At 36.2% G+C, this 72,089-nt stretch overlaps 1 long non-coding RNA gene across 1 annotated transcript; it reads right to left on the bottom strand.

Moving 5' to 3' along the window:
* Positions 1–38,858: 38,858 nt before the first annotated feature.
* Positions 38,859–68,930, bottom strand: LOC111772580 (uncharacterized). Its single transcript, XR_002806568.2, has 5 exons — positions 68,795–68,930; positions 65,938–66,056; positions 43,290–43,327; positions 41,826–41,877; positions 38,859–39,942 (listed from the first exon to the last, which is right to left on the bottom strand). It is a non-coding gene; the product is annotated as an uncharacterized lncRNA (long non-coding RNA).
* Between the last annotated feature and the right edge of the window lie 3,159 nt (positions 68,931–72,089).

Here is a 72,089-nt window from a genome sequence, read left to right as displayed (position 1 = left end):
GGAAAATAACCAAAAATAGTTTCATGGAAAAACCATAGTAATTTTAAAATAATTTTTGGCCAAAACTATTACCTAAACCCCAAGAACCATGCATACTCTACTGATTCTCATTAGTCCTCTAAATCAGCAAAAGCTAGTGTTAACTAAAGCTAGCATTTATTATCCTCCCCAAAACTTCTGCATATTTCCTTTTCCCAAGGGAAATTTTCTTAACAGTCATTTTCTTAAGAAGACACTGGTGCCTTCAGTGATGAACAAGAGGAAGATTTATGGTGTGTACTCAGGGTCCTCCTTCAAAAGTATCTGGCCTTCTCAATGGACTTGGGATTCACAACCTGATTGAAGTCGAGGATTAGGTGAGAGAAAGACACTCCATCACTGTGACTCTGATCAAGCCTAGATTCAAAAGATTTAGAGTTCATGGTGTTACATAGATCAAAAAGGACCCTAGAAGATGGACTGCTACTTAAGTCTCAGGGACTCCGTGATCAATCAGCCATTCTGGTTACTACTTCAGTCCTGCTGCATTGAATGGCAACAATTTTCACCTTTCCTCTGGCAATTAAACACCATTTCCTGACTTCTCCCTTATATCTTAACATCTACATTAAAATTAGGGGCTCCATTTCAACAGTGGTATATACAACGTTTATTGCTACCAATATACCATTTTTGTGGATGCAACTGCTTCCCTTCACCGTGTATTCTCAATGCCTTAGTGAAAGAAGTGTTCTCGGAGAGCTCTCTTGGAAGACAATTTAGGAAGTGGTTGTGCAAGTAGTTCTTGATGAATCCAATGTACTACCCCTAACTTCGTAATTTATTGAATCCTTAGTGTTCATTTCACCTAAGAATGGCTTGTCTTCTCAACTCGTTCCCTTTGTAAGTTATCGCTGAGTCCAGTATTCCATTTAACAACCACACAAATGATACTGCTCCCAGATGCTCAACTTTGAGAATTGAATGGAGAATCATCGATAAGTGTGTTTTATTAAAACTCAGTCCCACCTAAATTATGTTCTTCCCTTCCTTTTTTTCCCTGCCTTCCTTATCTAGCACCACAAGACTTAATTCCTACACAGATTTCCCAGGATTATCAATATAAATTAGTAAGTCTTGAAATTCTATTGGCATTGTAACCCTTTTTGTGCTGGGTTTCACTTTACGTTAATCTCCTGGGGTATGCAGGGATCTGCATCTAGTAACAGGTCAAGAGATAATGACTGCTCGACTGCTCGGAAAGGTAGAGGATGACAACATTCCCTTGCAAGGTAATGACCTCTTGCGTGATTGTAACAGGATCTCCATAGAAAACGGGACCATCTTCATATGATGGGGAGAAATTCTGTTTCTGCTAGAATTAGAGATACACTGGGCATTCTGGAACTCAGAGCCTTAGAATTCTCCAATCTTTTCCAATTTGAAACATTCTGCTGTTTCCTAATCAATATTTTAATCTTTATATAACAGACTTGACGTTGCTATGAATTCAATCTACCTGGTGCTTTAGCAATCAACGAAATCATGGATCTGCTGTCAGATACAGAAGCCATAGGGCTTCAAAAAAGCTACTTTAGAGAAGTCACAGGAATTACCTCATTCTCTGATGTGCCCTAGGCCAAATTAACTCTAAATCTGTTTGCTTGTTTTCTCAAATACTCCAGTGCATTGAGAAGCAGACACCTTGCCCAGAAATGTTTACTGCTCTATGACAGCTGCCACAGGGTCTACCAAAGCCATACATACTTACTTTGCTTCGAATGACTACAAGTGATTATTTCAGCAACTTTTGCCACAGCGTACAACAGACTAGGAGTGTTCCACCTTCTAACGGCAACTAGATCATTACTTCTTTGGGACGCAGCTCAGTCAGATAGTAAGTCTTAATTTTCCAGATCCCAAACCTTGAAGATCCGTGGCTTACAACCAATTCTGGTACCAAAACTTGTCAAGCAGATCTCAGTTGCAGACGACAAAATGTCTCCAACTATTTTAAGGAGAATGAGCTACTTGCAACATTGTTGGAAGAACTGGAAGAGTATGTCCTAATCTCTGCCTCTAGGAATGACTCCTAGAGTATCGGCGTCGCACTGTGCTTAACAGGAAACTGACGTTTTATTAAAATCAAGGATCTGGGTGTCATCAACATACTACCAAAAGATTGAGCTCCAGGAACAGGGCAGCTGTGTCACAAGATCAGAAAGTTACTGTCAGAACTGTCAGTTCCAGTTTACTGTAAGATGTGAACTAGAAAAATGGATCTCATGAACTACTGGCTGTTTTTCCACTGACCACCAATATCAGTAAGTGTTTAAATCTTATTGGAAGAACCTAAATTTTAACTGGAACCTTTGCTGCAAGGTGGAACACACAATTTTTACTTTTCTCATCTCTATATTAAAGGAAATATAAAGGGAATATAGTATAATTTCTATATTAAAGGAAACTTCACCAGAAGGATGTTGTACGTTATCTTGAGCAAGCAAGGTTACTGCAGTCACCAGCAACCTAGAGTTCAGCTGAAGACATGACCCTGTCGTTTAAACAGAAGCACTAAGAATTGCATGATGGTGAGCACTAATGATGAGTCACAAAACCTGTGTTCAAGTCATGGCACTCCTGCACACAAATCATTTGACCCTAAGCAGATCCTGTCCCCTCACTGATCCATTGCTTTGCTTTCATACGTAATATTAATGATTTAGACAAGTCGATTTTTAAAGTTTCTAACATGAATTTTAACATATTCTAGCATTTTTGAACATCTGCTAAAAAAGAAGAGTTCTGGGATTTAGAACTTTTCTGTTCTTTGCAGCAGATTTGTTTTAGCCTGTGGAGGAAGATTGGAGAACATGTGTGTGTATTAGTAAGAAAATGTTAAATTTATTAAAATTCAGTAAGAGTAGAATAAACAGTACACTATAAATTTATAAAAAGCTACAAGGAAGAAAAATAGGAAAGAGGAAGCATTATTATGCCTCGGAAAAAGAAGCATTTGCCTGGAGCTAAGGGGGGAAAAAAACGCATCTAGACACAAGGGACAAGCTTTATGAAACAACTAACTTCAAATACAAAGATTTTGAGCCAAAATACATACTTAGGAACATAGTAATGAAAATATTGTAGAAAATACTATGAAAGGCTTTGGGTGTTGGGACGACCTATGTCGCTATTTCTTTTTATTTTCCAATCTCCATCTCTTAGTGCTCTGCCTGTGAAACATTTTATAGCAATAATCATGCAACATTTTATTTCTAAAGGAGAAGCAAAAAGAAAAAGAGGGGACAAAGAACAAAGCAAGCTGTTAGAAACATATGTTCTTGGTTCACAGAAAATATCAGAGCCAACACGTCATTAATAAATGGTCCTAATCTTAGAGTATTTTTATTCTTCTCAGAAATAAAGAAAGAGACTGGAGGAGGTTGGGAAAAGGAGGAATTATGGGATGGAGGGAGGATCACAGGAGAGGGAAGAGGATGGGAAGGAAGACCAGGAGCAGAGGGAGAAGGGGAAACAACAGGATAAGGCGGAAGAAGGAAATGAAGAAGAAAATTAGCAGGAAGAGGAGGAAGGAAAGGATAGGAAAGAGAAAGATGGAGAGGAAGAAAAAAGTTGTGGAGGAGGTACGGAGGGGAAGATGGAAGGAGAGGGGAGGAGGAGCAGGAGACTGGAAAACGAGGAGACAAAACAACAATGGCAACAATAATGTCGTCATCCATTGGTTATCCACATTGGAGTGAATTTCACAATCAGCTGTATTCTTCCTCTTTTCAGTGGCTAAATTTCCCCCAGATACAATGAAAAAGCTGTTTCTGCTTCCTAAACTCAATTGATGCTGATGGAGTTTTAGTGTACAATTAAAGTATGTATACTTGGGAAGACTCTGAAATATGGGGGTGAGGGGCCGGGGAGAGACAGACAGACAGCCAGACAGACAGACAGACTGAACAGAATTATTAATATCAACATACAACAATTAAATCGAATTTCGAAATTATCTTTTGCTATTTTAGAACTGGGGGCTAGGATTTTAAAGCTGAAAAGAATGAACTGCTCTATAACTCATAGAATCATTTATCAATATTTATCAAGACACTAGTCATACATTTAAAAGGGTCGAGATTTACCATTAGATTCTGAGAAAAGAGATAATAACTTGGTTAAAATCAGAACAAACTGAGGCCAGCCTGGTGGCATAGCGGTTAAGTTCGCGCACTCCTCTTCAGTGGCTGGGGGGTTCGTGGGTTCAAATCCCAGGCGCAGACGTTTGCACTGCTTATCAAGCCTTGCTGTGGCAGGTGTCCCACATATAAAGTGGGGAAAGATGGGCATGAATGTTAGCTCAGGGCCAATCTTCCTCAGCAAAAAGAGGAGGACTGATAGTGAATGTTAACTCAGGGCTAATCCTCCTCAAAAAAAAAGAAATGGAATGAACTAACCTCTATGCACCACAACTAGTATAACCAGGCTTTCTGGAAATTTCCACGTATGTAGCTATAAGGGGGGGTAAGAAAACTGAAAACATTGATCTAGCTACACCAAACTTCATAGAAGTATTAAGGAAATCAGGATAAAAAAGGAACTAAATCTAATCACTCTATACAGATATTTCCGTTTCTTTTTAGTTCTCCCTTCGCTTTAACAAAATGTCACATATTCTTGTCAGATGATTGCCCTGCCTCACACAAACCCCATTATTTCATTCTATTTCTGCAAATAAAACTATACCAACTTGCAACTGAAATGAGAATGCTAACTTTTAATATATTTCTATATAGAACCATCCAGACAGGTTACTATTCTGACATTCGCTAGTTGATTTTGTTTTGTTTTCGTGTTTTCCAACCCTGATGAATTGAAAAAGATTGATTAAAAGTAAGGCTGTTGATTTACAACGCTGAGCCATTGAACTGGCTGTCAATCATGCGGCGAATTTAGGCTCTATCTAATCTTTGTCATTCAAGTTTCAAATGTATAATCTACATAAAGAAAGCCAATGATTACTGTGACTATTTTAAATGACAATTAAAGTATTTCGTTTGAATTCTATGTCAAGATGAAAATATCTTAAACTGAGTGCTCATCCCCTCAGCTAAAACTAAAAGGAACCACAACCTCATAATCGGTCCCATCTACCCATCAGAGAGAGAAATAGTTGAAGATTAAGACCACTTGATATATGATTGCTTTTTTCTGTAAAACAGTAATCTATATTTCTGAAAACAGGTTGTTTCTTTGCTCTCTTAGATATGCTCTAAAACACAAGATAGTGGTTCATTTTGCTGTCACATAAGTATGGGTTCAGAGGGAAGTCATCTCGGCTTATGTGTACAAGGACCCAGGATATTTGCAGCTTGCTGCTCCACCATTCTTGCCTGTATCTCATCTTCACAGTTTAGGGAAGCACCTATATGGAAGGTAGCAAGATTAACAAATAAAAAAAAAAGAATAAAGGGGGTAGACACTTTCTTTTGTTTTGTTTCAAGACAGGCTTCTGGAAGCTGCCATCGACACTTCTAGTTACGTTTCATTGGGGCAAATTCTGCCATATATCCACATCCAGTTGGAAAGGAGTGTGGGAGATGTGGTCCCACTCTGGGCAGCCAAATGTCTGCTCCAGATCAGTAGCTATGTCACACTGGAAAGGAGTAATAGATATTGAAGATGTCTATACTTTTCTGTCATATTTTCTCTCTAATTTTCTTTTCCTTCTAGATTCACATAGTTTTTAATGCCCCTTTTCCCACATCTGATCTTTAGTTATCTAAACCCAGATTCTCTGTTGTTAGGAGAAAATAAAAAAGCCTTTGGCATTTCATATTCTTCAATATTAGTACTTTCATGTGGCAGATTTTTTAAATGATGTCTATAATGTTCCTAAGTATATACTTATATTTTTACATACATATTTTATTAATTATAGGAATCAGACCAAATCCAGCTCTGGTAAAGTGAGTAACAATATGTTGCCTTTGAATATGTAACCTTCACATGTAATAGACAGTACAGTTACTGAAGCACTTTAGCGACACGAGGCATTATTTGATAGACTGTATTGCTCAAAAACACTTTCTTTCCTTCCTTTCTCTGTTGCACAAACTTATTTTCATGAAAAAAAATGCAAGTGGAAGTGACACGTCCCACTTCTGCAGAAATCTTAGGAGTCAGCAGATAATTGACCATGTTCTATTTTTATTCTGCATGACCACCAGCATTGTCCAGAGACAGGTGGTCCCATCTGCCTGAGTCCTGAGCAAAGAGTAGGAGGAGCAGAATTTCATTTGACCTGGGAGATTAGGGATGGTTTTATTTACTCTATCATAATCTTGCCTATCCTAACTTAAAAAATCATTATGCCTAAATTTCAGGATTTTGTACACTCACTAGTCTTGTTAATCAAAGCCTTGCTTTTTATTGAAAATTTTTAAATGCTTTCTCTAGCACAAAAAAATCCAAATACCTTAACTTAGGCGACAAACCCAAAATGATTTTGTTCCTGGCCTGTCTCTGCCATGCCATTTGGTAAAACCATCCCTTACAGCTTACTGCACTAGGCCTCACTAGGCTTCTTTCTGTACCTGAAAAAAAGATCAAGCTTGGTTGAAGCTCAGAACATTTGCAACAGTGATCTCTGCTGCCGAAATGCCAGTTTCCCTGACCTGAATATGTCAGTTCCTTCCTGTTGCTCAGGCCTTATCGCAGAGGCAGTTGGCACATACATCTAAAGAATCCCCCTTCCCTCAGGAACTCAATCACATAACTCTATTTTCTTCATGCGACCAACAATATTTTGTTTAATTTGTGGTTTGCTAAATTATTTTATGTCTCTTCTCTCTAGTCTCTAAGCAATGTGGGAAAATGACATTTATTGCCTGGAATGAAGAGGGTAAGCCATAAATGCTTGTTGAGTAAATGGCTGAGATGAGATATGACATCATTTGCATGAGATGAACCCGATGAGGAACTCCTACCGTTAATTTAGAAGAAACAAACGTATCAAGGCAATTTCTATCATTGGCTGAATTTCCAAAGCTTCTGAAAGCTTTCCAAAGATTTTTCAGAGTGAGACTTTAAAAAGATCATCACTTGGATAAATTTAGTATCATTTTCTCTAACTATACCATCATCTCTAAATGTTCAGGCACAGATTAGAGTAGACAATAATTCCGCCATTCTGTAGCAATTGGAAATTCATGTTTATGGTGCATTTGGAATTTTCAAACACTGAAAAACATTATTGGTTAGATAGAATTGTGATCAAATTCCGCAGTAAAAATTCACATGAGCAAACTATTTATTGGTTTGGTTAACGGAGGCAGTTTACGGAGAGGTGCCCACAGAGAGCGTAATGTCTTCTCAATATCCTGAGATTCTACATCCAGTCTCTCAGTATGCAATTAGAAATGTCCTCTTCTCAATGTATAATGACATCTGAGAGGATTTAAATTCAGCTGATGACAGGCAGGCTGGCGTTCAAAGAGCAAACCCTTCGTTGATCCAAACAGTGACAATTGAGACTATGGTTGTTCAATGATGGAGTCTTTGTGATTTCTGAAAATGATTTGAAGAGAAAATATCCTTTCAGTTATCTCAAAATCAATATAAAGGCACTGTTTTATCACACCAAATTTTATCTATTGGGAAATTTTTTTGATAAAATTAGATACATCAAGCTAGTCATAACTTCTGGAGACAGCACATATTTGTAACCTTGTTTCTTTGCTGAGATTCACAGGATTTTCACATAATCAACAGTAATAAATGTTAATTAGACTATTTATTAATGGTGACTTTTTTTAGTTCTTTCCCTAACTTCCTACTTGCGCTATTCTTCCAACAACACTAAGTGCCTTTAATAGGCTTAAGAAAATAGCCAAATTCAATAAAATACACGCAAGTTAAAACTACAAAACACGTCACGAAATCTAACCAAATTGACCTATACAGTCAACACAATTTCAGTCAACATCTTAACAGGCTTTTTCTTGGTAAAAATTGGCTATCTGATTCTAACATGTGTGGAAAAGGCAAAGGTCCTGGAATAGGCAAAATAATCCTAAAAGAAGAAGAAGCAGCTTACAGGATTGGTATTATCAGATTTCAATACTGATTAAAGAGTTATACGCATCATGGCACTGTGATGTTGGCATAAAATTAGACAAAAATATCAATAGAAGAGAAAATCCAGAAATAACACTCATGCTTACACGGTTCATTGTTTTTTGACCAAAGTGCCAAATGAATTCAATGAAGGGAAATAAAGCATATTTTCAACAGATGACATGAAACAACAGAATAAATCTGTGGGAAAAAAATAAACTTCAACCCATACCTTCCACACAGTAATTATCTCACAATAGATTATAAACATAAAAAGTAAAACTAAAACTACAGGTCTTCCAGGAAAAACACAGAATATCTTTGAATAAAAAAAAGTAAAACTAAAAAATAAAACTAAAACTACAGATCTTCCAGGAAAAACACAGAATATCTTTGAGGCCTTGGGGTAGGAGATCCCTTAGTGAGGACACAAAATGTACCAACTGTTAAAAGTAGCAGATGAAGCAGACTTCATCAAAATTAGACACTTCAGCTCATCAAAAGATAAGATATAAGAAATGAAAAAGAAAGCCAAGACAGGAAGAAAATATTTGGGTACATATATCTAAGGACTAGTATTCAGAATATATAATATATTTTAACAAATCAACAATAAAAAGACAATTGCCCCATAAAAATTGGAGGAGAGAAGATGAATAGTTTATAAAAGAAGATATATGAAAGGCTTATAAACATATTTTAAAAACCTCCTTCATATCATTAGCATTTAGAGATATCCAAATTAAAATTATCAGGTCAGAAGCACTGGAGTGAGTAAAATAAAAAGGACTAAACACACCGAGAATTGATTAAGGTATGGAAATACTGGAATCTTCATACTTTGCTAGGAATATAAGATGGTTCAATCATTTAGGAAGACAGTTTGTATTTTCTCATAAAGTTAAACATGAAGCTATCCTATGACCTAGCAATTCCAGTCCCAGGTATTTATTCTAGAGAAATTAAGACATACGTCCACAAAAAGATATGTTCACAATGTTCATGGCAGCATGAACTAAACACTGGAAATTAATTAAAAGTAACTAAATTGTATAGCAATGGAAGCAACCAATTGTCCTCAACACAAGAAAGAATAAACGCAATGTGGTCTTTTCTTGCAATGCATTCTGGTTCTGCATATAAGGAGTTTGGAAGTTGCCACGCTCGCCTAACAAATAAAAAGTTGAACAGACTGAAAAAACAAATTTTCTTAAATCCATAAGGGACGTGAGGCCACAGGACAACCCACTGCCCCCAAAACTGGCGAGAGAGACGGGCGGATAGAGAGAACCACGTTCACCAGCGCACGTGCCCGTCAGCGGATACCTCTGCGGGAACCAGGACTGGGGGAGGAAAACCTGAACCATAGTTGACAAATTGCTCAAGGCTCAATGCAGACAACTCTGAGTTAAAAACTCCAGGGGACCCAGAGCTAGGGGGAGCCCACACTTTTGTGAGTTTTACCCCCCAGCAGCCTGACCACGTTCTCGCAGTGAATATCAGAGAAAAATCGCCTGCTGCTTCTGGCATGGGAAGGGGGAAAGGAACCATTTTGAAATACGCCAGAGTGCTCTGTTTTGAACAAGCCTGGCCCTCCGGAGAAACTAACCTGAGCCTAACCTGCTAGGGTTTTATCACAGCCTAGCTCACCGGGGAGAAGGGAAACACCCAATCCTAACCCACTCTTGCCATCCTGTCCTACCTAAGTGGGAAAAAAAAAAAAAGAGAAACACTTGTGAAATTCACAGTCCAGAAGCACAAGCTCACTAAAAGGCTGAGATCTAATCATTAGGACTATGGAACATTCCCTTCCTCTCACACCTAGGATCACATCACTAAAGGCCTTTTTGGCAGGAACAGCAGTTCCTTTTACTAGTATATCATGTCTGGCTATCAAGAAAAAAATTACAAGTTATACCAAAGGCAAAAAACAGAATTTGATTTCTTTTAGACTTGAATGTCAGGTGAAGGGGAATTTACTGATTTCTCCCTCTAGATACTACTTCTTTATTCCAAAACATAGAGAAAAAAATTCAACAAAAGTAGCTAAGAGAAATGACAGAGACCCTCACTCTTTTATCTTGGTGATTTTAGCAAGTTGCTCGAGGCATAGCATCCTTATACAGGATTTCACCCAGCTAATTACTGTTACATTTGCTTTTACTTGGAAGACTTTATGTATTTCTTTTAAGAAATCACTGCTTTCAAAATAGAAACGGACAAGTTCTTTAAAATAACTTGCAAAGTCTTATTAGCAAATCTCAAAGGTGGGTAGATACATTTATTAATTAGGAAAATAGATCTGGAAGATTTTTATGCAACCTTCTAATTATAATGGATGCAAATGTCTCTCATTGCTTCTCACTCTGATTCTTCAGTTCTAATTTTTTTATTTCCATATTGTATGTTTTCTGTGGCTTCTGTAACAAATTAACACAGCACCTGAAAACAACGATATTTTGTTCTCTCACAGTTCTGGAGGCCAGAAGTCCTAAATCAAGGTGTCAGCTGATCAGAGGCTCTCTGGGGGCTCTGGGAAGAATCTATTTCTTGTCTCTTCCAGCTTCTGGATGCTGTCAGCATTCCTTAATTTGTATCCACATCACTCCAATCTCTGCCTCCACGTTCACCTTGCCTCTGTCTGTCTTCTCCTCTGTGTGTTTCTTAGAAGGATACTTATCATTGGATTTAGGGCCAACCCAGATAACCCAGGATGATCTCCTCATCTCAAGATCCTTATCTGTGAAGACTCTTTTTTCAAATGAGGTAACATTCACAGGTTTGAAGATTAACACAGGGACACATCTTTTGGATGACCACCATTCAATCCACTACATATATCAACTAATATCAGATGAGCATTACCCTGTGCTCAGCACTGTATTGAAGCTACACAACAGGGCATATAGAGTAATGGTTCTCTTCACAAGTTCTTGGCTTATCCCAGCTCAGTCTCTTAAGCTGAGTGAGTGAGTAAATTACTAAAACTTATGTTTCAATTATCTGTAAAATGAGGATGAATAGTAATATCGATACCAAACATTACTTTGAGAGTTAAACAAGTTAAGATCAATGAAGCAAGTGGAATATTTCCTGGCACATATTAAGTGTTGAATATATTTTAGCTAATAGTTGTTCAATAAAAAAAGACACATTCACCTATTTTAAGGAACTTTTTACATCATCAAATCTACACTAGAGGAAAAAGCTGCAATTCCAACTTATCTCACACATATTTGGAGTTTGTGGTCTCATCATGGAAGCAATTGACTCTCTTAGCTATTTTCCTTTCTATTATACTGATAAAACGATGCTTGTGTTCCTTGCTTATATGTAAATATAACCTAGCAGCTGAGGGAAGTGAATCAGAAGTAAGTTCAATGGCTTGAGAAATTAAACTTTGAGAAATGGCCTGGAATTAAAGTTTGACAGCAATAAGTGGAATACGAGACCACCCATAGGCATATTTTTTCCTTCCTCTCACCTACTTCCTGCCTGTCTCCCTCTTTTCCTTCTACCCTACATTGATCCATAGGCAACTTACCAAAAGAGCATATGTTGAAAAAAAAGAACAATAGAGTAAAATAATGAAGTTCGAGAAAACCAAAGGGATTAGTTTTTTCCAATAAACAGACTTTCTGGATTCACAATTATTCTCCATTCTGCTGTGAGGCCCACTGACTGATGCTTACGGTGGGGAGCCCATTTGTACTTGGCTTCAAACCTTAGTTGTTTAAGTAAATATTATGTAGATAAAAATTATTAACGTGAAAAAAAGATGGTTGTTTTTATAAAAATTAAGTTGAACTATTTAGCAACATGAGATAAATGTATGCCATTGAAAATTGTTTTCAAAATACTCACAGGCCAGACCACAATAAAGGATTGGAGGAGCGGGGATGGGAGGGATAATCATAAAAATCTCAATAGATTCCGTGCTCCAACTGCTTCGCAAATGCTTTTATTCCACTCCAAAAAATTGAAACAGGAAACTAAAGTTTAAGCAAAAACATGCTCTTTGGAATTCTAGTCAGTGAAGCAAATCAAAGAAAAAGATTTCATCCCATATTAAGTAATGAGCTAATACATTAGTTTTTGACAGCTACCGTAACAAAGTACCACAAACTGAGTGGCTTAAAACAACAAAAATGTATTCTTGCACGGTTCCAGAGGTTCTAAGTCCGAAATCAAGGTGTTGGCAGGGTTGGTTCCTTTTCGGAGGCTCTCACGGAGAACCTGTTCTCTGCTTCTCTCCTAGCTTCTGGTGTGCTACCAATCCCTGGTGTCCATTGCTCGTAGATGCATCCTTCCAATCTACGCCTCCATCTTCACATGACTCTTTCCTTTTCCTCTTTGTCTCTGTGTGTCTGAACTTGCCTCTTCTTCAAAGGACCCCACTCAATGGGTTAGGGCTCTGTAGTAATCTTAAGGAGATTGCATCTTCAAAGACCCTGTTTCCAAATAAGGTCACATTCACGTGTTATGGATGGACATGAATTTTTGAGAGACACTATTCAACCCAGTACAGCTAATAAATTCCATTTATATGTTGTGAGATAAAATTAATACTTAAAATACGCTTTCATACTTTTTTTTTTTTTGAGGAAGATCAGCCCTGAGCTAACTACTACCAGTCCTCCTCTTTTTGCTGAGGGAGATTGGCTCTGAGCTAACATCCATGCCCATCTTCCTCTACTTTATATGTGGGACGCCTACCACAGTATGGCTTTTGCCAAGCGATGCCATGTCTGCACCTGGGATCCGAACCAGTGAACCCCAGGCCACCCAGAAGCGGAAAGTGTGAACCTAACCACTGAGCCACCAGGCTGGCCCCTATGCTTGCATAATTTTTATCACCACCTTGAATTATTTTTCAATTAATGAAATAACCATATATCTCAATTGTATTACATAAAAAGAGTAAATAATTCAGATCAGAAACACATAAGATATACAGGGCTATATCTGGACCTTGCATGGGGGAGATAAAGTAAGTTACATAATTTTTATTATATATTTAAGCTTCCATCTCAAGAAGCAAGAAAATAACAGCAAATAAAATCTAAGAAATACAGAAGAGGGAAGAAAAAAGATAAAAGCAAAGAAATATAAAATAAAAAAGTAAAAAGCAAATAAAAAATCAAAAGACAAAATTGGTTCTTTGAAAAGATTAATAAAATCTAGAAATGTTTAGCAAGACTGATCAACAAGAAAAGAAATAACTAGTCTCAGGAACAGAAAGGGACAGCACTACAGATTTGACAACATCAAAAACATAACATAAAAAACGTCAAGACAATAAATTTGTCTTAAATAAATTTATTTAAAATGGACAAGTTGCTCAAAAAAATAAAACCCATACCTTAGAGGAGCTGACAAAAGAAGAAATTAAAACATCAGAATAATTTAATATCTATTTAAAAAATTGAATCTGTTACTAAAATCTCTTGACACAAAGAAGCCCGCTGGCAGAGAGGGATTCACCAATAAATTCTTCCAAATATTATTGAAGGAAGAAAAATAAAGTAATTTTACACAAAATAGAATAGAAAAAGAGATAGTACTTCCCAATGTGTTTTATGAGAAACATTTAACACCAAAACTACATAAGAACATCATTGGAATGCATTATCACAGAACAATCTTTCTCATGACCGTGGATGCAAATGTCCTAAGTGAAATGTTTGGAGAGGGAAACAACTGATATGGAGAAAGGATAATACATCCTGTCTAGGTGACCTTTTCTAATGATTAAAGCATTGATTTCAGATTCAAAAACTGATAGAATTCACCATTAACAGATAAAACCGTAGAAAATTCTGATGATTGGATAGGGAAAGAAAAGCAAATTTTCTAAAAGTTAAAACATTAAAGAGTAAAACAGAACAAAATAGAAAAAAAAAAACTCAGCAACCTAGGACCCGAGAAAACTTCCTTAACCTGATAAAGACCATCTACAACAAAAGAAGGAGAAAGAAAGAACTAGAGCAAAAATTATTCCTAATGATGAAATATTGGAAGTTTTTCCTCCAGTTTGAGGAAAAGTGAAAATTATCCACTGTTGCCTCTTTATTCACTATAATATTGGGGTTTGTAGCCAGTGTAATAAGGTTAGCAAAATTTATTTAGTATATAAGGATTCAGAGGAAGAAAATAAAAAGCCATTAATTTCACATAACATAATTGGGTACATAGAAAAAACAAAAAAAATAGAGACATGCTTTTATAATTAACATGTAAATTTTCCAAGGTCTGTGGATAGAAATGTGTGTGTATAAATATCCATATAATAAAAAATGGAAAATAGAATTTAAAAAATACTATTCACAATACTATCAAAAAATCATAAAATAGAAATAGCTTGGACTGAATTTATGGAAAGATTTGTAGGACCGTTGCACTGAAAAACTGAAATACATTTTCAAGAGAAATTAAAGAATAAGCGTAGTTATCTACGGGGGGGGGGGGGGGGGCGGTGGTGTGTTAAATTGTGCTGGTTTCTTCTTATGCTGCTCCATGACCGGTTTACTCTCTTTCCACCATGTACGTGAAGGTGAAAGCAGCTCCGGGTCCTCTTCTCTCCTGGGATGGGCCCCTCTCTCCTTGGAGTATAATTCATTTACCTTCTGTTCATCCTAAATTCTCTGATGGGTTTAAAAATAAAGCCAGGACTTTGTAGCTTATTCAGTTTTTTCTTGTTAGGTCAGAATCTTTTTTCTTGAAGAGGATGAAAAAAGCCCTAACTATAAAGAAAATATCGATAAGTGCAACTTCATTAAAATTAACATTTCTGTTTATCAAAAGACTCCATTAAGAAAGTAAAAATACAGTCCATCGGTAGGAGAAGACATTTTCCAAGTGCAACTGAAAGACAATTTATATCCAAAACATGTAAAGACCTCCTATAAATCAATAAGGAAAATGCAGACATTTAACTAAAAAACACAAAATAAATGAAATTTTTAAAAACTGGTCAAAAGATTTAAAAATGGCATATTCTTTTCCCTATAAAAGAGGATATTCAAAGGGTCAATAAAAATTTGAAAATATCTTTTACCACAAGATACCATTCAGGAAAAATCAAGCTAAAACAGTGATGTAATGTCACTGCATACCCACGATGGTGGCAAAATTAAAGAGCCTAACATTATGAAACATTGGCCAGGATGTAGAGCAACTGAAACTATATACATTGCTGATGAGAAAGATCTTGGAACACTGTTTGCCAGTATCTGCTAAAGTTCAAGATATGTGTACCCTATGACATGGCCATTCGAGTCTTAAGTATATAACCAACAGAAATAGGTATACATATGTTCACAGAACTACATGTACAAAAATGTTTATAGTAGCCCTGTTAGTAATAGTCAAAAAATGGAAGCTCCCCAAATATCCTTGAAGAGTAGACACTATAAATGAATGGTGCTATAATCATTTAATAGAGTATTTTATAGCAATGAGGATGAAGTAGTCCCACACATAACCATGCCTGCATCTCACAATCATTATGTTAAGTATATGAAGATAGACACAAAAGATTAATTTTTACAAAGTGCAATAACAGGCAAAATAAATATAGGATGAAAGAAGTCATATTTTTTCTGGTTGGTTATTGAATGTGGAGTATACACATGAGAGGTTTCTTGGTCTGTTCTAATACTCTTTTTCACAATGTGGTGTCAGGAATCCATTTGTAAGCATTCTTTAAGCCATACACTTAAATTTGGGCACTTCGTGTATATTTTTATTTTTAAAAAGTGATAGAGCTGAACCTCAAACCCCTAAATCTTACTCAACATGACTGAAACCTCACCACTGCCGCTACTTCACCCAGCTAATGATTATTAAGGGCTTTTTTTCTTTTGTCATGTAATATATATTCACCGTGGCATCAAAAAGTCAACCTTCTTGCATTTGAATAAGATGATTTAGCTATTTAAAAAACAAAAAACTCACATCACCACAGTTGGGTAGACGCCTCAGGGCAAATGACAGCTTTTGTCCTTTCTTAACTCTTCAGATTGACATTTATCATAATTTCTGACCTCTGACAGCTTTTCTTACCTCCTACCAGTTCAGTTATGCATTCAATGAATAAATAAAAGCAATAAGAACTACTGAGGTCCATGAGGACGCTATTTGGTTTAAAACTTACTCGGTCTGAACTAGTTTTCCAGAAAGGCCTGACGTGGCCTCTCCAGCATGTATTGTACTTCTGCTTTAAACACTTACAATGTCCCAAAGAGAAGAATGATGCCCTTAAAGATAGGGATGTATGCCTCCCCCCATATCAGCATTTCTTTAAAGATGAACGTTTCTTCCCAGAAACTAAGCATTAGTTACTGACCTACTGTGCTCATCTCATGACCACTGACCTTCTCACCTCTGACCTGCTGTGTTAGCAAGACAACTTGTGACTGTAGTAAGAGAGATTCCTGTCTTATTCGATATATGGTCTTTGTTCCAAGATGATGTATAACCACACTCTACACTCCGCTTCTTCAGTGTGCCTCCTTCCTTGGTGAGGGCTCTCTCCCAGGGTACAGTCCTCAGGACCGGCTTATATAATAAACTCACCCCAATTTTGATTTATCGACTACTTATGGATTATTTGTGTTGATACATTTAAAAAGGTATTTTACGTATATTCTCCAGGACTGTTAGATGTTCTGTTCAGGAATGGTTTAGTCAGACAACAAGTATGCCAGATTGCCAGAATTATCTTAAATCTTGACTATTTTAAAGACATTACTTCATGTTTTTTCTTCTCTCCCATTCACAGTATATAAATTCTCTAGTATTCATCCCACCTGGTTTAGAACTCCTGTTTCATTTGCAATAAAGATTGTTTTCTGTAAGCACCCCTAAAAGCTAGGTTGTCCATGCTAGATTGCAAGTTGCTTTTACCAGGGCCCTGTTAGTTTCAACTGTTCTGAACCAGTTTTATGCCAATTTCTTGGTTCAATGTTCCAGAAGCAGGGAGGTAGCATTATGTCAGGCCCACAATAATGAGTCACCTGAGTTTCAAATACCCCCTCAATGAGTTTTCGTCCTTTCATACCCCCGCTTAGACTGCTACATATATGCAGTTTCCCAATGCCAGTAGGCACAGTTCCTCAGGTTCCTAGCCCTGGATGGGACAGTCAGTGCATCCCTGGCTAACTCGGGCACATACCTCTTCTCTATATTGTACAAGCTTGAGACACTCTGCCTCATTTCTGTTTGAGCATTAAAACCCCAACTTCAAAGCCTTTATTTGACTCTTATGTCCTTCTGTGTTTCTTGCTTCAGCTCACATTGACCAATTTATCTTCTAGTTACCTTTCTGTTCTAAAATCATTCATTCTTTTTCTTGTAGGAAAAACTACCCATACTGTTTAGAAGCATTATATTTTACCTAATATGTATGTATGTGACATTGTGTGCACGTATTTGCAGTGAGTGGGGTCGTCTTTCTACATTACCTTGGTTTACCATATTGACAAGAATTTTATTATACTTACAATTTGAAATATATATATGCATTTATTTTTTAGAAACAACTTAATTGGATTTCTGGAGTCACCTTTATTTATGCAAATATAAATCTGTTTCTATTCAAGCATTTTACTAGTGTCAAATTTAAGCAAATTTTGGGAAGAATCCCAAGATTGTTAGACTATTCATCTCTATCATTCACTTCATATTAATTGTGGAATACATTTTTAAAATTCTGTGTACTTGGGAATATTCATCGATTAACAGTTGTTTGTAATTAGCATGAATTTCTATTTAAAAAATTCCTAAGGGCACACATTTAAGTGCAATGAACAAGTTTGTTTAAAAATCTTTTATTTCCCAAATCACTTCCTATGAAACAGAAGCCACTTGCTCTGTAGCCAGCAGACAAACTCAGCTAATGATCTGGTAATTTCTACTTTAAAAGTCCCTCCACTGCTGCCTCCAGCTTTCTTCTTTGATGTGTGCAGACACCCCCATCCTGTGCTCACTCGACATGTCTCTTTAAAATACAGTACATTGGGGCCAGCCCGGTGGCACAGCAGTTAAGCACGCACATTCTGCTTCTGCGGCCCGGGTTCGCCGGTTCAGATCCCGGGTGCAGATGTGGCACCGCTTGGCACACCATGCTGTGCTAGGCATCCTACAAAGTAGGTAGAGGAAGATGGGCATGGATGTTAGCTCAGGGCCAGTCTTCTTCAGCAAAAAGAAGAGGATTGGCAGCAGCTGTTAGCTCAGAGCTAATCTTCCTCAAAAAAATAAAATAATATAAAATAAAATACAGTACATCACAGCACATCCCAGCTTACCTTTCAAGCACATGCAATATATATACACGTGCATTTGCCTATCCTAAGCCATATTCTTCTCTCTCTTATATTAAAATATAACACAGTAACTTTCCATGTGATGTTCTGTCAGCCTCTGCTCACCTAACCCTATAAAGATCAAAATTTTAAGAGCATGGAGTTAGAGATTTTACCTGTCATGTGTTTAAGTTATCAATTCAATACTCTATACTATTGACTATATTGTCTAATATTTTAAGGCATTTCTGCTTGATCCAAAATTTGAAATGCTAAAAAGAATGTCTTTGGGTAGTACATAAACATCTGGCTGAAATTCTAGTAAATTGATGGTTTAAACAGGCACATTTGTCCTTTCATATGCGTGATGGACTAATAGCTTTCGACAAGGATTGCCAGACTGAATTGGAAAGTACCGCTCAGAGGAGAGTTGAGATAGTTTAGGACTAGTTCAGGCTCCTGAAATTTCTCAGGACTCAATATACCGAACAAATCTGTAAAGAAAATAAGATTTTGACCTATCTAGCTTCTCAGTGGAATAACTCAAGTTAACATATCTGTTATGGAATCCTGAGAAGTTGCTAACATAAGCAAATGCTATTATTACCCCAACTCTTTTGTTTTGTGATTTTTCAATAAACAAAAGGGATTTCAGTCACTATGGAGTTAGAATCTAGAGTATTATATCTATTTATCTATGTCTATGTGCATGTGCACGCACACAAACGCACTCATTCTAAATGAAGAGTTATTAAACTTGAACCTAATTGATTTTCTCACCTTTCTGAATTGAAAGACTCCATTTTTCTCAAGCTGATATTATTTCCCAGGGATAACTTTCCACCCAGTGACCTTCCACAGAGGCCTGAGATTTACCTAGTGATGCTGTCATTTTTCACATTCTTCTAGTTTGTCCATTTTCTTATACAGAGAGAGACTTCTCGGCATTAGACCTTTCCCGTTTGATTCCTCAAGAAAGTTAAAGTGATGAATTATCTTCCTTAAAATATTTTCTACAATAGAGTGAGGATTTACAAGCACTTGAGAATTGAGTATAATAACAGTAAGATGAAAATGGGAGCAAGTCACATTCTTAGGCGGTATAGAAGCGCGCTTTATTAATGTGGTGGGGACACTATTCCAGATCCACTGGCAAATTGCATTCCATTTTCCCTTGGAGTTTTCTTAGGTGAGTGTTTGCTTATTACAGAATGAAATGTTTTCTTTGCCATCTCAGCTTATTACACTAAAGCAACAGGACCCCATAAAGAGAGTTCTGCCTTCCTACGTTTTATTTGCATCGTGTGGACAAGTTTAATATGTTGGATACCTACAAGTACACAATTCTTACAAGAATAAGTGTAGTTTTTATGTTGTATCTGGTTTGTTTGAAGTAAAACTTTCTTTTAGAAAGGAAATATTTCTCAGTGATGACCTCTTAGAAATTGAATCTCATTTAAGCAAAGATTTCTCAAAATGATTTTATTTCTCAAGGAAAGAATGTTTCCCTTAATGCTGTCTTTAATTTTAAGAAATCACATTTTCCTTAAAGTTAAACAAGTTTCTTTTGTTTCTAAAGGGAGCATTCTTTGGAAATTGTCGTGTGTCTTTTACTGACAATGTGGCCCAGAATAGTTCCATTGTTAGGCTTGTGCCTGCTCTGTGATGTTCTGGCAGTTCCAGATGCTAGAAGGAAGCAAGAGCCCAAAGACAGATAATGGGAGCTTCTGCTATTACCGACAAAATACAAAGGAAAAATGTGGGTTACATCTGTCCATTTCAGTATCTGGAAACATTGTAGCTCCAAGGAACTTAATTTTAACTCATTCTATTGGATATGTAACTTTGTTTATGAAGATAAAATTCAACTCATAAGGCACAAATAAAATATATTTTATATCAAATGTTAGCAAAGTTTCTCCTGGGGAGATTTGAATTTATATTCCCCTTTTATTTCATGGATATTGTTACCTCCAGAGAAACAGCAAATATATTTATGGTTTCTTGTGGACAGTTAGGCATCATGTATGCTAAGTGCTAAGTGATTGATAGAAAAATTAACTTTGAAGTAGTTGCTGAGGTCATAAGTTATGAATTAGTCATGATAAGGTCATGAATTAGTTGAAATGACAAATGTATTTCCAGACATTATTTATTTTCACGTATTATTAACTGTGTGCTCATAGAGGTGTTTACAACTTATTTCATCTTTACAGTTCTGTTCCTTCTATTTTTATAAATTCTCTTTTAACCATAATGGTCATTTGTTTTGTGTTTATGAATTTTTTATATTATTTCCAGCTCCAGGTGATTTGTCTAAAGGCAAATTTTGAGTCTTGAAACATCATTTTGGATAACACTTTCTATTTTCTAAAGTTTTTATATTTAAAATTAACTTGTATTCTGTCAATGATGTCTACATCATTTATTGTAATCATATTTTCCTCTTTTCCCATTGCATGTGTATATTACTCTAATGCAGCCTTTTCCAGCAACATTTTAAGCATAATTTTTACTCTTCCATGTCATTATATTGCTACAATTTCTGCTTTCAAGATTGAAGCTACAGAAGGAAGTATGTGCAACCTCAATGTGCATTTAGTGACATGTTTAGAGAAGAAAATTGGACCAAAATGCTAAGAAATATGTATAAATTTTCCAAACCCTCCCAGAGTTCACACACAAAAAATTACTCCTCCCCCCGCCTTTTCATAAAAGGATGAAAATACTTAAAGGTATATAAGAATTGCAAAAGCATCTCCATGGTGCACAAAATTACAAATAATTCAAAGTCAATGACTAGAAATACTCATTTTCGACCAATTTGTCATGTTGAGCAATTTGTCATAATGATCAATTTGTCAAATCAGTCAGTTTATTTTCAACCAATTCACCTGTAGTTAATAAAGTCATTCTGTATTTTCCAGTGTTACCACTGAAATTTAAAAGCCCCTAGGAGAGAAAACTCTGTTCAGAGTGAATGTTCACAAAATCTTCCAAGGGAAGTACATTTTTTTCTTCGACCCTTGGTTCCATTTCTTTCAGGGGATTCAATAACCATGTGTGCAGCATATTCTAATTTGATGAGTGTTTTTAATTTTGACCAGTATTTAATATGGGAGTGTGGCATACAAGGACCTCCAAGGTATGAATTTTACAAGACTTTAGAAATTAAATATATCTAAGATATATCAGTGAGTAAAAATAAAAAGTTATGGAAAAATGATTAGCATGATTCCACATTTGCACAAAATAAAACAAGTCAATACAAAAGTCTGCATCTTTATGACAAACCCCTGAATAAATGGGATTGGAGGTGTGGGGACTTGAAATTGGCCACCCCAAGATATGTCTCTTTGGCATCAGGATTATTTGAGGCTGATTGCTTTTGATAAACTGGGACAGGGAAGGAGGCTCTGAGGAATGGAACTGGCCCTTTGTTAGGACACATTTACATTTGTAAGGTAAATCTCTATCTGTAAAAGGTGTCTCCCTCTCTGTACCAGGAAGAAGAAAGGAGATGACCTTCTTTCTAGAAACTCTTAATCAATACCAAAGGCAAGGACTTAAATCTGCATTTTATTGTGCCTGTCTGGTAACCTCCTGTAACTGACTTCCCTCCTGACATTTCTTTAAGGAGTAAACATCTTTCCTTAGGGAAGGAACTGATTGCTGCACTCACCTGTGACTGCCCAGCTCCAGACAATAGCCTTGCCTCCTGCTACGCCCACCAAGATAGCAGACCATTACCTGCTGTGTCCATCAAGCGCTGTGCTGACAGGGCAATCTTGTGACTATTGTGGGAGGGACATTTCAATCACATGTGAAACACCCTGTTTGGGGGTATATAACCACTCTGTGCTCCCCACTTCTTCAGTGCCCTTTCTTCCTTCAGGAAGAAAGTCCCCGGGCCATGGTTCCTCATTGTTTTATTTTCTCTTGCTATTCTGTCTCATGTGAATTTAATTCGTTCTCCGGCCAGACGAACCCCCCTTTGGGAAGAGGAAATATCCTCCTCCCCTACAACTACATTTCAAAGAAATAGCTCCTAGGTCTCCAAGCAAGACATTCTTTGGGTTGTAAAAATGGCAAGAAGTTTTTTAAAAAGGGCACGGAAAACATTTACAGTTACAAGTTTTCTAAGGTAAATGCTCTTAAGAAAAGGGGAAGCAGGCTCTGTGGTTAGGAAGAAGCCTGTCTAAATTGCAGTCAAGCTGAGGGTAAGATTAAGGCCATTTTGGTCGTTTCTTTAAATTTTTATTCCTTAAGGCCAAGCTTTCTTTGCCTTTCACCATTGAAAGGGTCCTAATAAGAATATTAAATAAACAGGTATGAGCCAAATTTAGAGATAAAAAATAAAGTATTATGTAAGGGAGTCTAGTAGTCAGAGAGACAAGGTGAAGCATATTTCAGGACACAATAATCAAAGATACAGAATTGCTTGAAGAGTCAGTTGTACAAATATCTAAATAACTAAACAACAAAGGACTTAAGAAGATTCAGTGCATCACAGAAAAATAAGACACTCTGGAGCCAAATTTATCTTAGCAAACTAAAGAAATCAATAAGCAATTTAAGGAAAGCATGTTATTTTTCAACATATTTTGTATGTCTGACAGTTTACATTCAAAATATATCTTATACTACAAACACATAGAGATAGAAATCTTATCAGAGAAGATAAGAAACAGGAGATCTAACATAATAGTCCATATAGGGAGAAAATGAAGGTACACAAGAGTGGCAATAATTAAACAAATAATAACAGGAAAAATTCCTAAGTGGAAGAAAACTGTGAGTTAGCAGACTCTTACAGTCTATGGATGAAAAATTACATATGCCTAAGTCTTAGCATGGTAAAATTCTGAACCTAAAGGATGAAAAAAAATCTTTTAAACTCTCTGATAGAAAGAATAAGTTAGCTACAAGGAAAGAAAAGAAAGTAGAAGTTGTACATCAAATCTATTGCCATATTGGAATTTAGGATATTATATACACCTGTCAGGGAATAAGAAGGATAGCCAAAGCATCTGAGAAAAAGTACTACCTATCAAATACCTGACATATGAAATGATGTTCAATTTCACAAATAATCGGCAAATAGAGTGGAGGTTTAAGATCACGGAGGAAAAGAAGTCATGGAACCAAAAGCCCATTGTATTAAAAGGATGATCAATACACTGATTTCTTCAGAAATCTTCAGAAAATGAGAGAAAGTAAACTAAGGTTTGTAGATGATTGCAACAAGAAAGGGTTATCAGATAGTATCGTCTTCATAGAGTGCTATTTAGGGAGGAGAGAGAGAAAATTGCACAGAAGGAGGATTGGGAGACAATTTCCAAGAGTCTCTGATGTTTCCACGTGTCTCATGAGCAAAATGTCTTCGCTCTGGACTATCTTTTCAAGGATGTTTGTGTAGTGAACAGCTTTGGAAGACAGAGATAACAAAGGGCAGATTTGTGTACTGGCCATTATGATAAAAATAATGCCTCCCTATACGGCAAAGATGAGGCAGGCTTACTACCCATTGTTAGAGATGTCTGTTCCCTAGGCTCAGGGTTCCTCTCCTGTAATGCATCCCCATGTGTGCGTGTGTCGCCTGACCCTCTTTGTGTCACTCTGCAGGAAAGGGGCTTCAGGGAACTGGTAAAAGAAAAATGATACTCTAGCCCTGGCTGTTGCTGTGAGTAATAAACCGTTCTTTGTCTCAGAAAAGAAAAGGAAAGAAAATACTATTCAAATACGAAAGAAACTAAACTGAGACTTGACAGGGACAATGAGGAACAATAGTGACAAATGAACATACATACATACAAACACAGAATTTGTGTGTTTCTATATATTAAGTCATATTTTAATGGGTTTACAGTCTGTCTAGGAACACAAAATATAAAACCTGGAACAAAAGAGGACACACTGTAAAGGAAACCCTCCTGAGTACTCTATGGCTCCTAAAACCTAAGAGTTGGGGCAGGAGGTGATGGAAATACGTTTCCAAATTTCCCCTTAGATAGTGGAGAAGGAAGAAGGAGAGAAAGGGAGTAAATGTAATTCAAAGATCTCAACTATGAGATGGGTTACGGCACGGTGGAGGGCAAACGGTGCTTCTCTGCAGGGGAAAAAATGTTGGCATCTTGTTTCTAAATACTAGTCACAAATGTCTGAAAAGAACTAGGAAAAGGAAAGTAACTATGAATATAATAAAGCAGCACAGAAAACCTCTACATGCTGGGGTGGGGGTGGAGAGGAAGAATTAATGGCATCTTGATTAAATAAGAAAAAAGAAGAGGAAAAAAGGGAGGAAACAGCCTTATTTTGTGCCTGAAGGCCTCCTGGAGGGCACTGAAATCCGAGAGGCGGCCTTAGCAGGAGTGGACTGCAGAGAATCAGGGGACAATCACAGGTGAGCCATTCCAGGCCAGCTAAGGAGGCAATATCCTTATCTGCAGAATTGCAGGTGAGAGATGCACAGACACTGAGGTAAGGGGAGCATTGAAGATTACAAAAGCATGACGGGAAAGGGTCAAGTAATTACTTCTGAATATGTTGGAAAGACTTCGTGTTCAAAGTTAAAGCTTCTCCACTTTTCCAGCTTGGAACAAGAAGGTTAGAAGCCGGCCGTGCCACTCTTCCATCTTGGTTTCATCCACTTATACCTTGTGACCTCTGAAGCTTCCAGTGTTGGGGAGGTAAGTGAGAAGTGGTAACAAGGCAAGAAAAAGTCTTTTTTGATTAGTCACTAGGTGGCATTGGTTTCTACTAGATATGAAATTGTTTGATGCCAAAATCATTTCAAGTTTAAACATTTATGACTATTACCTCTTATCTTCCTAAGTCACTCCATCTATTACCCTGACTGAAAATTCCCCGAAGTGATTGAGACCTACATCCATTGATCTCACTATCTTTTCAACACATTACTAGTATCTCCAGCTTTTCATCCTGTGGTATTTACTAGCATACACTGAAAAATATCTTTAAGTTAAACGTTTCCTCAGTAGAAAACATCTTGTTTTCAATATACAAACTTAATAGGAATATCTCCTAGTAAACCATTTTTCACATCAAATTTTTAATGGAAAAATATACGCTTATATTCCCCAAACTCAATATAACATTTCATTTTATTTAATTAATTAATTTATTTATTTTAGGAAGATTAGCCCTGAGCTAACATCCACTGCCAATCCTCCTCTTTTTGCTGAGGAAGACTGGCCCTGAGCTAACATCTGTGCTCATGTTCCTCTACTTTATATGTGAGACACCTGCCACAGCACAGGTTGACAAACGGTGCCATGTCCTCACCCAGGATCCGAACCACTGAACCCCGGGCCGGCCAAGCGGAGCCTGCAAACTTCACCACTGCGCCACTGGGCCAGGCCCTCAACATAAGATTTTAAACAACAACAACAAAAAATGCAAATAAATCTCAAGATGCATTCTAATTAAAATTGATAGAATGTCAGAATTATATGGCAGCATATTGAAGATCAGTTTGTATATGAATGGTATGCAAACTCAATACATTTTTATATGCAAAGCTATTATTGTTATTGGTAAGGAATAATTTTAAACATTTCATCTAAACAAGAAAATTTTTAATTTATATACAGGCATTTTACTAAGTTTAGTTACACTTAGGGAAATCAGTTGGAATTTTAGGGTTAATATAGTTGTTTATAACTTTTCCCTTTAAACAAAATAAGATATATGCTCTTTGTTAGCTTTTTTCACAAAAATCACATCTGATTTTCAGAAATGGATTACTAACTAAATGAGACTTCTCACATTTCCTCACCATCTGGCACCCAATGTCTAATTTAATACCACATGTATTAGCATTCTATTACAGCAGCCACTTTAAGGCTTAGATTTCTGCGTTAGAGGAATCCTTGTTGCTATAAGAAACATGCATCAAGATTTCAGTGACTTAAAAAATAAATGTTGCTGATCTTGCTGTTACAACAATGGCAGCCCCTGGTTTCTGGTGGTTAAGTGTCACCCCTGGCCTCAAGTGCTTCAGGTCCTCATCATCCCCTTTGCCAAGCTCTGTGACCATCTCTGTACTAGAGGTCCTAGCCTGCAGATGAGAGCTACCACCAAACTTCTTAGTGATGCTGATGTCCTTCTGAGGCAACATCTTCCTGATGAATATCATGAATGATATGTCCTCTGGACCCTCTCATAAATACTCCTTTGGTGGGCCTTGTGGCTTCACTGAATATACACATTCCAACATGCCTATGTCCCTGTGCCCTTTAATCCCTTCCCCACCATCTTCCTTGATAACTCAGGCATTTCAACTCTGCTCAGTGAAGGCCACTGCTTTCTCTCCACTTCTAAGAGATACCACATCAGTGAGTTTGCCTAATTCCTTTGGGTCCTTGCCAGAGAGTTAATGTTCCAAAAGATCTCGTGCAAGTAAATTAGCTCTTGCTCATCCAACCCCATACCAATCCATGAGTCCTCCACTGAAAGCTCCAAGGGACTTTAAAAGTCCCTAAGTGCTCCTTTGTGGCTACCAAATGATTCCAGATACCATGGAAGTCCCAACAGCAAGGAGCTATGGGGTGCTATATTTGAAGATATGGGAGGAATCACCAAAGCCAGGGGACCAAATAGGAGTTACAGCCTGATGTCAGGGGATCTGCAAAGCATCAAGAGCCTGAGTGGTTGGGGCGGCCCCATGGCTGAGTGATGGAGTTCGTGCACTCCGCTTCGGCAGCCCAGGGTTTTACCCATTTGGATCCTGGGTGCGGACACAGCACCGCTCATCAAGCCATGCCAAGGTAGCATCCCACATGGCACAACCAGAAGGACCTACAACTAGAATATACAACTGTACTGGGGGGCTTTGGGGAGAAGAAGAAGAAGGAAAAAAAAGGAATTGGCAACAGATGTTAGCACAGTTGCCAATGTTTAAAAATTAAAAAAGAGCCTGAGAGGTGCCTGGTCAACAAAGAGCTATGGCCCAGCTTTCTGAGAGCTATTGTCTTGCTCAGAGAACAGACTATGTGGTGCACCAGCTGCAAAGTCTCCAGCTCTAAGGCAGTGTGAACAGTGTAACCTGGAACCTAGCGGTAATGAGCCATGACCATGCTGCAGAAATGGCTTCATGTGCACAGGGGTTCCCTGCCAACAACTGGAGGAAATGTCAATTCTCCCTGTACTCAGACGCTATCCAGGAGAGGAGGAAGAGGAGCTGAGACCCCAGGAGGCTGGAGAGGCCATTGAAATAAGGAGTTAAACTTTGAAATCGTTGAATAAATTACCCAAAAGGCACTCATTTAAGCTAAGAAAAAAATTCTAAACTGGAATTTAATGATATATTTAATCCTCATTATTGTTTATCTCCCATGAAGTAAATGGGGGTTTATGTGCAAGATGATGTCCTTGTTGAAAATTAAGGAAGTTTAGATCCCTGTTGCTTTCATATTTATTCCTATTCTTATTTCCCTAAATAGCTTTTTCTTAAGTTCTTCTGTTTATGTTCATCTATAAGAGAAGGCTGCTAAAGAGGAGAAATGAACCTACCGTACTTGAATCTCTAACATCCCTTCCAGCATTCTTTCATTGATAAAAGTATACTAAGTTTGGGGAATTGATTCCAGATCCAGGAATTGTCCCTAATCAGTAAAGCCAGTCATATTACCCATTTCCCTTGATAGTAAACGGTTGAGGAACCCAGATCAATCATTGCAGGATTTTCCTGGGGCAATAGGCAGGCGACTTGTGCTAAGTTGGATTATAGGGTGAAAATTTATTCTATGGATGCAAAAAAGGAGATACGTACACGAGAAAACATGCAATCTTTTGACTTATGACAGCCATATTATAACCACAGGGAGAAGGACCTTAGAAAGAAATTAACATTGTGCAGCGTAGACTGGTGAGTTGGAGGAATCTGAATCCTTAATGAGAAAATTGAGCTGCTGAATCTGTCAAATTGGAAGCCCACACAACTTCTGAACTTTTGATATTTCCTTACTGTTTAAGCCAGTTTGTGTCAAGCATTTTGTAACTTGTACCCAAAAGCACCCCAGTTGATACCCACCAACATGAAAATTCAAATTATTACTTTTGTGTGGCCTGTAGTCCCTTTTGAGGTCAGTGTTATCTCAAACAGAAGACATTTATTGTCGTTCAGTACCAAAGCATTAACAGGAGTTATCAGCTACAGCAATAGGCACAGTAGTAGTCATCTCTTTGGGCATAGACACCACATTTTGTAGTCCTGTTATAAAGATCAGTAAATTGATCTGCTTATTGAATTCATTTTTATAAAAGAAAAATTTATTTCTTAAATTGCAGGATGGGGTGTTTTCTAGGAAAGGAGAGTATTCTCTACTGAGAAACTGACAGTGATCTCCAAACCCTCCATGCTGGTGGAACAAATCTTTAAAAAGAAAATGGTTATCATCTAATGACATAACTCTTGTAATTTTCATTCACACTGCTTGCTAAAGGCCACAACAAAAGTGCTTCCTCTGCAAGCACTCCTGTGTGGAGCTCATTTGTAATACATAAAGCTGGGTAGAAATTACTCTACAAGGCATTGTACGGAACAAAGAATTTTTTAAAAAAAGATATATAAACCCAATATACCTAATTATTTTGGAAAGAGAGAGGAAGAAAAGAAGGACCCAGAAGGTTTTTTTTCTTTTGCACTAGTAGAGGAAATCGTTATACACATTTGCTGAACTGCTGCTTTATCTTAAAGCAGTTTCTCTTTCGATCACTAAAATTGGGTATTTACATAAATACCTGGAAGAAATGTAGGGTATTCCTGCTAATGTTTTGTTCACTACATGTTGTAGCTAATTGATTGTGACACCTGTAAAATGACATGTCAGGGGGGAAATTCAAAAAGACAGATTACAAAGGAAAATGCTACTGAGTCCTCCTGTTAACTTAACTCCAGATGCAGAACCACTACTAAAGGCAAGGGAGCTTTGCCTTTAGATAATCCAGCTGATGCTTAGCTTAAAAAAAAGAAAAAGCTTTTATTTATAATATTCCCCTGGAGTATATCTGCATAGACAAAAGAAGTCCTAATTCTAAATTCTACAATTTTGACCCGAACTTCTAAGAGCTCCCTTTGCCACTTCAATTGTTCATTCGGGGTTTACTCCAGAAGAATTTTAGAGTTAGTCCATATTTTCTTAAAGTTTTTTACTATTGAAAATAGTATTAAAATGATTAGTGTCTAATAAGGTGAAAACTATAAAAAGGAAACGATATGTTCCACGTTCAGTTGGAAAAAGCACAACATGTACATGTGAGAAAAACAAGATATTTCACATTTCTTAATATGACATCACTCAATCTGGGTTTTAACTCATTTATAGGAGTTTTTCATTTATTTTAGTTTATAAAATAAATAAGCTGTCCTAAATGGATTGCTGAATAGTTCCTTAGAGTTATAAGATTATATTATTCTGAGAACAAACCAATAGCATAAAGAAAGCATATTAACAGGAAGTAAAGAAGTAATCAAATCTAAGTGGGATCTGTGAGAGAATTTGGAGCCCAGTAGGGTGAAGTATTGCTTATTTGTCATGTTCCATCAATAAGATAGAATCTACACCCTAAGTCTTAATAAGTATTATTAGATATCTCCCATTATCTTCTTTTTGAAAAAGAAACTACAATACACATCTCATTCTCCTATATAGTATCTTAAATTGTGTTTTGTGTAGCCATGAAATACTCTGAAAATTTTCCCTTGACTTATTATTTCTAACAATTCCAAAATAAATTCTCATTTAAAGTAATTTTATTTTAATTAGTTAAGCATCTCAGAACTTTCTTCAGTTTGGCCAAGTCACTTCCCGAAGCTGAATCTCAATTTTTCGTCAGTCAAATGAGGAAGCAAGGATGTTGGATAAGGTTGCTTCTGTAGTCTCTGTCAAGACTGAAACTTGAGGATCCCATGTATCAACTAAGAAATACCTATGATAATATTATGTTTTCTCATGGAGAGTGGGGCTGGAGACAAAGAATGGAAAAGTTGCCTGCAAATCATTACATATAGCTGTCAGAGAAAACCTCAGAAATGGATTTTTTATAAGTGGAAATCTTAAAAATTTGAAAAAGTAGCTATTTTCCAAAGTAACAGTTTTGCCTGTATTGCTTGAATAATTTCAAATTATGTAACTTACTAACACAACTATTTTAAGCATATCATCATTCACTTGAAAATAAAATTCCTCAAAATTACTCAATAAAAGTGATATTTCTCAAATATTTAAATATTTGGGATCTGAATGGAATATATACATGCCCTTCCTGAGAATCCATACTTTAGTAGAAACTAATTATAAACTCTTGTTCATGATAAACATGGCTTTTTGCCACATAACAACATAAAAGTGTGAAATTCACATATACCAGACATGCTTCACAGAGGTACTTGATGTATGTTCTCTTACTGAAATACTGCATAAAAGTAGAGAGATCCACAAACCACATAAGCATGTTTTAAATGTTTTCTTAAAGTTCTGTTTATAATTAGCCTATTTGGGTGGAAGTGGAAGGAGAGCAGATGGCAGATATTAAATGGGGAATATCTTCCAGAATATGATTTATGATGTCCTCAAGTGAAAAATAAGTCAAGGCCATACTTTACATTGTTAGCTATAGAATGTGACGTTTTAAAGTAAATGAATCAGAGATAATTTGTACTGATGAATAAGACTTGGCCATAGAGCATTTTAACCCCTTTTTATTGCTAAGTTTCTTGTCCATAGATAAGATAAAATAGCTGAGTCTATGGTAATTAAACCCATATTTCTCTGGATGGATCTTAAGAGTAGGTTGGATCTTAGAGGTAAGGGACTAGTATAAGTTAAGCACCCTTTGAATAAACCTTGGGAGAAAGGAAACAATCAGCAACAGATTCTGCTCCAGCAGCTGGGGAGAGACTGCTGTGATGCATATCCCACTTGTTTAGATGATACAAACCTTCAGAACCAACACAACAGTTATGACTGCCCCATAAAACAAGCAAATAATGAGCAGGTCACATTCTAAGAAGAGTCATTAGCATCCTATCCATTTAGAAAAATATCTGTACCAGGAGAAAATAGAAAAGTTCTACCCTATCTTGAGAAAAATGATAAAACAGGGGAACAGGGTTTTGGTATAACAGTGTCCTTTGTTTTCTATTTATTGTGCTTGGTATTTTCCCAGCTTCTTGGATCTGTGGTTTGGTATCTTCCATTAACCTTAGAAAGTTCTCAGCCATTATTACTTCAAATATTTCTTCTGTCTTGTTTTCTTTTTTCCCCTGCTGATATTCCAATTATGTGTACATTGCCCTTTTTGATGCTGTCTCACAGTTTTTGGATGTGCTGCTCAGCTTGTTTTTATTATTTTTTCTCTTTGTATTTCAATTTGGAAAGTTCCTACTGAGCTTTCTTCAGTTTCACTGATTGTTTCCTCAGCTGTGTGGAGTCTACTGATAAACCTGTCAAAGGCATTCATGTTATTGTGTTTTGTATTTCTAATTTCTTTTTAGTTCTTTTGTATAGTTTCCATCTCTCTACTGACATTACCCATCTGGTCTTACATGTTATCTAATTTTTCCATTAGAGTCCTTTACATCTTAATCATAGCTATTTTAAGTTCCTTTTCTGATAATCCTAACACGTGTGTCACATCTGAGTGTAGCTCTGAAGCTTGCTTTGTGTCCTCAAAATGTATTTTTTTCTTTCCTTTTAGTATATCTTGGAATGTTTTGTTGAAAGTTGGACATGTTGTATCAGGAAATAGGTACTCAGGTAAATAGGCCTTTAGTGTAAGGTTTTATGTTAATATTGTTAGGAGCTGGGCTATGTTTAAGGTTTGTTCTAACTATGGGTACCAGAGACTTCAAATTCTTCTCGAGTTCTTGTTTTTGTCTCCTGACTTGGATTTGAGGCTTCTCCTTACACTGCTCCTGAGAGATAGTCTGTGTCTTGCACCTTTCAGCTGTAATCCACGCTCAGTATCCTGGAGGCTTTTGGATGTGATGACGGGGCATGGGGAAGGGGGAGCTTTCTACAGTATTCTGATTAAGACTCAGTCTGTTGTGAACCAGTGTCTTGAGGAGGTGGTCTTCACAGGTATTTCGGTCCCACTTCCAGTGGTATAACTCCTTTTCCTCTTGCCCTTTATGCTCTTCCCTGGCTGCAGTATTCGCAATCCATCTCCTTGAACTCCTCTTCCCTGTTGACTTGATTTTTTGTTTTGTTTTGATTGTTTTCAGTTGTTTTTGTTTCTTTGCTTGTTTGTTTTTTTCCTTAGGTGACACAGGAAAGTTGAAGCTGGGGTGAAATTTCCTTCTTCCAGTTGTGATAAGGTTTCAGAATTGCCCTCTGGCAAATTTATTCCCCCTGGAAACTAGGTTTTGTAGGGAGAAAAGTCTGAGTCAGTTTCAAGATGGTTATTATTCCCTTTGTCAGAATCAGGAGGAGATTTTTCTCAGATCCTCACTGGGAGAACCTGGAGGGATTTGCAGGGTGAAAGCTCAACTAAGTGTGGGGACCCACCTATGACTGCAGCTCCCAGGAATGTCTTACTCTTTCGCTAGCCCACACTCAGCCTCAGCAATTCATCAAAACAACCTTTTGACTTTTCCTACCATCTTTTAGATTCTAGAGGCTTCTGCTCCAGGGAAACAAGTCTCAGGAGCTGTATCTCACTTTGTGTGCCTGTCTCTTTCCAGTTTGGGGTGGCCATTTGCCCAAAGACTGGTCCCCTGAAGGGTCCAAAAAACCTCTTGATTTTCAGAGTGCCCTGCTTTTTCTTGTTGTAGGGATGAAAGTCACAATTTCCAAGCTCTTCATATATCAGAGCTGAACTAAGTCTCACATCGTTCACTTTTGTTTGTGTCCCTACATTTGTCTTTTGCTTTTTTAAGAGTCTTTTTTAAGTGTTCCATTTGATCAACCTATGGGGATGAGTTAGGGACTGTTTGGAAATTTTTTCTTCAATCCCCTTAGTTAGTCAATGAGGCATTGAGAAGAGATGGCTAAGTGAAAAGTACTGATTCACAAAGTCCTGGAGTCCTACAGAGGAAGATACAAAGTTTTATGTGATTGTCCCAAATTGGAACTAATGAGCACTCTGTCGATCATGTCCTTTGTGTCATCAGGACTTTGAAAGCAGTTCTGTAGTCTTTAGATTTAAGTTTCTCAGTCAGGGCTAGTGATATCAAGCCAGGAAAGAACAGGCAAGTGCTCTGATCTGTAGCAGGAGAGAGGGATGAGCTTCTGGGTCAGGTTCTTTGTGATAGCTGCTCTCACCAGAATTAGACTCAGAGGAGAGTTGATGTTCAGACACAGACTGCTCTTGCCAATTCTATCTCACTGAAAAAGAAAGACTCTCTTTCTGGATAATTTGATTGTTTTTTCACTTCCTCAAAAGATCATAGTCATAGATTTCTGATATTCTATTTTCTTGTTACAGAGTGTGTCACATACGTTGTGCTGTTATAGCATTTTAAAAATAATTATTTCTAATAGTATAGCTTACCTGAGCCTTTATACATATTTAGTACATATAGTACATGTCTGAAATGCATTTAAATTATTTATTACTCTGGAAAATGTAAATCCTTTAACTACTTAATTGGAATTTGCAGGATCCATAAAACTGAGTTTTATTGCTCAAAATTGCTACAAGATCTAAGAACAACTGCTAGATATTTTTGCTTAAAAAATGCTTGATTACATCAGTATTGTGATTTTTGTTTTATAAATTTTTCATTCAAAATTTTGAAATGGGATCGTCATTCATATTATATAAGCTAAATCTGTTAAGTATTTACAATTAAATAGAAAACCCCATTCTTTACCCAAATCGCTAAACAGAGGATTGCTTATAAATAATTCTTGGCTTAGTAATGTTGACACAAATCATCCATAATCGATCTATAAATATAAACTGGGGTGAGCTTACTATGACCCAAGTCTGAGGACCATAGTCTGGGGCCTTCTTTCTGCAAGGAAGGAAGAGCACCAAAGAAGTGGGGTAGACAGGGCAGTTATATACCATCTTGGAACAAAGAGCATACATCACGTATGACAGGAATGTCCCTTTTACAATAGTCATGAGATTGCTTTGCTGGCACAGCAGGTGAGTGGTCACAAGGTGAGCACAGCATGTCAGTAATTAATCCTTAGTTTCTAGGGAGAAATGCTTATCATTAAGGAAATGCCAATATGGGGGAAGATATATGTCCTTATCTTTGAGGGCATCATTCTTATCTTTGGGACATCATAAATGTTTAGAGCAGATGTACCGTGTATGCTCAACAGGCCACGTCAGGCCCTTTTGGAAAAACAAGGTCAGGCTGAATTAGTTTTAAACCAAATGGCTTCCTCATATATTCCAATATATCTTATTGCTTTTCATTTATATATCAGTAACAGTTAATGATTTCTGCAGTATCCAATGCTTGACTCCACAGACAATGCTTTATATCTTTTAAATCATTTACAAAATTTTAATCTAATGAATAACCTGCTTGGGTAAAAACTTTTACATTTATAAGAAGATTGAGGGGCCGGCCCCGTGGCTGAGTGGTTAAGTTTGCGTGCTCCGCTGCGTCAGCCCAGGGTTTCACCAGTTCAGATCCTGGGCACGGACATGGCACTGCTCATCAGGCCACATTGAGGCAGCGTCCCACATGCCACAACTAGAAGGACCTGCAGCTAAGATATACAACTGTGTACCTGGGAGGATTTGGGGGAGATAAAGCAGAAAAAAAGAAAAAGAAAAAAAGATTGGCAACAGTTGTTAGCTCAGGTGCCAATCTTTAAAAAATAAAAATAAAAATAAATAAATAAATAAAATTTTTAAAAAAGCAGATTGAAAAGAATTCAGATCCTACTTACCAGCATGTTTTAACATTGCTCTGAAAAAAATTAACATGGATCTTATCTTTGTTCAACTCTTGGCTGGTTCAAGTCTGGCAGATACCATCAATTGAGGTCTTTTCACAAATAGTCTCTTAACTCTCTACCACCTGTCCATTAGGAAGTGAATTTATATCATCAACAAATTAATCATCAGCTACTAAACAGATAGGAGCAATTTTTAGTTACCATTAATTTGATCAGATTTGGAATACCAGTTTTGCTGAGAAACCTCTGTTTTATATTATTTGTTCTTGTGGGCATTAATTTATTCTCCTTTTTTCATAAAAGATACATAGTTCTGGCAACTTTCAGCTGGTTTTAACAAGCTTCTCATGTCCCATTGAGTCTTTCATTGACTTAAATGTATATTCACTCTTATAAAACTAAAATATTTTAGTAGCAATCCAAAGGTATAGTTGAATTGAAAGAATCTTTTCAAGAAAGTAGTTTATCTCTAACTGCTTAGTAGACAGTTTGCCTAGAGTTTAATCATTTAGAATCACTAAATACAATATGGTAAAGATTTTTGTTATCTCTGCTTTCTATTTCCATGACAAAATGCTACATTGGAAACTTTTGTTTGTAAGATTCAGATTAAAACCATAAAGATAGCATTCTGTGCAGAACCTAAATATATAGTGCAGAAAAGAACTGTTAGAATTTATCCAGTTACGGTCGATCCCCATTATTTGTGAATTCACCTACTCGCTAAGCTTTATTTGTAACTCCAAAATCAATACTCGGGTGCTTTCAGGTCATTTGTGGACATAGGCAGAGGAACAGAAAATTTGAGTCACCCAGTGCCTACACTCCTAGCTGAGCTCAAACAAAGCAACACTCTGCCTAGTTGTTCTAGCTCTCCTACTGTACAGTGTCCTTTTGTGGTCTTTAGAGCCACATCTTTCACATTTTTGAGGGTTTTCTTGGTGATTTTGCTATTTAAAATGGCCCCCAAGTGTAGCGCTAAAGTGCCATCTGGTTTTCCTAAGCCCAAGAAGGCTGGGATTTGTCTTATGGAGAAAACATGTGTTGGATAAGCTTCATTCAAGACATGAGTTATATATAGTGATGTTGCCTGTGAGTTCAGTGTTAATGAATCAATAATATATTAAATAAGTTGTCTTTAAACAGAAATACATACAAAACAAGGTGATATATTGATCGGTTGATGAAAATTTTGTAAGCAGAGGCTCACAAAGCACTCAAGAGTACTTTTGCATGACTTTTCTAGAAACCATGATATAAACACTGAAAACCACACCAGGACAGTGTAGCCGCCTCTGACGCAGGAAGGGTTAATAATCACTGGAAAAGGCTTGCCAACAAACTGTGACCCAGAGGTGAGAAGGCCAGTTAGCTAATGACAGGAAAGACCTCCCTGGTGGGGCAACCTAAGCCGGGCAAGGTTGCCCCGGGGGCACAGATGGAGACATGATATCGGGAGCAGGAGGGGCCATTGCCTAGGAGGCCTTGCATGCTCCAAGATAAAAATATACGAGCACAGCAATAACATGATCATATCAAAACAGACGCCAAGGGAGGGCTCCTTGAGAAATCACTAGGAATTCTCAGCATTCGCTAATTACATTGTCCAGAACACCTGTGTATGTTTAACAGATGTAAGCTATATATATATTGAAACCCTGGTTATAATAAACTCAGAGTGGCCATCAGCCCTCTCTGCATCTATCCTGTTGTGTACATTGGATTGAGACACCGACAGACAGACAATGCCTTAAAGAACAGAGAAACAGAAAAGATGCTAAGGGAATTATTGTCTCCAGCTTTCACAAAAGTCACGTTCCTAACATCCACTTAGGTCAGAGAAGAAAATAAAATCTGTTATGACCTTACCATATGAAGAAGTGAGCACCACTTTCTCCCACTTCCAAAGAAACTTCAATTTTTCTTTGATTTAGTCCAACACAGTCCTTTCAGAATTATGTGAAAATGTTTTGTCTTGTTTTTTTAACTGCTGAAGCACAAGCTACATTTCAGATTCTCAGGCTTTTGCCTTAGCAAACATGAAATTATTTTAGCACAATAAAATTTTTGAAACTCTTTTTGGTATGTTAGTTCATTTTCAGTTTTTGTCTTCAGTCCAAGAAAAAAATACCTGGAATTTTAGATATATTTGAAACAATATCAAAATCTATAAAATTTTAGACAATTTCTTATAGCTATACAAATGCCCCCTGCTGCCCAAAGCTGAGGTCAGACACGCTTTCCTAACAACCTTGAAATATTCTACCATAAATATTTATTGATACTTTAAGAGTAGTCATATTGTACTCATGGTAGATTTTAAACCAGTCTACAAATGTGCTTTTACTTACACTCAGCTGGGATTCTTAAGAGATATAATCAATAGAACTGTACTGTAATTGAAATGCAAAGAATGAAAGAAATAAGCTGAATAACAAAATTTGCTCAGAAAAAGTTATTTTTAAGGGAAAACTTTTTAGAGTAGGTTGGAAAAAGAAGCTTCTGGAAGGTCTTGATTATTTTTTAATCACACTAGCAGTCTGAAAGTCCTATGTCTAAATGCAGAGAATGCCTTGGGCTTCCCCAGAAAAAGATTACATTGATTTCTGCATCAGGATCTGAACAGATGGATGAGGGTCATAGTACATTATGCTAGAAATCAATGCCATTTGACTCCGTCACTTTTCAAGCAATAAATATTCTGTTTTAACTGATGTTATTTTAGTGTCTTTTATTTTTAAATTCTAAACACAGTGCCAACCTATTAAATACCTTATATATTACTACCAAAATAGAGTAAATGAAAGAGGCAATTTTTTTTTTAGAAAAAGCAAAGCTGCCAGCACCAATATAGAAATTATAAAAACCCTTCCTCTACTCCTAGCAGGAATTCTATCTCTAGATTGCTATAGTAAAAACCCATAAGAAAATCTCTGGACAATGACATCAGGAAATGTTCCAGGAAGAATCTTATGTAATTTGTAATCCATCTGGTGTCTTCCTGAAAGCAGACTTCAGAAACGACTAGAATACAGTCCACTTGCTTCCTCAGGTGGCACCCAAAGGATCTTCTGCACTGAGGCAGGAGTGAATCTTTTATTCAGGTGTGATTTCTGTTAATGGAAATCAGAGATCTTTTATTTACAGTATGTTAGCTTATAACCCCATGTGAGACTGGTAGATTTTAGCTTCTGTTTTTGCAGGACTTAAAGAAAGCCCCCCTTGTGAATAACCGTGCTTAGGAAAGAAGTGTTCACTCAGCTCTTTTAGAAAGAGAGTCCCTCCAGGCATTTTTGTTTTCCTTTTTGAAAACTTTAATTTTGTGCTGTGCCTCATTTCAGATGATGAAATTCACGATTGAGAGATGGTTGTGGCATTCTATTTCCATTCTCTTGCTCCCTAGTCTTTGAGATAATGAAAGAAAGGGATGCCTGAGTCCTACCATACAGTTTTTTCTCCTTTTAACACCTCTCAAATTCCTGAAAATCCATCACAAGCTGAAAACCAAACTAGGACAGAAAATATTTTGAGTGGCATATAGAAAGGAAAGGGACTGGAGGAATTATTGCTAGCCCACATTTCATATATTTTATTTCATATAATTATGAGTCTCTAACATCTATGTACTTAGGAAGCTTAAGTCTAAAAATTTGTCCAAATAACCATAAAGCTCAAAATCAAAACAAATAAACACACTATATGAGCTTTTGTCAATCATTGATATGCAAATATAGAGTGTATATAAATTATTTAAACTATGCTTACTATGCAAAATATGCTTTGCTTTATAATGAAACTGATAGCTAACGTCTATAGGGCATCTTCTAAGCTCTTTACAGAAATAATGTTGGAGTAATTATTGAGTCTAGTACCATAATTACCCCCAGTCTACAGATGTTACATTTAGGATCCAAAGGAGTCAAGTAATTTGCTCAATTTTCCATAACTGATATGTGATAGAAATAGGAGTCATTTTTGGACACAGGTGCTTTGAAAAGTGAATAATTAAATAGACATAAATTCCACCTTCTGGGTTTAAATTTTCAATCTCAAAAATGATCCAAATTTATGTAAATTAATTCATCAAATTACAGAAAATCTTTTGTAATTCCCACCAGACACTGAATCCCTTGAATAATTTCTTTAAATCCTTTGAATTTTCATAAATTTGTACGCTGTTTATTTCTACACGGTTCATCTTTAGACACTCCTATTTGGCATATCTTCGCTTATTCTTCAAAATCTTTACAGAAGAATCTCATTTCTGTTTGACACAACTTGATCTTCAGTTTTCTCACCTGGGATGTGCTCCATAGCCAGAGCACTTCAGCCTCTACTCTGCAGCTCTTGAAATCACTTGATACCTGGGATGATAGACGGCACTTATGTACCCAAGAAGAAATGCCAAGCTACCTCTTCATTGTCAAAACTGTCGGAAGTTGCTGAAGCTGGATCTGGAAGCTTGGCTTACAGTGAATGAGCTCATTAGAACATCCCTTTCACACTCCTGGTCTCCAGACTGTATCCTGGGCTTGCTGCACTGTCCTCTCCTGCAGGTGTCCTCAGCAATAACTTGAAGAGTCACCGCAGCACAGAGGCTGAATACTCAGGACGAAGTGGTGCCATTCCTCTGCAGAGGAAGGAGAAAGCTGAAATAGCGATGAATAGTCCTATTAGAAGGAAGACAGTGTTTGTAGGGACTTCATTTGAAATACAATCTAGAATAAAGAGTAAAAATTAATACTCACATTAATAAGTCTCCCTTCTTAAGCACAGTGCCATTGTGTGTTAAACAGTTACATTTTCTACCCCAGTTTTTGTCTTGGTGGGCACATTCTTCCTCTGTTACTCTTTGTTATTATACAGTGATAAAATGGTCTCTATTTGTGATTAAACAGTGACAAAGACATATCTGAGAGAAATACAGTGACTCACAAAGTCTCTAATTTATTGTCCAATGGAGACAAATTATTATGTAGGTGGCAATAGTAACAGTAGTATTAGCATGGGTAGTTGTTGGTGTTTTAAAACTTGGTTGATGAACCGAACTTGGTCTCCGAACGAAAACATTTCCTAAAATAGATTTCCATTTAGTTTTTGTCAGGATTTTTTAAATTAAGAAAAATGTGTATTCAACTAAGTCAGGGAGCTATTACTCTGCCCTATCCTGATAGAGATGCTGGCCTCAGCATGCTAGCGTGTGCTAAAATGAGTCTTCACAGTATTCCTAAATGCAATGAGCTCAACTCTTGACATCAGATGGCTAAGCTGTGATATTTCAATTAGTCTATAATAGGATATTATAAAGTCTCTTTCTCCAGGATTTCCTAAGGACAATCTTTGGCTGTTTTTTTTCCAATTTGTTTGTTACTTCTCAACATATTTTCTGGTCAGCATTTCTTTTTTCTAAGTTTAAATATTTTTTTAAAAATGTGACTATAGATAATCTTTTAACTTAAAATCTGCTCTGTTAGTTGTGAGCTTAATTTTATAGGATGTAATCATTAACCAGCATTTAATTCCTTTCTATAAAAATCTTGCATGATTAAAAGGAAAACATAACTGGATTAGACATTGGTTTTTAGCGTTCATAATTTTAGTAGGGTGTAAGAAGTTACATAACTTGTCTTGATCTGTTTAGGGTCTACAATCATAACAAAACATCAATATTTAAGAAGGAACTGATTTCTATGAAAATATCATTGCGTCATGGTCAATCCCATTGTTACCGTCAAATGCTTCCTCTAAAACCAAGCTTAAGACTCAACTTCTGGTTTCCTAAAGGACTCGTCACCTAACATGCAGATGAAATGTTTTGTTCTCAGATCTTCACTTTGTAATAAATCGCTGCAAGTTCTGGATTTGTTGCTTACTGACATTTTCTACGTCATAAAGAACAAAAACATATTTTAAAATTATGTTATATCTGCCCCATGGTAACATGCTGTGCCTCAGGAAGTTGAAGCTCAATAAATATTCTTTAAATAACCAAAATATATTTTCTGCCAGTGGCATGCTGATTAGGATTTTTCCGAATCAATTCACTTTCCCCAAGCAATCAGAAACTCATCAATGCAAGAGACTTATCCAAATGATAAATATGACAGTTCTGCGGAGAAAAACACCACGGTGATTAACAAGCTGAAAATCTGCCCCAAAGCCAAATTGTCCTTTCTTATTATTAACCAGATCTATATGATCACAGCAAGAATCAGTTTGAGCCCAAAGGTTTTGATCACCCCGCAGCCCAGAAGGCCATTTAGCTGTGCATGTGAGTGCCTTAGGGCTGCGTTGGTGCCGTAAACACACAATTGATTATTTCAGTTCTGTCTGATTCCATCACAGTCATACATCATGGACTGTGGACTAAGGTTGATTATTCTGTTTTCTTACTCAACAAAAATCATTTCTTTGACAGCAAAGAAGCAGATAGTACAGTCTTTTTAACAATTAGTAGTACTATGAAATAAAATGGCAGATCTGGAAAGAATGTGGTTAAATTGAATCCAAATTGAGTTAAAATTCAACTTACTCTCAATGTAACTTGACAGTTTTGAATTTTTTCTCTTCTCTTCAATGATTTCCTTAAAATCAAAAACATGTTAATTATATTTTTGTCCTAACTCAGTTTTATTCCTTATAATAATTGTGGTGATAAGGAATAGGACTATTTATTTTTCCAAATTAGGAGGAGATAGAATTTACACACCAAATGTGAGAAAGCTGAAAAAATTAAATAATTTGGGCTTTAAAACATGTACTTGGAATTCAGATTCTGCTTTGGATATATAAAGCATGGCAGGCCATTATCCCCATTGTAAAAAACTAGAAAAAGATATAATAAAACAAACAAAAAATTTTAAGGCATCTACGAGTTTTGTATGCAAAATAGTCTAAACTAACTGGTGCTCCGAAAATTAGCAGAAATTGACAGCTGCTTACCTCCATAGGATATTTTCTAAGTCTAGGGGGGAAATTGTACCTGTCATGGGTAGAGAAACTCTTGAGGGCTGGGAAGAACCAAGCAGGGATTTTAATGGCCATCTAGTCTGATGTGGTACATAGGGGTCTGGGGGACATCCAAACTTGAAGGTTATTCTCCCTTATCGTTGATTCTCTGCCAAAGACTTTAGCTGAGTATGTGCCAGTATGAGATAGAAAAGCAGATAGATCTTATTCCCTTAGTGCTTAGATCCCAAAGCCTGAACTTTGCAATACATACAGGACAACGATTGTCATCATGTTTTTGGAAATCAGGACAGAAAACGAATCTTGACACTGAATTATTAGAAATCAGAGGTCAACCAAAATTAACTGAGGTTGCAATTAAGCCCTAGTTCAAATAATTCCTCTTCAAAATGACCCGGCCTTCATCCTGGCTGCCTGATAGAGAGAAGTGCTTGCCCTTTCTAGGGAAAAATGTTATCCTCCAGAGGCTTTATGGTTTGTTTACGCACAGTGTCCAGTATCCATAAAACATTTCAAGACATGCAAAGAAACACAACGGAAAAGAGGGTCAACTGATGCAAAACATGGATGATAAGATGTAGAAATTAACAAATGTGTACTTAAATTAACCATTATTAATATCAAAAGATGGAGAACTTAAACAGAAATGGAATTTTGGATATTCTGGAACATTTACAATAATGTAAATTAAGACTGTATTGGACTCATCAGAAGAAAGGATCAGGGAATTACATATCAGTAGAAATTTTGAAAAGTGGAGCATGAAAAAAATGATAATAGTAAAACAAAACAAAATATGAGAGACACGTGAACAATGTTATATGATTTAACATATTGTGAAATTGGGCCATGATAAAAAGATGAGAAAAAAATGTTGCCAATACATATATAAAAATCTCGGTAAAACCCAACTAACTAATACATTTAAAATTCATCAAAATTAAAATATTTCACTCATCAAAAGACATTATTAAGAAAGTGAAAAAACAAGAAACAGACTAGGAGAAAATGTTTGCAGTACCTATACCTGATCAAGATTCATATCCAGAACAGGAAAAAGAATTCCTATAAGTAAAGCAGGAAAACACAATTCAAAACATAGTCAAAAACTTGAACAGGCATAAAAAATAGATGTCAACATGTTCAATAAGCATATATACATACACACACACATGCATTCATATATGCTTAGCATCATTATTTATCATGAAAATACAAGTTAAAATTGCAAGGAGATAAAATTACATACCTACCCAAATGGATAAAATTAAAAATTGACAATAGCAAGTGTTGATGAGCATGGGGAGAAAATGGATCTCTCATTCACCAGCAGGAGTGGAAAATGGTAGAGCTACTTGGGAAAGAGGCATTTTCTACTAAAGTTAAACATACCTCTAACCTTAACCAGGTGATTCTGCTGTTAGGTATATACTTAGAAATTAGTGCATTTGTCTACAAGAATAGTTGTACAAGAATATTAGTGTTAGTTTTATCATAAGAATCCATTCAAGAATCAACCCAAAAGCCTGTCAAAAGAGAATGGATAAAGAAATGTGTTATATTCACACAATGTTATATTACCACCAATAAAATGAATGAACTACTAGCACATGCAATGACGTAGAGGGATCTCAAAAGGACCTTGAGTGAAAGAAGGCAAACAAAAGACATGCATACTGTATAATACCATTTATGTGAATTACAAAACACAGAGAACCAATTTATGGTGCTAAAAGCTGAAAAGTGGTTAATTCTGGAAAGAAGAGAGAGGATTGTGCGTTATTAAATGGGAAAGAGCACATGGGAACTTTCTGAGGTGAAGGAAATTTTCTGTATCTTCTCTAAGTGGTGGTTTTATGGGTCTACGCATTTGTTATAATGGATAGAGCGGTTTACTAAAGATTTGTGCATTTAACTCAATAAAATATACCTCAATTTAAAAAAAATAGTTAATACTTGAGAATCAGGAACTTGGGAAAATAAGACAACTAGAAATTAATATTTGAATATTGATTTCTACAAGAATTAAAAGTTAAGACAGGGAGATTTATTGTGGTTTAAATTTGTTGCTAATTAGGACAATGGAATATGCTCAAGAAAACCTACATTTGATTCTCTGTTGTGAATAATTCAGAGTCTCTTTCTTTTATGCTTTAAATCAGAAGGAGAAATTGATCTAATCTAAAGAAAATTACTCTATTTTTAAGTTTTAATGGTTTTATCATCTGAACAAACCTAAAACTTTTAGCAATATAAAAATAAAGTTCTGAAAGTAGAATAATATGGCTAATGGGAAATTCTGGAGGAGAAGATGTTATATAAATGTCACAACTTTACTTGTTATTACTTCACAATACAGTACAATCAGCCATTTAAAGCAAAGATGTATATGGACAAAGAGAACAGATTAGTGGTTACCAGAGGGGAAGGGGTTTGGGTGGTGGGCGTAAGGGGTAAAGGGGCACATGTATATGGCGACTGACAAATAAAAATGTACAACTGAAATTCCAATGTTATAAACTATTATGCCCAGTAAAATTAAAAAAAAACAAAGATGTAAATTAGCAGAAGTCCATTTACATCATGATAATAAAGTGGCCTACCCCACTGGCAATGACTTCAGGGTTTCTAGAATGTCATGCATTAGAAAAATTTGCATTAATCTTAAGTATGTAGATATTAATCAATCAAAAATGTAAAAAAGTGTTAGAGATTTCCTAAGTAATTATGGCTAGACTAAACTTCGACTATGGATTTACAGAAATTATTAATTTCTAAACTTGAGCTATCAGAAGAGAATGTCAGAGAAGTATGTTTCTTAGACTTATAATTAAGACAAAAAACTCAGGATTCTATTTTTGCAAAGTTCAAAACTGCCTAGAGCCTTCTCTATAATTCTTTATTTCTGCTATTTTTTTCTTAGTTCCATTATCATAATTTTCTCTAAGATGTGTTTTTTCAATAATAGTCTTAATATAATAATTTTAAGGAATTAATACAAATTACTAGCTATAATATCTTAAAATTATAAAAAGCGTTTCATCTTAAAGTTTAAAATTTATCTTTTTCACTATTATGTAAATTTTTTCCTTTTTTTTGGCCTTGATCTCTTGAGAATTGAATATATGGTACTCATTTAAAATCGCCATCTGTCAACCCTGAAAAAGGAATGCAGTTAATTTTAAACCTAATTTATGAACCAGAAATGGAAGAAAGGAATAGGACAGCGAGCAGAATAAGAAGAAAGTAATTCTTTGACGGCTTACATCCACAACACAGAATCACACGTTAAGGACAATTTGCTTTTAGCATATTCAAACCTATGGACATCAAATTCATGACAGTAAAATGTCCCTAAAGAAATTTAGAAAATTATGAAAAAATAATCTAGAAGAAAATATTTTACATACTTTAATGAGACACATTTATATTATTATTGAGATTTTCAAGTAAAAGGGTGATATATAGAAGAAATGTCTGAAAATTGAGATCTTTGTATCCCAAAATATTTCCTAAAGCAAATGATAAAAAGGAACCCAAATTGACAAATTCCCAATAGCTGTGACATTTCTAATAACTTTAGAGAGATGACTGACCTGTCAGTGATGTTGAGGAGATAGAAATTTTTCTAATTTTTTATTTTCTTGCTAAACACTCTCTAAATTGCCACCGTCTTAAAAAACTTTTTCCTCTTAGCTAGAATACACATAAGAGATATTTGCACTCACTCACAACGAATCTTTACTTGTTTAATCAGTTAAATTCCAAAATGAGATGATGTGCCAACTTTTGAGGACCTGTAACAGTCTTATTTCTAAGGGAATTTCCCTGATCTGACATTTTATTGTGCTGGTGTTGTCTGTTTTAGTTTGGGTTTTGAGTTTTAGAGGTTTGGGGGTTGTTTTTGGTGTAGGTTGTATTCAAAGATCTATAATCACTAACAAAGACAGGAAAAACACTTTCTGTCTTCCAACTCAGTTTGGAGGATAGTGGTAAAGATTCAGTTTCCGTGGATGACCGAGACAGGAAGCCAGCAGAAGACACTGAGCTGAACTCAACGCACAGAGAACAGTGTAACCCCTGCCCTGGGGGAAATCTCATCAACAGAGAGTAAGTGAGCGAACCAGAATAGCACTGAGCAATGGAACAGCCCTCAGGAGAACGGCTCCTGCAGAACTCCAGCTTGCAAGCCTCCTTCATTCAGGAACAGTGGCACCTGGGCATACGAAGGAAACCGAAATCTGTTGCTATAACTGCACAGCAGATTTCTTGCTTGGAATAAAATGGTATACAAATAAATACACATCTGCAAATTTCTAAGTAAATTATCTTTTGATATAGCACGACGACAGTGCTTACAAGTGAAGGACTGACGCAAATTTACAAAGCAAGTTAGAGTTTTTCCCCAGTTTTTGAGAACACTAAAAACAAAAGTAAATTTTTTTTTAAAGATTTTATTTTTTTCCTTTTTCTCCCCAAAGCCCCCCAGTACATAGTTGTGTATTCTTCGTTGTGGTTTCTTCTAGTTGTGGCATGTGGGACGCTGCCTCAGCGTGGTCTGATGAGCAGTACCATGTCCGTGCCCAGGATTCGAACTAACGAAACACTGGGCTGCCTGCAGCGGAGCGCGCGAGCTTAACCACTCGGCCACGGGGCCAGCCCCAACAAAAGTAAATTTTAAGGGCAAACACAGTTTAATGAAGAAGCTTATATTCCTGTAGAAAATTTTTCCTCTGAGAAGTAAAAACAAATATTCTTTTGAGTTTTATTAAATTCATACCTACTTGTAGAATTATTTCCACAAATAAGTAGATAATGATGATCGTTATGTCTGTTTCTCAATTATCAACTCATAAAAACTCTAAAATATTGGCTTGAGCAATCAAAACCAGGCACGGTTAGGAGCCTGGTATCAGCCAGCACTTTTTTGCTGCAGTACCCATCACATTCTAACATAGCACTCTACTTCTCCATGTTGTTTATTGTTTGTATCTCTTCTTAGGAGACAATCTCCGAACGGGCAGGTTTCCTCACATGTATTGTTCACTGTGGCATTCCTAACTCCTCAAACAGTACCTGCTTTAGAAATATTTGTTGAAGGGATATTTAAAAGAATGTCTGAGAAAATTCTGAGGACTTTTCATAAATATACCTGGCATAATGACTGGGAAAAGTTCTTACGTGATCTGAAGAATCTCTGTACTTTATACCTTCTGGTTTTATGTGTCGTTTTTAAAATTTATTTTTTATTTTTTTATCGTGGTCATAATAGCTTATAACATAGTGAGATTTCAGTTGTACATTACTGTTTGTCAAACACCATATAAGTATGCCCCTTCACCCCTTATGCCCACCCTTCCCCCACTTCCCCCAGTAACCACTAATTTATTCTCTTTGTCTGTAAGTTTGTTTACATTACACATATGAGTGAAATCATACAATGTTTGTCTTTCTCTGTCTTGCATATTTTGCTTAACATGATGCCCTCAAGGTTCATCTGTGTGGTTGCGAATGGGACGATTTTCTCTTTTTTTATGGTTGAGCAGTATTCCATTTCATATATATACCACCTCTTCTTTATCCAATCATCTGACGATGGCCACTTGGGTTGCTTCCACGTCTTGGCTATTGTGAATAATGCTGCAGTGAACATAGGTCTGCATAAGGCTCTTTGAATTGTTGATTTGCAGTTCTTTGGGTAAATACCCAGTAGTGAGGTAGCTGGGTCATATGGCATTTCTATTTTTAATTTTTTGAGAAATCTCCATACTGTTTTCCACAGTGGTTGCACCAGCTTGCATTCCCACCAGCAGTGTAGGAGGGTTCCCTTTTCTCCACATCCTCTCCAACATTTGTTGTTTTTTGTCTTGGTGATTATAGCCATTCTAATGGGTGTAAGATGGTATCTAAGTATAGTTTTGATTTGCATTTCCCTGATGATTAGTGATGCTCAGCATATTTTAATGTGCCTATTGGCCATCTGTATATCTTCTTTGGAAAAATGTTTGTTCATATCTTCTGCCCACTTTTTGATTGAGTTGTTTGTTTTCTTGTTGTTCATTTGTGTGATCTCTTTATATATTATAGAGATTAACCCCTCATCGGGTATATGATTTGCAAATATTTTTTCCCAGTTGGTGGGTTGTTTTTTCATTTTGATCTTGATTTCCTTTGCCTTCAAGAAGCTCTTTAGTCTGATGAAATCCCACTTGTTTATTTTTTCTTTTGTTTCCCTTGTCTGAGCAGATACAGTATTTGAAAAGATCCTTTTAAGTGTGATGTCAAAGACTGTACTGCTTATATTCTCTTCCAGAAGTTTTATGGTTTCAAGTCTTTGGTCCATTTTGAGCTTATTTTTGTGCATGGGGAAAGATAATTGTCTACTGTCATTCTTTTGCATGTGGCGGTCCTGTTTTCCCAGCACCATTTATTGAAGAGGCTTTCCTTACTCCAGTGTATGTTCTTGGCTCCTTTGTCAAAGATTAGCTGTCCATACATGTTTTATATTTTTGATGTCACATTTTACATCTTTTTATCTTGTGTGTCCTTTAACCAGTTATTGTAATCATAGTTATTTTTACCACTTTTTTCTTTTAACCTTCATAGTAGCTTTATAAGTGATTAATCCCCTATTTTTACTATATATTTACCTTTCCAGTGAGATCTATTCTTTCGTTTGTGTTCTTGTTACTAATCAGCACCCTTTCTCAGCTTAAAGTCACTTTAACATTTCCTATAAGACTGGTTTAGTGGTGATGAACTCCTTTGGCTTTTGCACGTCTGGAAAACACTCTCTCTCTATCACTTCTGAGTGATAACTTTGCCATGTAGAGTATTCTTGGTTTTTCTCTTTCAGCATTTTTGAATATATCGTGCCACTCCCTTCTGTCCAGTTTCTGCTGAAAAATCTGCTGCTAGGCTTAGGGGGGTTTCTTTGCATGCACCAAGTTGTTTTTCAGCTGATTCTATGTTTCTAATGCAGTTAAATTATTGATAATTCCACACTGCTCCTTCTGGCATTTATTCTTACTTTGTCATAGAGTATCATTTCTGTTGTGCTCCCTAGAAATTTTCAAGAGAAAATAACAAAGAAAAATCATGGAAGCAGTATTGTTAAGATATCTGTCACATAACAACCAATACTCCTCGTCCTTTTGGATCTTCCAGATGTGCTGGGAAGCCAAATGTCAGTAGAGTCAGCCATCTGTATCCAAGCGTTCCACATCCACGGATTCAACCAACCCCAGGTTGAAAGGCCCACGATGGTTGCATCTGTGCTGAACATGTACAGACTTTTTTCCCCGTCATTATTCCCTAAAGAATACAGTATAAAAACTATTTACACGGCATTTACATTGCATTAGGTATTATAAGTAATCTAGAGGTGATTTAAAGTACATGAGAGAGTGTGAATAGGTTATATGCAAATATTAGGCCATTTTATATAAGGGACCTGAGCATCCGCAGATTTTGATATCTGCAGGGGGTCCTGGAACCAACCCCTCCCAGATACCAAGGGGCAACTGTATCTAACAATTTGTTAGATGCAGCAACATGCATCTTTCCTAAAGTTTTTAAGTCAGCCTGCATATCAATGAAGCTGAAATTGGAGAGGTGTTAGTATTCACAGAAATAGCAAGATAGGCCACTTTCTTGTCATTGTGCATACCTGTGAAATTCCATGTTGCTTTAAACGTTTTTATTCAATTACTCAAAATTATATTTTTAAGTAATTTATGAGATAGACAGACTTTGATCTGAGATCAAAATCTCAAAATTTTCATAGTCCAGTCTTGTAAATCTAACAAAATCAGGTAATACAAGTTAGGTACCATGCATTTACTTATTTGCTTAAATCTAACCACAGCAGATAAATAATATAAATAAACTTGTTTTAAAGACCACTGGGCCAGAAAGTAATTTTATTTCTAAAAATCCAATATATATAATTATATTTGGTTCCTAAAAACCTATATGTAATTATTCTTAAGGCAATTACTTTGTTTAAATATATAACCTTGATCAACCAACAATTGTGGAGTTTTGTATAACATTTTCCTTTACTGCAAAAATTAAAAAGAAATCAATGAACAAGATGTCAAGTTAATACCAACATCTTACATGTCAAAATTTATTGACAAGAAAATGTTTTAGCTGCCTACCTAATAAGCCAGAAGCCTTTACAGCCAGATGTTTTTTCACTGGGTACACAAACGAATATCATTTATAGTCCCACAATGTGCTTTCACTTTCCTGTAAAATAAATCATGTGCAACACATTTTTAAATATGCTCCCTAATAGCAAAGTTTGACAAGGTGCTTGTTTTTAATTTTTCATGGGGGTTTAACTCCAACCTGAAATGCTATTTATATTCAGCAGTGCAATCAATTCTATCACTTTCTATTTTACCGGAGATAGTTTCATTGAAATGTGCCAGTGTAAATGCATTTCGAGTTGTTTGTTAAATATCTCATATGCCTCTTGGCAGTACTAGAACACAATAGTTTAAAAACGTTTAAAAGCTACGAGTCTACATAACATAAAGTAAAATATCTGCAATTATGGCAAAATGTCACAGAGGTAGACACTTCATTTAAGATTTCTAATAGTTTAAACTCATTGCTATGATGTCTGGTTTCTTCCAGCTTCTGACCATAGTTTAAAGAAAAAAATAATTTTTTAAAGCAGAAGCAATTTACACATATAGAATTCGTGACGTGTTATGGCTACAAATTCTTGACTAGAGAATTGTTAATACAATTGTTTAGCTTGTCTAAAAGGCTAATTTACATGACTATTATTGAAGAAATTGAGTTAGAGGCTGTCATAGACAAAGTTAAAGTCTAATTTAGTAATTAAGAATTGTAATTGAACAGTTATTAACATTCCAAGAGATCTAAAACTCATAGCTCATACCCAAACATAAAAGCATTTGCTTTGGCTGGAAGGGCGGAGCAAAATGGCGGGGTGAGCTGACCTGGGATTCTCTCCCCTCCAAAATACAACAAAAGATTGGAAGAACTGAATTTCAGAGAATAAACATAATGCCAGCTCATTAGAGACCTACAATACCAAGAAGGCGGAGATCATAAACCTAGCTTTACACCTTCGGAGGCGCTGGAACGGTAGGAGAGAACATCGCTCCCTCCCCTAGAGTCTGCGGTCGCTGCGGCGCGGGTCGGGAAGGAGCGGGGGAGGGGCCGCGTGACCAGGGGATCATCCAGGACTCCTGCCGCTGATTCAGTGGAGACCCGCTGACGGGGGGAAGCTTCCGTCCGCGGGGACCCTATAAATCAAGGGCCTTGGGAGACCAGAGAACAGAACTGATCTGAACCCAGACCCGGGCGTGTGAGTAACAGCCCCTCCCCCCTAGCAAAGCCAGTGGGCGCAGCCATCTTGCCCCGAAGGCGGAGAGATAACACGCCGCTCTCGACCCCCATCTAGTGGCGACAGGCTGTAACTGCAACTGAATTCTACCACCATGAGAAAAAACCGCTCCTCTACCATCCAGCAATTTATAAAAGCCCCAGACCAGAAGGAAAACAATAAAAACACAGAATTAAGTCCTGAGGACTTGGAATTAGGTAAACTAAGTGATAATGAATTCAGAGCAGCTATAATCAAAAAACTCAATGAGGTAGAGAGAAAGATAGAGAAACAAGCCGAGTTCTGGAGTTACTTCACAAAAGAGATTGAAATCATAAAGAAGAATCAAACAGAATTACTTGAGATGAAAAACACAATGGACCAGATAAAACAGAATATGGATTCCCTGAATGCCCATGTAGACAACACAGAGGAGAAAATTAGCGTAATCGAGGACAGACAGGCTGAATGGCGCCAGACAGAGGAAGAAAGAGAACTAAGAATTAAAAAAAAATGAGGAAAATCTCTGAGAGATAATGGATTCAATGAGGAGTAAGAACATAAGGATCATAGGAATTCCCGAGAATATGGAAAAGGAAAATGGAGCAGAAAGTGTGCTTAACGAAATTATTGAAGAGAACTTCCCAAATCTAGGGATCAATGGAGAAATGTGTGTAGAGGAGGGTTTTAGATCTCCTAGATTTGTCAATGTAAAAAGACCTACCGCAAGGCACATAATAGTAAAGTTGGCACATAGGAAGGATAAAGAAAGAATACTCAGGGAAGTAAGAAAAAAAAAAGAGAATAACCTATAAAGGAGCCCCTATCAGACTGTCAGCGGATTTCTCTACAGAAACCCTACAAGCTAGGAGAGAATGGAGTGATATATTCAAAGCTTTAAAGGATAAAAACCTTCAGCCAAGAATACTCTATCCAGCAAGAATTTCCTTCAGATATGAGGGAGAAATTAAATCTTTTCCAGACAAACAAAAGTTAAGGGAATTTGTAACTAAAAGCCCTCCATTACAAGAAATCCTCAAGAAGGCTCTCATACTTGAAAAAAGAAAAAAGGGAGAAAGGGGACACAATCCACAGACTAGGGAGACCGATGGATAGAACCAGAACAGGATAGCAAATATTCAACTATAGCATTAGGGTAAAAATAAGGAAACTACCAAAACAAGGATGATCTTAGCACTCTAACTACAAATTAATAAGACGAGTTGGAATAAAATATTCTCTGGTGAGAGAATAGACTATATTATACACGAGATTCTAAATACAAACTTCATGGTAGACACTAAAATAAAGTACAGAACAGAGTCACAAATCATAGATAAGGAAAAATCTAAGAAACCCAGCATAAGAAATTGCAGTATTAAATGGGTAGTCTAAAGCACACAGGAAAAGAAACACAGGAAAACAAGATAATGAGCAACAGATTGACAGCATTAAGTCCACATGCATCAATAATCACTCTCAATGTGAACGGATTGAACTCTCCAATAAAAAGACACAGAGTGGCAAAATGGATTAAAGAACAAGATCCAACAATTTGTTGCCTCCAGTAAACACACCTCAGCCCCAAGGACAAACACAGACTCAGGGTGAAGGGGTGGAGGACAATACTTCAAGCAAATAGCAAGAAAAAAAAGGCAGGTGTTGCAATTCTCATATCAGACCAAGTGGATTTCAAAATAAGACAGGTAAAGAGAGACACAGAGGGACAATATATAATGATCAAAGGGACACTTCATCAAGAAGAAATAACACTTATAAATATCTATGCACCCAACACAGGAGCACCAAGATTCATAAAGCAACTATTAACAGACCTAAAGGAAGATGTTAAAAACAATACAATAATAGTAGGGGACCTCAACACCCCACTCACATCAATTGACAGATCATCCAGACAGAAAATCAACAAGGAAATAGTGGAGCTGAATGAAAAACTAAAACAATTGGACTTAATAGACATATATAGATCACTCCACCCTGAAGGAGCTGAATACACATTCTTCTCAAGTGCACATGGAACATTCTCTAGGATAGACCATATGTTGGGAAACAAGGCAAGCCTCTACAAATTTAAAAAAATTGAAATAATAACAAGCATCTTCTCAGATCATAGTGCTATAAGGCTAGAAATTATTTACAAGAAAAAAGCTGAGAAAGGCACAAAGATGTGGAGACTAAACAACACACTACTGAACAAGCAATGGATCATTGAAGAAATTAAAGAAGAAATCAAAAAATACCTGGAAACAAATGAAAATGATAGCATGACATACTAACTCATATGGGATACAGCAAAAGCTGTATTAAGAGGAAAATTCATCGCAATACAGGCACATCTTAACAAACAAGAAAAATCCCAAATAAGCAACCTTAAAGCACACCTAACTGAACTAGAGAAAAAAGAACAAATGAAGCCCAAAGTCAGCAGAAGGAGAGAAATAATAAAAATCAGAGCAGAAATAAATACTATTGAAACGAAAAAGGCAGTAGAAAGGATCAATGAGACAAAGAGCTGGTTTTTTGAGAAGATAAATAAAATTGACAAACAACTAGCCAGACTTACAAAGAAAAAAAGGGAGAAAGCTCAAGTAAACAAAATCAGAAATGAGCAAGGAGAAATAACAACAGACTGCAGAAATACAACAGATTATAAGAGAATACTACAAAAAACTATATGCCAACAGAATGGATAACCTAGAGGAAATGGATAAATTCCTGGACTCCTACAATCTCCCAAAGCTCACTCAAGAAGAGGCAGACAATTTGAACAGAGCAATCACAAGGAAAGAGATTGAAACAGCAATCAAAAACATCCCAAAGAATAAAACCCCAGGACCAGATGGCTTTCCTGGGGAATTCTACCAAACTTTCAGAGAGGATTTAATACCTATCCTTTTCAAGCTATTCCAAAAAATTAGGGAAGATGGAACACTTCCTAACACATTCTATGAGGCCAACATCACGCTGATACCAAAACCTGACAAGGACACCACGAAAAAAGAGAACTACAGGCCAATATCACTGATGAACATAGATGCAAAAGTTCTAAACAAAATTTTGGCAACCAGAATTCAGCAATTCATCAAAAGAATCATACATCAGGATCAGGTGGGATTCATACCAGGGACACAGGGATGGTTCAACATCCGCAAATCAATCAACGTGATACACCACATCAACAAACTGAGGAATAAAAACCACATGATCATCTCAATAGATGCAGAGAAGGCATTTGACAAGATCCAACAGCCATTTATGATAAAAACTCTGAACAAAATGGGCATAGAAGGAAACTACCTCAACATAATAAAGACCATATACGACAAACCCATAGCCAACATCATACTCAATGGGCAAAAACTGAACCCCATCCCCCTGAAAACAGGAACGAGACAAGGATGCCCTCTATCACCACTCTTATTTAACATAGTACTGGAGGTCCTGGCCAGAGCAATCAGGCGAGAAAAAGGAATAAAAGGAATCCAAATAGGGAGGGAAGAAGTGAAACTCTCGCTGTTTGCAGACGACATGATCTTATATATAGAAAACCCCAAAGAATCCATTGGAAAACTGTTAGAAGTAATCAACAACTACAGCAAAGTTGCAGGGTATAAAATCAATGTGCATAAATCAGTAGCATTTCTATACTCCAGTAATGAACCAACAGAAAAAGAACTCAAGAATACAATACCATTCACAATCGCAACAAAAAGAATAAAATACCTTAGGGTAAATTTAACTAAGGAAGTGAAGGACCTATATAATGAAAATTACAAGGCCTTTCTGAGAGAATTGGATGACGACATAAGGAGATGGAAAGACATTCCATGTACATGGATTGGAAGAATAAACATAGTTAAAATGTCCATTCTACCTAAAGCAATCTACAGATTCAACGCCATCCCAATCAGAATCCCAATGACATTCTTTACAGAATTAGAACAAAGAATCCTAAAATTCATATGGGGCAACAAAAGACCCTGAATTGCTAAAGCAATCCTGAGAAAAAAGAACAAAACGGGAGACATCACAATCCCTGACTTCAAAACATACTACAAAGCTACAGTAATCAAAACAGCATGGTACTGGTACAAAAGCAGGTGCACAGATCAATGGAACAGAATTGAAAGCCCAGAAATAAAACCACACATCTATGGACAGCTTATCTTTGACAAAGGAGCTGAGGGCATACAATGGAGAAAAGAAAGTCTTCTCAACAAATGGTGCTGGGAAAACTGGAAAGCCACATGTAAAAGAATGAAAATTGACCATTCTTTTTCACCATTCACCAAAATAAACTCAAAATGGATTAAAGACCTAAAGGTGAGACCTGAAACCATAAGGCTTCTGGAAGAAAACGTAGGCAGTACACTCTTTGACATCAGTATTAAAAGGATCTTTTCGGACACCATGCCTTCTCAGAGAAGGGAAACAATAGAAAGAATAAACAAATGGGACTTCATCAGATTAAAGAGCTTTTTCAAGGCAAATGAAAACAGGATTGAAACAAAAAAACAACCCACTAACTGGGAAAAAATATTTGCAAGTCATATATCTGACAAAGGCTTAATATCCTTAATATATAAAGAACTCTCGCAACTCAATCACAAAACATCAAACAACCCAATCAAAAAATGGGCTGGAGACATGAACAGACATTTCTCCAAAGAAGATATACTGATGGCCAATAGGCACATGAAAAGATGTTCATCATCACTGATCATCAGGGAAATGCAAATCAAAACTACACTAAGATATCACCTTACACCCGTTAGAATGACAAAAATATCTAAAACTAATAGCAACAAATGTTGGAGAGGTTGTGGAGAAAAAGGAACCCTCATACACTGCTGGTGGGAATGCAAACTGGTGCAGCCACTATGGAAAACAGTATGGAGATTCCTCAAAAAACTAAAAATAGAACTACCGTACGATCCAGCCATCCCACTACTGGGTATTTATCCAAAGAGCCTGAAGTCAGCAATCCCAAAAGTCCTGTGCACCCCAATGTTTATTGCAGCACTGTTTACCATAGCCAAGACGTGGAAGCAACCTAAGTGCCCATCAACAGACGAATGGATAAAGAAGATGTGGTACATATATACAATGGAATACTACTCAGCTGCAAAACAGAACAAAATCATTCCATTTGCAATAACATGGATGGACCTTGAGAGAATTATGTTAAGTGAAATAAGCCAGTTAGAGAAGGACAATCTCTGTATGACTCCACTCATATGAGGAATTTAAAACTATGGACCAAGAACAGTTTAGTGGATACCAGGGGAAAGGTGGGGTGGGGGGTGGGCACAAAGGGTGAAGTGGTGCACCTACAGCATGACTGACAAACATTAATGTACAATTGAAATTTCACAAGATTGTAACCTATCAATAACTCAATAAAAAAAAAGCATTTGCTTTGAATAAATATTTAAAGTTATTATATTCATGACTTATAGAAGAATTAATACTGAGATTGTTTTAGTATTCAACAAATTTATATTCTAGAGTTAAAATAAACCTCACCTATTGCATTATATTAGTTTCCTATTGTTGCTACAACAATGATTACAAATTTACTGGCTTAACATAACACAGATATATTTTCTTACAGTTCTGGAGGTCAGAAGGTTAAAATTCGTCTTCCAAGGCTGCCATCAAGGCGTTAGCAGGGCTGGTTCCTGCTGGAAGCTCTAGAGGAGACTGTTCCCTACTTTTCCAGCTTCCTTGGCTCCTAGCCCTCTTTCATCTTCATCAGCAATGTCATCCCTCCGACCTCTGCTTCCACATTTTCTTTCGCTTTCTTGTCTCCCTCTTTTTCTTAGAAGGACCTTTGTGATCACATTGAGCCCATTCAGATAATCCAGAATAATCTCTCCATCTCAAAATGCTTAACTTAAAAACATCTGCAAAGTGCTTTTAGCCATATAAGGTAACATTTTCCCAAATTCCAGGGACCGGGGCATAGAGCCATTATTCTGCCTACCAAAAACAGAAAAGTAAATTTTATTTTAATTTTTACCAGCACGTCATAGTTTTTAAACAAAGGCTTAGCCCTTTTAATTAAACTATTAAACACATTGCCATATTTAAAATTAATTTCCACCTTACCTTGATTGACTATATATTTTTTTCACAAATAGTTCTATTTCCTTCTGATCATTTCAGCTAATAGTGAAAATTATCATCCAATTGATAGCACAGCTAATAGCTATTTTGAGCTGATATATATGACTTTGAAAATGTTCTTAACTGTGTGCACCAGTTTCATTGTGTTTCCATAATAGTGTATCATTTTTTGTGAATCATTATCTTTCTTGAGAGAGTAAGTCCTAACAGTTCAGGTGGGACTTTTCCTCATCATTTGCAGCCAAATCACACACGTAGCCTTCACTTTAGATACCCCCTTCTTGTCATGTGAGCCACGTTTCTAATGGCATAAAAGAAGAAGTCAAGTGTTCTTGTTAATTATTAAAACCTCACGGAAAATTCAAGTTGGTTTAGTAAGGTGGTGATTCTTATAAACTTTACCAAAAAATCAAGTGTAAGATCTGGAGATGCTTTTCCCAATTCAAATGTATAATGAACATTTTCCCACTAAGACAGTAAACAATAAAATATAAAAGAAAACAGTTTATTATTTCAGATGGATGGAAAAGAAAGTGAGACGGTTTATGACTAAGCACAGTCTTTGTAGGCAAGCTACTGAAAAGGTAGCATGAATTTCACTGCTGTCCTTGTAAGAAATGGAAGGCACCTCCTCTCTTACTCCCTTGACTCTAGTTCAGGCGTTATACATGGAAGAATACACAAAGGACAGGCTATAAAATTAGGATGTTTTACTGCTCTTCAAGGTCCACTGATTGGAAGACAGTAGAAGACACTGTATATAAATATCATTGCCTCTATTGGAGAGGAGAAAGACTGGATAAGAAGCAGTCATTCTACTTATTGGTTACGCAAAGAATATTTGTTGTTATTTAGATTTCTACAATTCACATTGCTGAGACCAAACTTGGGCCTGTGGCCAAAAACAGAAAAAACTTTCAGAATAAAATTAAGAATCTACACAGATCCTTCCCAAAACTACACTGTCCTACCACCCAAACTATCATCTTTGGGGTGGGATAAAACTACTCCCAACTTAACATTAGCAGTTCATATGAAAAAAAGTTACTTTTTTGGTTGGCAACAAGTTCAAAATCGACTTCCCTGAGATGAGACCAAAATTTTAAGAACATGTGCTTTATTCATTAACAGAAATATGTTACCCAGAACAACTGATACGTTATGGATAAGATACAATACAAAATGATAATCAAACAAAGTGATAATACTCTGTATTAGTCATGCCCTCTCTGGAGTATTATTATACTTAGTACCGGACATCTTTCTCAAACCAGAGAGTATAAAGAAGAGGATGAAGCCTTTAGTGCAAGCTTTGAAGGTTCCAGAGCTCTTAATACTTAAAAAGAAGTAATGGAGTTTCAACGTGGCCCCTGGGGGGTATGTCTTTGTTCAAAAAACCATTTGAACAATTAACAGTTATCCGCATGAGCTACGTTGTAAGAAAAAATAATAGCTATATTAAGTTACTACAGCTCTTGAGGTTCCAATGTATTTTAACACCTAATGTTTTCTTTAACCTCTAAGACTTCCCTAGAAGAGAGACAAAGCAGTAATTGTTCCCATATTATAGGTAAGGAACCAAGCTAATAGGGATTAAGTAATTTGTGCAAGATCACACAGCAAGTGGGAGACTCAGGTCTCAGATATTGATATTCGTATTCTAAGTCTTTGTTCTGTGCATTAGATGACAGTAGTCTCTAGTGAGGGTGATATTTATTATTGTGTGAACTAAATGATATAATATATGTAAAAGCACATAGCAAAATATGAGACAGTATAGTGGAGAAAAGCAGACGCTAGACACAGATGACCTCAATTTACATCCCTGCCCTAACAGTGACGAGTTATTTCATCATCTGTGAAAAGATGTTAACACCACCACCTATCTTTCAGGGTGTTTGGAGGAGTAAATGAGTTACTATGCTGTAAAGTACTTTGCTGTAAGAGCTCTATCAGTGTTAGTGAATATAAAAATCTATTATTGTCTGGCACACAGAAGGCACTCAATAAATGTTAGCTGCATTAGCTGTCTGATATGAGAAGTGTTAATTCAGATGATGAATTAATATGTTTGTCATATTGTAGAAGATATTCTAGAAATGCAGGGAGTGGGAGAACGGTGGAAAATTTGAATAAGCAACCTCCTGAGTTCCTTTGTAAAATCCCGTGAATCCCTGATTTGTGGAGAATCATATGGAAATTCTCTCCCAAACCAAAGATGTTGTTTCTCCATTCCATATATATCTAATCTGTGCCTAACATGCAATTAATTGAGTGGCTAAATTTGCAAGCTACCATAGGCCTCAGTAGATAAGAAAAACAGTCATAGCTGTAATTATACATGATTTCCTGTTGTAGCAATTTCAATACCTACCTATTTACAGGATTTTTTTTAAAAAAAATCTTATTTACCACTGTATGAATAATGTGACCTCATTGCAAAGATTTTCCTAAAATATTCAGTTTTGTATTTAATATCATTTCCAAGTTTGCATTATACACTGGTGAAAATCAAATCCCTACATTTTCTCTGGTGTTCATAGGGAATAAAATTCACAGGAAAAGAACTAAGTTTATATATTTCACGAATACAATCTGGACCAAGATGAATTAGATGCCTTTTTTCCTTCAGGCACTGGAGCAAAAGCAGACTGTAATTTAGTCATAGTACATCTCCGGAGGAAATTACAATTTGTAAATATGTCATGATCTGAGAAAAGGTGGATCCACTATACATATTTTACAACAATAATACTGTCTCATGTGTGCATAAATTTATGAACTGGATACTCTGTGTTCTCTGCTGGATTCATGGTCTTGTCTATGCTACAAATTCACTGCTTTCAATATGAACTAGAGAGTGATTACCCCCGGCCCAGGGAGCATAACCATCTATTATGAACTGGCTCCAATAACACATTATCATGTTGATGCCTTGAATGGTAAGTTAGAAATTTTTCAAATTGTTTTATTGTTTTGTCACAAAAAGGAAATTAATATCTAAGCTAATGAAGAAGAAAAAGATGCCTATAAATTATTGACAGTGGAAGATCCTTGTATAAATCTACAAATCTATATTATGTATTAAGCAGAATGTTTTCCATTTCTAAAATGTTGTTTTGGTGGGGTTTGTTTTTATGACTAATCAGAACAATGTAGTTTTCCTCTTCTCCTTTTGTGATGTTTTTTCTTTTTTTCTCACCATTATTCTTCTCAATTTTCTACTGCTTATAACTTTGTTGACTTCTTACACGTTATCTCTTTTTTAACAAATGTACTGAGGTCTAATTTACATACAATAAACTGCACACATTTAAATATTAAACGTTGACAAATGTGACAGCTATACATTATTTTAAAATCACCATCAAATTCAAGATACAGAAATTTCCCCTCAAAGTTTTTTTGTTCCCTTTGCTGTGTATCTCTCATGCCACCCATCTCCAGACAACTACTGATCTACTTTGTAACTCTAGATCAATCTGAATTTTCTAGAATTTTATGTAAAGTTTGTGCACTATAAACTCTTCTTACCTGGTATCTTTCACTCGGCACGATTTTAAGGTCCACACGTGTTGTTGTATATAGCAGTAGTTGATTCCATTTTATTGCTGAATAGTATTTCATGGTATGGATTTAGCACAACGTCTTTATATATTCACCAGCTGATGAGCATTTGGATGTTGCCAGTTTGGGCGATTGTAAATAAAGCTGCTGCGAACATTTGGATACAAATCTTTGTGTAGACACATAATTTATTTCTTTTGAGCAAATGCCTTGGAGTAGAATGGATGAGTCATATGAGAAGTATATGTTTAATTTTGTTATAAACTGTCAAACGGCTCTCAAACTACTTGTGCTGTGTACAACCCCATCAACAATGTATGAGAACTTCAGATTTCTACATCCTTGCCACCTCTGGGTATTATCAATCTTTTTAATTTTCACCATTCTAATGAGTATGTATCTAATTGTGGTTTATTTTGAGTTTCCATGATAATTAATGACTTGAGCACCTTGGCCACTCATAAATCTTTTATGAAGTGTTTTCTCAAATCTTTTGCTTATTTTTCAATTAAGTTTATTATATTCTTATTGAATTATAAATGTTCTCTACATATTATGGATTAGAGTTCTTTGCCTAATATGTGTGAATATTTGTTTCCAGTCTGACTTGCCTTTTTATTTTTTGATGGTATCGTTCCAAGAGAAAAATGTTTTATTAATTTTTTATCTTTCACAAATTGTCTTTGTGGTCTAGCTAAGAAATTTTTGCACATCGCAATGTCACATAGGTATTCTCTCCTGTTTTCTTCTAGAAGTTTTGCAGTCTTATCTTTTATTTTTTACATTTAGACATGTGATCCATTTTGTGTTAATTTTTTCTTTTTTTTTTCTTTTGAGAAAGATTAGCCCTGAGCTAACATCTGCTGCCAATCCTCTTCTTTTTTGCTGAGGAAGACTGGCCCTGAGCTAACATCCATGCCCATGTTCCTCTACTTTCTATGTGGCACGCCTGCCACAGCATGGCTTGACAAGCGGTATGTAGGTCTGAGCCGGGATCCAAACCAGCAAACCCCATGCTGCTGAAGCAGAGCGTGCAAACTTATCCACTGTGCCACTGGGCCAGCCCCTTGAATTAATTATTTTATGGTGGTGTGAAGTAAGGTTGCTGTTCTTTATTTCCATAAGGATATCCCATTGTTCCAGCACAATTTGTCAAATGCTATTCTTTCTCACTGAATAGCCTTGCTGCCATTGTTGCAAATCAATTGACTATATATGTAGTATTGGCATAAGTAATTTGGGACTTTCTTTTCTGATGTATAAATATATATATATTTCTAAATATTTAGAATAGAATAGACTATTTAGAAATATATATATTTCATATATACATATATATATATATATTCTTTTGCCAATACCGACAAAATCCAGCAAGCAATAACATAAAGTTCACAATGTCCAACAACAATGAAAAATTACCAGGCATACAAAGAAACAAGAAAATATGATCCACAACCAGGAGAAAACCCAATCAACCTAATCAATAGAAACTGCCAGAAATACATAGATAACTCATTTTGAAGACAGGGATGTTGAATATCTAATATAAATATGCTCCTTATGATCAAGAAAGTAGATGCAAACATAAGCATGATGAAATGATAAATGAGAGATTTTTTTTAAAGGCCTCAAACAGTACTTCTAGAGATAGAAATACAATCTAATAAGTGAAAAATGCATGGGATGGGAGTAGCAGCAGATTAGACAATGCAGAAGAAAATATCTTTGAATTTGAAAATATGATAATCAAAAATATCCAAATTGAAGCACAGAAATAAAAACAAATATATTTTTTAAATGAACACAGCATGTGGGAAACTAAGTTGCTGGTCTAATAACTACTAGATTAATTTTACCAGAGTCTCAGAGGGAGGACAGGGAGGAACAAAAAAAAGACTTTAAGGCAATAGCTGAAAATTTTCCAAATTTGATGAAAAATATAAACCCACAAATTCAATAAGCTCAACAAACACCAACCAGAATAACAATAAAAAATGCCAATGCATGTCATAATGAAATTGCCAAAAACAAAGAAAAATGGACACATTAAGCACAAAAGAATAAAGATAAATGCAGCAGCCCTACAGCCAGAAACCATACGAGCCTGAAGACAATGGGGAGACATCTTTAAAGCAACAAAAGAAAAAGACCTGTCAGCCTAGAACTTCTTACCAAGTGAAAATATCTTTCAACAATGAAGGCAAAAAAAAGAATTTTTCAGATAAACAAAAATTCCTAGGTTTCATCTCTGTGAGAACTGAAATACAAGAAATGTTAAAGGAAGTTTCTTGAGCAGGAGGAAAACAAAACCAGATGAAAATTTAGAGCTACACATAAAAATGAGAGGACTAGAAATGATAAACATGTTGGTAAATATAAAACAAAGTTTTTCTTGTTGTAATGTCTTTAAAGATAACTGACTGTCAGGCTGTATTAGTAGTTGGCAGGAGTCTTAGTTCCTTGCCAGCTGGATCTCTGTGAGGTCGCTTGAGCGTCCTCACAACATGGCAGCTGGTTTTCCTCAGAGCGAGCCATCCAAGAGAGAGTGAGGAGGAAGCTGTAGTGTCGGTCATGGCATCGTCCGAAAGTCAGACACACCTTCACATTTAGCGTTCTAGTCATTGGGTGTCAGTCACCAAGTCCACACTCCAAGTGCAGAGAATCTTTTGAAGGGAGGAGTGTCAAAAAATTTGTGGACATATTTAAAAACTTACATGTTGACTTAATGCTGTCCCCGGTTACTATAGTATATGTCATTTCAATGAGGAGAAAACCAAATATGATAATAAGCTTTGAATGATGATTAAGTGGTCATCTTAGTGTCCAGGTAAGTAAGCTGGAAGGGGTGAATTGGTATTGAATTCTCATTTATTGGATTATTGCCTAAGAAGATTCTACCTCTGTCCTGCAACAGGAAGGGTAGGTCCAGATAAATGAGGTCTGGGGCAGTTGCCCAGAGAAAATAAATTATCAACGAAAAATAATACCTTTTAAAACATATACCAAAAGGGGTAGGGACAGTGGTAAGTGAACGCTGGTGTTGGAAAATTACAAAAATCTTTACTTCCTTCAAAATGTTACCTACAAGTAGTATGGAATTTTTGTCTGACCATTTCAAAACTCTCTAATAAATTATATTGAACCAACTCCCTATCCCCCGACTCTCCATTAATCACGCCTCAGCTTTATACTAAAATATTCCTACAATTATTTTGCTGCACAAAAGAAATTTGGTTGATTACCTAATATCTTAAGTCCAAAGTACCTTTTTGGTTTATTATTATTTATAATCATATAAATTACAATTTGCAATGAAAGATTTAATTATTTCCCCTTTAAAATTGTGTGTGAGTATGTATGTTATACAGCATTTGTGTGTATAAACAGATATATATACCCACACAGATATTCTGTTAGTGAATAATTTTATGACATATTCTATATTTCATGCTAAGGCGTGTTTTCAAGTCTATATGACAATCAATCTTTTGAGAATTCATTATAAGAAGAGAAAGCTAGGAAGCCGATTTAATAATTACCTTCAATAGAAAACAATAAAAGTATTATTCACTTCCTGGTGCTCAATAGGAAGAGCAAAGGGTAGTTTTAATTCAAACAATGGGCATTAAATAACAAGAAAAATAATATGTATGCTATGTTTTCTAGAATGAGAACATTTCAAAAAATCAATTGGCAATATTAGCATCAAATGTTCTTACTTAATTTTCTAACCAGAAACTGAGAAGTGGTCACAAACGCTGTTAATGAGGGACATAAAATTTAATTAGGCTGGCTTTACAGTATATAATAAGACAATAAGAAATGACAGTGACAATAAGGAATGCTTATGAGTCCATTGCACCTTATTTGATTAGGTCACATGCAAAATGTGACCAAAATCAACCAATGATGATGAAATATAAAGTGTTCAACACATCTAAAAAATGTTCAAAATATTGATGTGACAAAATATTTTGACATCTGGCAAATAATCAATTCAATTTTTCAATGTTTGCTCAAATGTGTAAGTCTCACGTTGGCAAAGCTCAGGCCACAAATTCATCAACATTATCTGTCAAAAGCACACAATTGTACAACACTTTGGCAGTAGGTTGATTGTGAAAATGTAACGTTAGATTTTGTGGACATGGCCTGGTGCTAGAATGTCCCATTCCTCTGAACTTCATGGCAAATTCAAAACAAGTATTTAAAATAAGCGAGGTTGTGAATTGGAATTATTTGCCAATTTTCATCACTCTGTTTCGCATACACTAATTATTCTTTAAAGGTCTGTACTGTGGCACATGTTCTGGAATTCTAAGCCACATAAGTTTAGCAGGCTTATCTTGGCCCTATTGTAAATTTGGCATTTAGAAAATGTAATGAGGTGACGGGATTTAAAGTAGAGAAAAAGAAAATGACCCTTTTCTTCTGAGTTTGAAGAAGGTAAATCATGCAGAAGAGAACTGGATGCAACCACAGTGAGAGCTGACTGATAGTCATACCACACGCTCATATTTCAGGCTTCTCTGCTGTCTTTTCTCAGTGCAAATAGTCTGCACTCTTGGCCTCATGTTGAGCAACACACCTGGTAGTAGAAAGAAGACCTTGAAGCAGATGATCTGGTACATTGCTCATAGCACTTGCTCTGTGGGGAAGCTGTGCTCATTTTGAACTCTGCTGTGGATGAGGAGACAAACCAATAACCTGCGGTAAGTCGAAACACACACGAAATTAACCTTGATAGGCCCGTAATGGAGAAACCAATCAAAAGACAACATATTAGCCAGTACACTAACTCTGATTGATTCACCATGCTTTTCTCTAACAAGGCGTTTATGGTTCTTGTTAAAGGAATTGGCTTGTTTTCTTTCCTTGAAATTCATGTGATTATAAAGCTTGTCTCTTTTTAAAGATATTTTATATCTTTTTTTTCCAAACGTCACTTTGATAGTTTTCTATGAGCTCTTATAGAATAATTATGTCTCTTCCTAGTTCTTCATAATTATTTAACCTTTGCTTATTATTATAACCATTATTAATAATAATCATATTATTTATTAACTCATAATAGCCCTCTGATATTGCTGTTCTTCTTCTTATTATTATTATTTTCTTAACAAATGGTCAGTATCAAAGAATCATCCCAATATATCCTAAAATAACTATCCTATTCTTTAACAGGCCAATGAAAGGGGAATCAATTAGAATATGAACTATAATTTTTAGTAAGGTAATAAAGGAATGGCAGTGATGCTATTTTTCTGTGTTTTTGAGTGATACAGTAATTGAATTTTTAAATGATTAATATATATTAAAACTAAAATTTATTTAACAAACACATACATTGCAATCATCATGTACCAGGTATAATTATAAGGGCAATAAAAAAATTGATTTATTTAATCCCATAAGGATCCTTCGAGATAAATTGTACTATTATCACACTTTTAGAGTTCACGTACTTGGTACAGTGTGCCAAGGTAACATTGCCCATAAGTAGTGGAGTTGGGATTTGCACCCAGGTAGTCTGGTTCCAGAGTCAGCGCTCTTAACCACTATGCTGTGTCATCAAAAATAAGGGAAGGGGAAAGGGAGATTGTGAAAGGGTGGCTATGGCAGTATAATTTTTTATTCACATAAATATAGAGCAACTAGGGGCCAGCTCCGTGGCCAAGTGGTTAAGTTCATACGCTCCGCTGTGGCAGCCCAGGGTTCGGATCCTGGGAGCGGACATGGCACCGTTCGTCAGGCCACGTTGAGGCAGTGTCCCACATCCCACAACTAGAAGGACCTGCAACTAAGATACACAACTATGTACCAGCGGGGTTTGGAAAACAAAGCAGAAAGAAAAGAAGGGAAGAGGATTGGCAGCAGTTGTTAGCCCAGGTGCCAATCCTTAAAAGAAAGGGGGGGGGGTGGGAAGGAAGATTGGCAGCAGTTGTTAGCCCAGGTGCCAATCTTAAAAAAAAATAAAAAAGAGAGCAACTAGATAGTAAAACACACCAAACAGCTAGATAGTATATCCAAAAACTCATAAGCAACATTTACAGCAAATCAAGGTGGCAAGGTACTCTATAAACATCAAATTATAATTGGTCAAGGACCAGCCACCAATAACCACAAAATCCACACTATATCAGCATCTATGCATGAGGATCAGAGGAAAGCAACGAGGTGACTGACAGAAGGAAGAAAAGAAGAACCTAAAAATGTGCAACATGCTGAAACAACTGTCATGCAGTTTGAAAGCAGCAGCTGAAACTGATCATGTTTTTGCCAAATCCAATATGAGATGAATTGAGGGGTCCACAGGAAGATAATCTGAAAAGGCTGGAGGAGTATAGCCCCTGGGAAATCTTAAAAGTGACCAGTGAGGCCTCCCAGGCTGCGAAGTTGCCTGGAGTGGAGTCAAAATTGAGCAGGACAATTACAACAGAGAGGAAGGAAAGAGAAGTGTCAGAGAAAAGTAAAGAGGGAAACAAAACCAGGATATCTTAGAAAACAAGCTTCTATAGTTTTGTTGTTAGATGAAAATAGGGGAAAAAGAAATTGAGAGAAGATTAGGGAAACTTCCAGAACCAGACCTCTACTAAAAGTTCAGAAAAAAATAATTTCACATCAAAAAAGGAAACAAAATGTATTGAGGTAAAATTCCATATAAAGTCCTTACACGAAAGCATGTCAAAAAAATACAGTATAGATAAACTACACCATCATAGCTCAAAACAAGCTAAAGTTTATTAAAAATTACTTGCAACATGAAAAAACAACATTAAAAAAAATATGACAGAAAAACTTAAGCGTATTTGAGAGAACTCAGGAAAAAAATAGAAGTGAAAGAATCCATCCTTTCATAAACAAAGAATGAATTAGAGAAACACAAGCAAAAATAAACACAACAGGTAACATCTTAGGAAAAATAGAAGGTAAAAAAATGAAAAATTTTAAAAACTAGAAGTAAATGAAAGAAGAGGTTAAAAAAATAGAAGGTGACAAATATTGAAGATAGGCAAAGGAAGCCCAAGAAAGAAGGTCCAGCAAACATTAATAGTAGCCCAAAGGAAGGAGGAAGAGTAAGAGAAAAAGAAAAAGAAATACTAAAAATTTCAATTCAGGAAAACTTCCTTATATAAAGAGATGTTAAAATTGCATATTCAAAAATCATACCACATACATTAGAGTACAGCCTCAAAATTATCAGTGACAAGAAATACTGGGCTTTGAAGAAAAAAGAAAAAGAAAATGCTTTTTAACATTAGTCACAAAAAAGAAATTGGCCTTTACAGGGAAAAAGTTAGTTCATCAACAGTCTTTTTGACAGCAATATTTTAACCCAAAAGAAAATAGAGTAACGTATTTAAGATACGCAAGGAAAAAGAAATGAGGGGTTTATACCCAGTAAAACTGATTTCAACTATGAAAGTCCAAACTACGAGGCTGACCCTGTGGCGGAGTGGTTAAAGTTCCGTGCACTCTGCTTTGGCAGCCCAGCTTCTCAGGTTCGGATCCCAGGCACAGACCTACTCCACTTGTCAGCCATGCTGTAGAGTCACTCCACATACAAAAAATAGAGGAAGATTGGCACAGATGTTAGCTCAGGGCTAATCTCCCTCAAGCAAAAAAAAAAAAAAAAGATAAGAGGAAGATTGGCAGCTGATGTTAGCTCAGGGTGAATCTTCCTCACACACACATAAAAAAGTCCAAACTATTATCACATGTAACAACTCAGGATATATTGTTCCCATAAGCTCTTCCTGAGGAATTTACTAGAGAACGAACTTCAGACTACTAAAATGGCTATAAAATGTCACTGTAAGAACTGGTGGCCAGCATTAAATCTATAGATATTTGAAGGTCTAAGTAAGACTAAAGGTTAAAATGAAGATAGTATTGAACAACTATGTGCTCGCATATTGTTAAATCGTGGAATAAATAAGGAGGGTTTTTATGAAAAAATACTTTTAACTATGCTCATTAATTATATTAGAGGTAGTACTATTTATTAGTATTGTTATTCTCAGATTATTGTATTCTAATGTATTAAGCAAATGAGTAATTATGAGTTATTCTATCTCTATCACTGCTTGTGATATTGAGAATAAAGATTTTTACAGTGGAAGAAAGGAAATATAGGTGTAATACAGAAGAGTTAAATTTAAAAAACCTATAGACCTGCATTTGAATTAGAAATACCTATATGAACTCATGCTATTGGGATACTCATTTCTACTGTATTTTGCTGACTACTTGTTACAAGTGCAATCTGCTTACTATGAGCATTCCTAATTCCTAGATTGCAGTCTTAAATTATCATTTATCACTCAAAGAAACTCGGACTTCCTGGAGAAATGGCTGATTCCAGGCCTCGAGCAAGAAGTATACAAAATGAGAGTAAAATGTCTCCATATCAGACAGCAAGGAAGCCTTCGAAGACCAGGGCGGTCCTGTCAAAAAGTGATCTAAGAGCAACTTGAAGCAGCTCTTACTGGCCGAAGATGGAAGAGTCACTTATTCACAATAGATTTAGAAACTATTTGGTTAAAACTGAAGGGTGATAGGGAACCAATTAATTATCTTGAAAATGGGTACATAAAAGGGCAGACTAAAACATTCATCATACCTTTCCAGTTTGAATTTTCTGTTGGGTAACCAAACAGTGTCTCTTTAGAGAAGTATTAAATTAATAAATTAAATAGAAATGATAGAATTGGAGTATGACTTCTTCTGCAACCCGGAATGAGTTAGTGGATCTATGCATTACAGGTCACCACTGATAACATTACAGAAAAGAGACAAGCAGACACTGGTCTTACAGACTCCAAAAGCCAGATCATGACTCAATCTACAGATCAAACACCCAGCGTTCTTCAACAGACTATGAAAGACCTAAAAGACAGCAAAGTTTTAGTTTCTAAATTCTGTTATTGAGGGATTCTCACTTGAATATAACATTAGAAAGAAGTGCAAGAATGTGGTCACTAGATAGGATAGTGATCCCATTTCAGGGCAGGAAGGAGATTAGAACTGGCATAAGGATCATGGAGAGGACCGTGGGGCACTGGAAAAGTTCTATTTATTGATTTGAGTGGCAGTTACAAGGGTATCCACCTTAAAATATCTCATTGGGCTATATATTTGTTTCATGTGTGTTTCTGTATCTGCATTTCATTTCCTAGTAATAAGATAAAAGTACTAATAACCACTAACTTCCCTTTTATGAAACATTCATTTAGGCACCAGCATATATCAAATCTTCTAAGTGTATACTTTTAAGTCAAAATATATACTTCTTATCTTATATCTCTGTTTGAGACACCAGAATCCATGCAATCTTCCAAGGCCAGTATCAGAAAGTCTTTGCAGATGTCATGCTTCTCTCACATTAGATCCAATTTGGTCATTCTACTGTGACTTTTCCACATATCCCCTTTCTTGTCAAGCCAGTCATCACTGCCTTCTTTCAAAGCTCTAATTCTTCTCTCCTGTATAATAGAAATTATCTGCTGTATGATCACTCTGACTACATTCAGGCTGTCTTATTTTTCATCCTCCGTAATATTACTGAAGTGATATTTCAAAAATTGACATTTAAGATAAGATCATTCATTATTAGGATGTCAAATGTAATTTAAGGAAATTAGATGTAGGAGTGAGTTTTGCTTTCTCAGAGAACTTAAATGAAGAATACATTTTTATAAACTTTCAATTAGCACTATTTTAAAGCAAGTTTGAGTCAATCATTAGATGAAGTAATAGGACTAAATTAAATTAATAAAGCAATTAGAGAAGGTTCCAATCTTTCAAGGAAACTGGAACGATATTCTTTGAATCATAGATATTCATCACAATTGAAGTTTATCATAGAATTTGTCACCTTACAAGCTGACTACTTAGTTAGGCTACAGGCACTGTAATCATTAGGATCATCCAAAAGATTAATCTTCAGGTCTAGCCTGTCAGAACTCCATAGCAGCTTGCAAGACTCTTCTTATTTTCCAAGATGGCAAGGAGAGTCACAGGTAAGACTCCTGTCTTATAAGCCATAGACATTGCAGTTTCAATCTGGAAAATGCCTTTAGAGCCTAACACTCCCATTTCAAAAGTACAGACATTTAGGCAGAGAGAAAGTCCTGGTAGTAGAGGTGGCAGATAAGGGAAGAAACCAGGTCACTCGACTTCCGATCCACTGCTCTTTCCCCTTGAATATCAATAAAATAGAAGAGCTCAGAGACAACACTAGAGCAACCCAGGGCGTCCAAGAGAGAAAACAAACCTACCTTTGCCCACAGAGGCCTCCCTGACGCATGTTACATGTGATGTGTGAGAAAGAGCAGAGGGGATCCCCGGGCTGGGTTCAAGCCCAGCCCTGGGTTTTGATGCACTTTAGGGGCCAAGAGGTTTATATTCAGATGCTGAATTCCTCAACAGGTAAATATACTACTGAGTCAAACAGCTGATGAACATTTATTTTATTAGATTACAATATAAGTTACATATCTTTCATAGAATGGGTCAAGAACAAATTTAAATCATAGTTCTCATAAAAATGTAAATTAGCAAAATCTGTCCTAAAAAACAGATTTTGAAATTTTATAATATAGATTAATTTCTGACCAATCAAAGAGGAAAAACATGAGTAAAGATTATGACCATCAGCATAGATGTTAAGGAAAGGAAACTGAAGTCAGTTCCTCAACTTTCTATGACATGCAAAAAGGAGGTAAAGCAGCATTGCAT

This window comes from Equus caballus, chromosome 2 (genome assembly GCF_041296265.1).
Source record: "Equus caballus isolate H_3958 breed thoroughbred chromosome 2, TB-T2T, whole genome shotgun sequence".
In the NCBI taxonomy this organism is placed as follows: domain Eukaryota; kingdom Metazoa; phylum Chordata; class Mammalia; order Perissodactyla; family Equidae; genus Equus; species Equus caballus.
The sequence above is the reverse complement of the archived record's forward strand: the minus strand, read 5'-3'. Positions and strand labels throughout refer to the sequence as shown.